A 66,147-nucleotide genomic window follows, 5' to 3' on the forward strand; every position below is an offset into this window, starting at 1 on the left:
ACTAAATCCTAAATGGCTAAATGACCAAAATGCCCAACCCTAAATAGAAAATGCCCAATCTTAAATACAAAATGCCCTATCCTAAATACCAAATGCCCAATCCTAAATACCAAATTAATTTTCGACTTGGACTTTAAGTTTCAAATTTAGATTTTTAGTTTTGGTTTCAGACTTTTAGTTTTAGACTTTTAGTTTATAATCTGACCAAATAATTCCTCCATACTTCCCACTCCCTATTAAGTCCTTTTGTACTGAATTTTTGGTTGCAGTTCCACCAGAGTTCCACTGGGGGCGATCGCCATGAGTGCAAAATGAATGGGAGTCTATGGGGCTAGACGGCTAAATTTGTCCCTTTCACCCGATTGCTATTGAGAAATCTCAGATCTGATTGTAGGTTTTGCAAGATCAACATGGGTTATAGGTCGAAAGTTGTGTTACATGCCTCCCTTGTCTAGGGTCAGGGATGGCAGAAACAAGGAAATGTATGAACAAGGTAGAAAAGACAACAACTTTTCCACCAGCCATCTGGAGATCTCCTCTCCTGTCCCAGCACTCCACAGAAATCACACAGACTTTCATCATAGTCTAGAAATTTGATTTATTTAACAAGTTCAAAAAAATACTGAGCAAAATAAAGCTTCAGTAGGGGACCAGGCCAAAACAACAAACATAAGTGGTCTAACTTACAAAAGAGGTACTTTCGAATCTCTCAAAAACAAAATACAAAATAAACAACAAAAGTCTTACCTTACTTCCTTTCTAGCCAAAAACAGGTGAAAACATGGACAATAAAAGAAATGGCATCCTCCTCCCTACTGCTCCAAATATAACCATTCAACCTTCACCTTAGGAGTTTACTGGTGTACAACAACTCTACAGAGTTTCAAATTGTATACCCCAACAACAACGCAAACAGACAATCAACACACACTAAAGTCTGGGGCATGCAAAGAAGTCTCTTCTTCTTCTTCTTCGGGTTTTAACGGCAGCTTGCATCCTTGACTCATTACTTGATTCATTACTGCCATCCTCTGGTTCTAGTTATTTCCCATATACTTTAGTCATCATATTCTTATTCTAGTCATTAGTCCCGTTTTAGTCAGAAAACGAATCAAGTATTTCACTCCTTGTTCACTCCTGCTGCAGTCCATTATACTCTTTACTCCACGTTCTGTTAGTCCTATTTTTCCCATGTCTTTTATCATATCTACCCTCTGTAATCCATATTTTGAACAATTGATAAGCACATGTTCTACAGTCTCAGGTATTTGGCACTGATCACAAAACCCAGTAGGATGTTTCCCCATTATATGAAGAGTGCTATTTAACAAAGAAGACTCCAGCAGCAGCAGAGGCCAAGAAGGGCACCACTTCTTCTTGGATGTTTTTTTATTGTATGTTGGGTGATATTGAAAAGGTGCATTACCGCCACCAACTGGTATGGAGTCTGGATCTGAATGACTACTACTTATTTTATTCAAAACAAAATAAAACTAAATCGAATCAACAAAACAAAATCAACAAAACAAAAATTAAGACTCAAATCTTTTCAATCATATTGATTATTCTAAGATAATGAAAAACGATTCCATAGCACTTATCTCTTGAGTTTTTTCTAAGAATTTCTACTAAATCAAAATTTATTCTTTCCATTTTAAGGTTTCGGATCATTTCCCATCTTTTTCCCTCATATTTCTTACAGTGCACCATGATGTGTTCTATTGTCTCTTGTTGCCCACAGTATTCACATCATTGTCTCTTCTCTCCTTTTCCTTCTTGCACATCTCATTTCTCCTACTCTCCTCTGAATTTTGTAAAACCACCATCCTTTCCTCTCTTCCTCCCACTGCTTTTGCCACCTTTTCTTCAACCTCTGTTTAATAATACTCTTTATTTCCATCTTACTGATGTTAACTGTCACATCGATGTATTCTCTTTTTGTGGCCTCCTTTGCAGCCTTATCTGCCATTTCATTTCCTATGATATGTGCTGGCACCCACAAAATATAACTACAATGCCCACCATTTGAATTCTATATAATGTTTGTTGTATTTCTAACCAAATATCTGCTCTGCTGTCTGAGTGACTGCTCTGTAGACTGATTAATGATGAAGTTGAATCTGAACAAATAATAACTCTCAATGGTCTTATTTCCTCTATCCACTGTACTGCTAACAGAATAGCTAGCATTTCTCCTGTGTATACTGATACATTATCGCTAATCCTCTTCACTATTGTAATATTAAACTCTGGAACAATAAACGCTAATCCTATCCTATCCACTAAACTCTTTGATGCATCTATGTAAATCTGGATATAACTGTAGTAACTGTTAATATATTCCTGTATAGTATGTGAATTCAAAATAAACCACCTATCTTTGTTCTTCTTTCCTAATAATGTAAGATCTACTTTCACTTCAGGTAGTACCCAAGATGGTACTGCTGGCAATGGTACTGTTGGACTGACTTTTAATTCTATTAATTTTAACTCTGTTGCTTTTTGTATAACTGTTCACCCAAGGCTTTTTGTCGCTCTCTTCTCCTTTTCCCAACAATGTTTTAAAGTAAGTTGTGCTGGGTGATCCTCATTATGGCCCTGTAAATTGCCTTGAAATCCACATTTAGAAGTAAGTATGCTTGCGCATACAAGGAAATTGTTTTAGTGACATAAGCTTCCAGTACACAAAAGACAACAACACACAGTCAAAAAAATAAAAAATAAAAACCCTTTGCAGATAAATAAGTGTATAAACAATTGTGCTATAAATGATAATGGAATTGGATTGAGTAAGATGCAGGGATGTACTAGGATGAAGGGGTAACAAATAAATATAAGGATATTGCACATTTTTATTGTATAAGTGGGGAACATTTAACTGTTCATGAGGTAGATTGCCTGGGGGAAGAAACTGTTTTCTTGCGCCTGGCTGTCCTGGTATTTGCGGCTCTGAAGCGCCGGCCAGATGGCAAAAGTTCAAAGATGGGGGAACTTGGGGTGTGAGGGATCCAGAGTGATTTTCTGAGCCCTTTTCCTCACTCTGGATGTACTGTGTACAGTTCTTGAAGGGTGGGCAGGGGAGCACCAATAATTCTTTCAGCAGTCTGAAACCGTTCTCTGTAGTCTTCTGATGTCTGATTTTGTAGCTGAACCGAAACAAGACAGTTATTGAAGTGCACAGGACAGACTCAATGACGGCTGAGTAGAACTGTTTCAGCAGCTCCTGTGGCAGGTTAAACTTCCTCAGCTGGCGAAGGAAGTATCAACCTTTGTTGGGCCTTTTTAACAATGGAGTCAATGTAATTGTCCCACTTCAGGTCCTGAGAGATAGTGGTGCCCAGGAATCTGAATGACTCCACTGCAGCCACAGCGCTGTTCATGATGGTGAGTGGGGGGGAGTGCAGGGGGAGTCCACGATCATCTCCCCTGTTTTGAGAGTGTTCAGCTCCAGGTTAAGACTGCACCAGACAGCCAGCTGCTCAACCTGGATGAGACCGATGACTGTAGTGTCGTCAGCAAACTTCAGGAGCTTGACAGAGGGGTCTTTGGAGGTGCAGTCGTTGGTGTACAGCGAGAAGAGCAGTGGGGAGAGAACACATCCCTGAGGGGCACCAGTGTTGGTGGAGCAGCTGTTGGACATGAATTTCCCCAGTCTCACTAGCTGTTGCCTATCTGTCATAAAGCTGGTGATCCACTGACAGATAGAGCTAGGAACAGAGAGCTGGGTCAGTTTGGTCTGGAGGACTGTTGGGATGATGGTGTTGAAAGCCGAACTGAAGTCCACAAACAGGATCCTCACATATGTTGTTGTTTTGTGAAGTTGTTGGTGGATGTTTTGTAGTGATGTTTTGGTATGAAGTGCAGTCCCATGTTGACTGCATCATAAGCAAACTGCAGGGGGTCCAGTGATGTCCTTCAGATAAGCCAGAACCAGTTTTTTCAAACGACTTCATGACGACAGATGTTAGAGCCACAGGTCTGTAGTCGTTAAGTCCTGTAATCTTGGGTTTCTTTGGAATGGGGATGATGGTGGAGCGTTTGAAGCAGGGAGGCACTTCACACAACTCCAGAGATCTGTTGAAGATCTGTGAAAAGATGGGGGCCAGCTGGTCAGCACAGGTTTTCAAACAGGCTGGTGTAACGCCATCTGGGCCTGGTGCTTTTCTTCTTTTTGTGAAGATCTGTGAAAAGATGGGGGCCAGCTGGTCAGCACAGGTTAGCAGGAGGTTCGGAGTATGGAATTAACCCAATAATTCATTGATAGCTGTATTCTTCTCAACTCGAGTGGCATTTCTCCCATTTCCACCTGCAGAGCTGCCGTTGGAGTGGTTTTAAATGCCCCTGTACATAATCTCAAAACTGAAACTGAATGTTATCTAATTTTTTAAGTAATGTGCTTGATGCAGATCCATACACCACACAACCATAATCCAGTGCTGATCTAATTAATCCACAGTAAACTGCTTTCAGTGCTGTTCTGTCAGCTCCCCACTAACTTCCCACCAAACACCTCATAACATTTAACACCTACCTACATTTGTCCAGTACTTTCTGGATATGTACATCCCATGTTATTCCTTCATCAAACCATAACCCCAAAAACTTAGTGTTTCACTCTTTCCAATTCTTGATTATACAACTTTAATTTAACCTCCGTACCAAATCTTTTCTTTGTAAACAACATTATCTTTGTTTTATCTACTGAGAATTTAAACCCCCATTTATATGACCACTCCTCTATTTTCATAATAGCTTCCTGTAGCTTTTTAACAATAAATTTCATATTTCTTCCCCTCTTCCAAATCGCCCCATCATCCGCAAAAAGTGAAAATCCCATCCCATTCTCTATTTCCCTGAAAACATCATTGATTAATATGGAGAATAATAAAGGACTTATTATACTCCCTTGAGGTGTTCCGTTCTCAACAATATATTTTCTTGAATAACTCTTTCCTATTCTAACTTGTATTAATCTTCCTTGTAAAAAGTCCTTAATCCATCTATATATTCATCCTTTGATTCCTAATTTACACATTCTAATTAACAATCCTTCTCTCCACATCATATCATATGCCTTCTCTATGTCAAAGAAGACAGCCACTACACTTTCTTTGTTCACTTGTGCTTTTCTAATTTCATGCTCTAAACATACAGCTGAATCCATTGTATTTCTTCCTTTTCTTAAAGCCACTTTGATATTTGGCTATGTTAGGTGCTGCCCCTTCAAGAACGTTGTCACAGTGGCTCATGTGATAGCTGACGGAAAGTGCACAGTGGAGAGAGGGCTGACAAAAAAAGCCATGTTGTTCTCATGTTCAAGCTTGCTGAACTTCTATAATAATTCCAGATTGAATTTAAACTATATATTCCCAGCGTGGTGAGTAATGTTATCGTTGTTTAAGTAATCTGAGGTTTCTAAAGTTATCTCTATTTAGATCGCTATTTGCGATTAGCGCCTAAGCGGTCAATATTATACACTTATGTTTGCTGTTTATGTAGACATATTTTGTTTATTATGTTACTTGTTGAAATATTCATGCAATATGTTGCATATATTAAACAAAATGTAATGCAAGTCTGTGACACGAGAGACTGTTCCAGAAATACATATTGTATTACATGTGATAATGTTTAATGCAAATGTGAAATGTGAAACACTTGCTAAATATTAATTGTGAACTGTTTTTGTGTTTGCAGTTTGACCGCACATGTATGCGCATATAAAAATGAAAGAATTCTAAACTACAAATAAACAACAACCAATCAACCAAAATGTGTATGGTGGGAGTTCTGCACTAGTGGAATAAAGAACAAAATCAAGTTCCAAGTTAATGTTATCATTTCACGGGTAACAGGTATTTCGGATTTTTTTCGTTTGTTTTTCTTATATTGTGTTAACCTTTCATTTTTTATTTTTTTTTTTATTTTTTGTATGTTGAATGTATTGGTGTTTGGTTTATGGTTGAAGGTTCAGATTTAGTATGAAGCTTTATCCACAAGCTCTCCCTCCAGCAGCCAATCAGAGCAACCAAGTGATTGATGACAACTAGGACCAGCTGATCTTCATTAAGCTTTTACACAGAGGAGAGAGAGAGACAGAAAACAAAACACTGCAAAGACAAACTGTAATCAACATAGCAGCAATAATCAAATACCACACAAATAACAGAAAATACAACAAAATAAAATTATGCCTAGGGACGTAACAGTTGAATGAACGAGTACTTAAGTCCTTTCGATTTCTTACAGGTTGAGTTGTTGTTGCCCATAACACGCTAGCATTCTGCTAATGAACGCTGATTGGTCAGTGAAGGACTGATTACGACCAGAGATTCCGCTTGATGGCATCCAAATCAGAATCAGCGGGATCAGAATGTTAAGGCGGACTTTTTCGCCCAAGTTTTTCTTTTTAACGCAGCAACTTTTTTTTTGGTTGCTGGCACTTTTATCTGCCTATTGTTATGTATGTACTGTGAAATTTACACGAAAAATAAATTGAATTTGAGTACTTGTTGTGTTATTCTTGTGTTAAGAAATACCGGATAGATATGGTATAGTATTGCCACCTTAAAAAAAAACACAAACAGATGTCACGCTCAATAGTGCTAAATATCAATAAAAATTGAAAAAGGAAAAAAAAATGCCTCGCAGGTGTGCAATGATAAATTGTTCTAATAGTGTGCAAGGGTTGTCCTATTTCTCATTTCCCAAGGACGAAAAAAGGTAACCCATGTGGACTGTGTTAATTGTCAACGCATTCCTGAATTTTCGGTGGTTCACGTGGGAGGGAAAGTTGGCCAAATGCCAAGTTGGCTAATGTCCAAAATCGGCCAGGTTGCGCGGGCTACCACAGATCGTAACGATACATGTTGTTGGGAGGGGGACTCTTCCCTTACTCGATTGCTACATACAAATTGTTTTGTTAATATTTAACTATTTTAACTACTTCACTGAATCACCTTCTACAGACTGAATGGTTTTTTTTAGGAGTTATCCAATGCTGTGGCTTAATGGAAAGCACCATAGACATTCTCTGAAAGCACCAAAGTGACTGAAGGATTGTCGTAAAGCAGTCTCTCTGGTCGTACGATGTGTATGGCATCATTGACATTTTAAAAGACTTTTTAAAGCAAATAAGTGACTCTAAAAAATCTAACACCCAGCAATGTGTAATTTCTTTGCATCTCCTTTCGAATACAACATTCAAATTACTAGACAAAAAATGATATCCTGAGAAAAGTGGATTTTGAGGTTTATACCGCCATTGACCTCCATTCATTCTGCACTCGTCCTGTGAGCGCCCTCATATGGAATCAGATTGGAACTGCAACCAGTTCAGAAGCCGGAAGTGTAGTGAGAGTGAAACTTGAAGTAATATGGAGTGAAGCCATATTAGACATTCTCTGGGAAAACTAAATCGGACGCGAGGAAAACGGGAGCCTGCGCATGATCGTTCCCCACATCCTCGCGCTCGATCTTCTCACCTGCTCGCCCGAACACTTTTATTTTTGTCAGTCGTGGGGCGGGGCTTGCTGTTTTAAATTGCTCAAATGTCATTGGTTATTCCCCTTTTCCTGAAGTCAGTATTGGACGCCTGTTATAAGATGATTAATAATTCACTTGACTTGACACATGGTTTCATCGGTGGACCAGATACATGCGAGTTATCATTTCGTTTGCTTGTTTTATTTTTTTTTTTGTCTTTATTTAGTTTTTATTTAATGCATCGTTCATAGAGTACATCTTTTCCAGTTACTTCATTAACAGGAAGTCTTCTGATTATTAGTGACTGCAGTCTTGTGATGATAAGAGATACACATATTGTACTGACTAAGTCCTAAACAAAGGGTAGTACTGGTTGCTAATACAACGGATTAAGTTTAGACGTGTGCCCTTGCATCCTCACATAATACAAACGGAGAGTTCAGTAATGTTAATATTATCTAGCAAATTTATTTTCCTCCATATATCATACAGCGGCAATATCTTAAAGGCTGTGTTGCAGGGTTAATTTTTCAACGAATTTGTGCAATTTGCTTGTTGGTAATAAACATTTAAAGTGTTATCCATTGTATTTTATGTTGTTGGGTATCACAAAACGGAATATAATACGAAAAAGTAGGTACTATCTTACAGCGGTTTGCAACGATTCTCCTTTCCCCCACAATGCATTGCATTACGTCACGTTGGGGAGAGAATTTACCAAAGCCCGCCTTGAGAGCATTGAGAGTGACTAGAGAGACGAGTAGTAGATGAGAGTATTCAGATAGCGCAGATTATAGATAAATACATAAATACATAGATATAGATAGATAGATAGACAGACAGATAGATAGATATTGACCAACAGCGACCAAAACACACTCACTTCCCTACAGCACACGCTTTCCAATGCAGTTTCCATGGGACGGCACCGCCCAAACAAGCACCTGCCAAACACAGCGACAGACATGCGACGACAACATTTGCAACAACATTTTCACCGGAGGATGGGATTGCAGGTGTGTTACAAATAATGTTTTAGTAAAGTTTTGTTCATGTTTAGATGTTTAAGGGATTAGCGGTAAATGTCTGTCACTGTTTTTAAACGGGAGCGGCAGTTAATACACAGAGCCGTAGTTCACTGACAAGCTACGCAATATTCTGTTCATAATTGAGATGAATCGCATTCGATTATGAACACGATATTGCGTAGCTTGTCAGTGAACTACGGCTCTGTGTATGAACTCCCGGTGCATTTGAAAACAGGTGACGGATATTTACCGCTAATCACGGAACCGGCTTTACTGATGAGACACGCATTACAAATGCATGCGATTAATCGTGCAGCCCTAGGAGGAAGAGATAAACGCTTAGAAACGCCCATATAGCTAGCATGATGCCTTCTATTTCTAGATGACAAAGACAACGTTTACCAGTACTACGACACTATGACAGGTTACCGGTACTTATCTGAACTAATGTCATGATCACTGCCACTAGATATAAAGAAAACATTGATTTTTCACTCTGTGCTATTCAATGACAGTAAAAAAAAAAAAATGTGTCGTTATTGTGCACTGCTGCTCGTAAGACTAGCTCCAGTGCTCATTGCTGCGTTGCTAAATGATAGCAACTCACCAGGACACTTCACCAACTCTCCACTCATTCTCCTCGGACCATGCATTTAATTGGCTTTGACGGCCATCAGTTCTTGGCAATTCCTCATTTGCCCTCTCACGTCTGGCAGGTTCATAATTATACGGCTGCGGGCCATCATACATGTTGGCTCTTGCCACCTCTTCCTCATACCATTAAGTCGCCATAGTTCTAATACTAGGCTGAGGCTACCTTTCCTCCACTTCTCCCCAACGTGACGTCATCACCGAATTGCGTAAAAAAAAAAAGTTAATACAAAAAAGGTAAAAAACTGGTCTTTAAGACCATTTTTGAGACAATTTAAAATGATATACATATCTTGAGTGATTTATGTACCCATTAATCGACAGTGGTGGTTAACCTGCAACATGGGCTTTAACTCATAATACATGTAACCAAAACAACAAACCGTATTCCTCACCACCTAAGGAAAGACAAAAGCACAGTCGAAAACTGTTTGCTTCCCCTAATCAGCAACACCTGTGTCTGGGTTTCCTCTGAGTTAAATGACCTACCCGGGCTGACCTGAGATCAGCTAGGCCACAAAACCCTTCGTCATCCAAGGTTTGCTGACGGAGCACAGAGCACAAGATCTTCCTGATCATCCATATGATGCGCTCCCATGCGCCACCGTGATGTGACCCAGCTGGAGGGTTAAAGCTCCACTTGATTCCCTTCTTGGACAAGGATCTTTCAATGCGGTCATGACTCAAAGAGGCTAAGGTTTCTCGCAGCTCCCTTTCTGCACCCACAAAGTTGGTGCCATTGTCAGATCTCAAGTGCGAGACAGTTTTTCCTAAGAGCAAGGCAGGCGACACTGGGTGATGAAACCGCTCCAAATAAATGGACAGTCATGCGATGCTCTACAAGACCTTGCTCCAGGTTACGTTGAGGCCACCATAAGAATCTTAAGTAGTCCCTGTGTTTCTCTGCCACCTTAACCTGGTGGAACAAAGCCTTTATGTCCGCCATTATGGCCACCTGTTCCTGTCTAAACCTCATAAGAACTCCAACCAACGAGCTGGTGAGGTTCGGTCCTTGCAAGAGCTGACTGTTGAGCGAGATCCCTTTGTACTCTGCTCCACAGTCAAACACCACTCGTAGCTTTCCTTTCCGTGGATGGTACACACCATGGTGCGGGATATACCACACCTTCCCTGTTGGCGTTTCCAACTGATGCTTCGGCACTTCTTCGGCATAGCCATTGCTAATGACATCAGCAAGAAAGTTGTTGTACTCTTCATGGAAGCCTGCATCTTTCTGAAGTCTCCTTTTTAGACCACGAACACGTTGCATGGCAACACCAAGGTTGTTCGGCATCGAAACATCTTTCCCTTTGAAAGGCATTTGAAACGTGTAGTGTCCGTTTTGAAGCTGAGCAGAACTTTCCATTATCTCCACAAACTTCTTCCCTTGACATTTCTTCCTGTTCTGCAGAAGCTTGCTCATTGAAATCATAGTTGTACTGGCTGGTTAACAGTTCTTCAATTCTGTCAATGACAATTCTGTTGGCACAAACTCAAGGGTGGTCACTTCCACAGTTGCTGCTTCCCCGTAACGGACCATTTATTACCCATGCCAGTAGGGTTCTGATCGCTTAGGGTCCTTCACCTTCACAAGGCTCCATCAACTTGGAAGCGTTTGTGCCAATTAACAGGTCAACATCAGCATTTATATGGGGAATTTTTACATCCTCTAAATAAGGCCTTAATTCTCAGCTCCCTTTCACTGATAATGTTGGCTGTAGAGACAGGCATCTCTTTCTGGGTACACACTTTGGAAAGTGGATAGAAACACTCACCAAAAAATCCAGAAATTTCCAAACCATCAACAACGGAGCTTTCTACTGCGTTATTATGGCCCAAGGTGCGGATATGAATCTTGCATTTGCATCCTTCCATGTTCAACTTGTCAGTGAGCTTCCTGGTGCAGAAATTTCCTGTACTCCCTGGGTCCAGAAAAGCATAGGTTTCAATAACCTTATTTCCCTTTAAGCACTTTACCTTAACGGGCAAAATGGAAAGAATTCCATTGCAGTGGCCAGCCCCTGTAAGACAACAAGTAGAGGATGCTGTACAGCTATCAGAAGTATTTGACTGCTCAATAACTTTCTGCTCACCGTCCTTCTGAACCTTTTGAATGACCCTTTCCTTCTCTCCTATGTGCAAAACACTGGGGTGCGTTCGGTTACACTTGTTGCAAATGATGCGCCTGTCGCAATTCTTACTCAAGTGTCGTATGCACAAACAACTAAAACATAAACTTTTCTCCTTTAGATAGTCCAGTTTCTCTCTGTGTGTCTTTCTTCCCAGTTTAAAACATTGTTCCAAAACATGATTACCAGCAGCACAATACAGACAGGAAATAGAATCAGTCTTGGTAAAGGATGTCACTTTGTTCTGAGCCTTTTCCTTTTTGTTACCATCTGGTTTTCTGTATCCATCCTCAATGACCACCTGTGTTGCAAAGCTGTTTCTTCCCAGCTGAGGTTTCACCTGTGACTTGCTTGCTTTTGTAGCTCCTTTGATAACAGGTGAAGTGTCCTGTATGTCACCAAAGACTGGATCTGAAGTGATTCTGACCTGGCGCTCAATGTACTCCACAATGTCTGAAAATCGTGCTCTTCGACCAGTTTTCTCCAGTATCTCACATGTCTTTGCTCTCCACTTGTCTCTGAGTTTATACGGAAGCTTCTGACTCAGAATCTTTATGTTTGCTGGCATGTTAAGTTCCTCCAAGTACTGAAGATCATCCATAGTGTTGGAACACTCACATAGTAAAAGTTTGGGGTCCTCAGCTTTGATACTTGGCCATCCGGTGACCTTCTCCATGTAGGCCTCTGTTATCTTAAACTCATTTCCAAAGTGCTCCTTGAGCAATTTTTTAGCAACAGCAAATCCTTTATCTGCAGTCATATGAAGGCAGCTGCGCACAATATCCCTTGGCTGCCCCCTAGTAAATTGCTCAAGGTAGTACAAACAGTCTCCTTTACAGCTGGTGTTTGCTTCCACGCAATGTCCAAACGCCTTTATAAATGTGTTGAACTTTAGAGGATCTCCATCATAAATTGGTATTTTTTGGCTCGGCAGCAATTGTAACGTTTGCATTTTAACAAGAAGAGCTGTTATGTCATTCTGTTGTTGCAGCAAATTGTAGAGACCTGCTGTCTGATGTTGGTCTTGCAGGGGTTGAAAGCTTTGACTGAAGGTTGTCTTTGATTGTAACTGAGGGGTTGAGAGCCTTGAATGACAGTTGGCTTTGGCAAGATAGTTGGCGTGGCTAATGGTGAAGCATTTCTTTGTAGTGGTAGAGATGCATGTCTCTGTGAGGACAGAGGAACAAATATTGAGGCCTGTGGATTGAGAGAGCTCAGATCTAGCCCCTTCTCCAGTATAGGAAGCCATTTCATCAGATTGCCTTGAATGGACGCTGCTACCAACCTGTAGCACTTCTAGCTTAGCAGAAGTGGCAGCTATCTCAATGTCCAGCTCAAGCTGCTCCTTTTTTCTCCTCAAGATGAGCTCCTGCTCCTCCAATGCATACTTATCCTTTAAGGCAGCAGCTCGAGCCAAGAGCAGGGCCTGTTTCGCCTTCGCCATGCGTCTGGCAGAAGAAGTGGAGGATCTGCTACTGGAGGATTCGCTACTTGAGCCATGGTGCCTTAACTGCACATTTAAAATGCTGTCTTGAGGTTGAATCTGATCATCCTCTTCCTCATCCTTTCCACCAGCAGCTCTTCTTCCATTGCTGCATTAACCTCATTTCCATTTTCAGCATTGACATCAGCAGTTTGAGTTTCAATTTGACCCGGCAAATCATCATGATCATCATCCACTTTGGTAACTAAACAAGCTTTAGTGTCATACAACCATTGATTTGTACCCACAAAAAAGTCATTGAAACTCAATATTTTAGCTTGGTACCATATTTCATGTTTGTTTGCTTCATCAGTAGGCAATAAACCCAATAAAGATGTATGTACATGCTGTATCTCATCACACAACCTATTGAACTTGTTAAATTCATTTTCAACTTCACTTACATGCTCTTTATCACCCATCAATTTAGCAATAAATGTTTTTGCGTTCGGCAGTTTACTAAATTTAGACTTTCTTTCCTTTTCTAAAGCGCTTATTTTTTCCAACAAAGCTTTAGCTGTTAATTTAACCACATGTTTTTTCAGTTACAGATTTTACCCCTACACCCACACAAAGTTCAGTCTCAAGTCCAAGTTGGCCTTTTTCCTTTTCGGCCATAATGACCACGCAAAGTGAATTGGCTTATTATTCAATAAGCCCACAAAATAGTTTTGTGTTGCGCAACAACTCGTCTAGACGCGCAAAGTTATTTTTAGACGGTTGCGAGTTTGCTACCAATACATTGGTTTTACGCAAATGTGTGCACACAAATTACCATGGCCATTCATAATATCAGTGCTGATCACCACGTACCCAAATAGAGCATTGGCCGGTGTTACGGTTTAACTGGTTACAGTGTTATCTGGTGACCAACTTCCTGGTTCAGGACTCCGCTCCAGATGTGATGGAACGACCGCAGCAGTTTCGCAGATTCTGAAAGCACAAACTGACGTGATATTAAGCTGGCTAATAAACGCAGACTTGCTCATTGCATGATTTTGATATTCTTGTAAAGATTACAAGTTATTGGAATGATCGGCCGTAGCGTCTGAAGTAAGTAGGATAAACAAAAAATAAACATAAAGTAAGTGTGTGTTGGCGCGGGTTTCGAACACGCGTTAAAAGATGCACGCGCCATGAGATGACAGTATTTAACCACCGAGCTACCAATCTACACTTATTCAGCTACAGAACTCTGGATTGAAGACAGGACTCTCGGCGTCACATTGTGCAGCTGCTGAATCAAGGAAATGTGACCGTGTTAACTTGTGACCTGTGTTTACCTATTATATATATGTACTATATTTACCATAGTAAAAACATGGTACATTTTCTTTAGAGACTACTGATGTCTCATTACATGAATGTAACTTAACGTTGTTTCCACATTGCCCTTATTTTCTCGTAGCATTACTTTGGAAACGTGACTTGATTTGAATGAAGTGTAAACGTAAACGATTATGCTTATAAGAAAATACCGTTTATATTTCATAATTTTTTTTAAGTAATTGGCGTGAACACAAGTCTCAAGGTACAAAGTATTACATTTATATACAGTTTTTTTATTACAGAATAAAGTTAATATTTCAAATGCTTGTATAATCAAATAAAATACCAGCTAGTGCACGCAGATAACAAATTAACATGTTTATAAAGTAATATAATCTAGCATAGCATAATCTTATACGTTTACACTTCATTCAAATCAAGTCACGTTTCCAAAGTAATGCTACGAGAAAATAAGTGGAAACAACGTTGTTACATTCATGAGACATCAGCAGCCTCTAAAGAAACTATGGTAAATTTAAGTTAACGATAGCATTTATAATTAAACCAAAGTATCCACAAATTTACAGTTGTCTGAGATGTCATGAAATGTTCTTTAACATCATAAACCATAAAATGTAGTCAGCGTTCTACTATGGTTTATTTTCATAATAGGTAAACACAGGTCACAAGTTAACACGGTTACATTTCCTTGATTCAGCAGCTGCACAATGTGACGCCGAGAGTCCTGTGTTCAATCCAGAGTTCTGTAGCTGAATCAGTGTAGATCGGTAGCTCGGTGGTTAAATACTGTTGTCTCACGGTGTGTGTGTCTTTTAACGCGTGTTCGAAACCCGCGCCAACACAGACTTACTTTGTTTTATTTTTTTTTTGTTTATCCTACTTACTTCAGCCGCTACGGCCGATCATACCAATAACTTGTAATCTTTACAAGAATATCAAAATCATGCAATGAGCAAGTCTGCATTTATTAGACAGCTTAATATCACGTCAGTTTGTGCTTTCAGAATCGGCGAATCTGCTGCGGTCGTTCCATCACATCTGGAGCGGAGACCTGAACCAGGAAGTTGGTCACCAGTTAAACCATAACACCGGCTTTGATGAATGATGTCCCGATGTGATGATGCTGGTATTCCGGTGACCCTTTAGCTCGCTCCGGTGCAGCTCCTTTCAGCAATCGGCAACTCCAAACATCTGCCCACCTCACATCCGTGGTTTCCAAATGAACACCGTTAAATCCACAATATAACAGGTCCTCACGATGAACGATTATCCAAGCTGAAGCAGTTTTCGAATGTAAACCTTTCGAACCTAAATGTACTGACTAAGTCCTAAACGAAGTCTAGTACTGGTTGCTAATACAACGGATTAAGTTGTAGACTTGTGCCCTTGCATCCTCACATTATACAAACGGAGAGTTCAGTAATGTTACTATTATCTAGCAAATTTATTTTCCTCCATATATCATACAGCGGCAATATCTTAACTCATAATACATGTAACCAAAACAACAAACCGTATTCCTCACCACCTAAGGAAAGACACAAAAGCACAGTCGAAAACTGTTTGCTTCCTCTAATCAGCAACACCTGTGTCTGGGTTTCCTCTGAGTTAAATGACCTACCCGGGCTGACCTGAGATCAGCTAGGCCACAAAACACGTACAGCCCCCTAGTGGCACAGGACAAAACGACATAAAATAATACAAAATGAATATGGCTCATACACATATGAACCCTTTTTACAGGCTGTAATAATACACACACACACACACACACACATATATATATATATATATATATATATATATATATATATATATACTGTATATATAAAGCTAACGTAATGACAGTAAAGTGTTTAAAAAGTGTTTTATCCTTAATCTTGTAAATAGATACATCATAATATTTGAAGGTTTAATCTGTTCCTATAAAACACCGGTTTAATCATGTTTGCATTTGATTTACAGTGTCACTAATCCTACATGGCACAAGGCAACATCTGCAGAGAGGAGAAAGTTGGTAGTTGCTGAGGTCCGGCATCAACAGAAAGCAGAGAGATGCGCAAAGGCAGTGGCACAAGCCAAGCAGGGCCAGTGGACTACCTGGGAAAACCTGGAGCACCATGAGCTCACTTGGAGAGATATGTGGGAGATGGAAGGAAGCCAAATAAGCTTCCTCATCAGGGCCACCTACGATGTTCTTCCTACACCTAAGAATCTTAACCAGTGGTTTGGAGATGATCCAGCATGCCCTCTCTGCCAAACCCCAGCAGCTCTTAGGCACATCCTTACCGGCTGCAAAACCAGTCTGTCCCAAGGCCGTTACACCTGGAGACATAACCAAGTCCTACGCCAGTTGGCAGTCATTCTGGAAGGAAGGCGATCCTTCATCAATGCCCTCCCTCACCCAACATCCGGACACTCACCCACTATCCCCTTCGTGAGAGCAGGGCATTGCCCAGCAAAACCAGCTGCAAGAGTGGATAGCACCCTCTTGGACGCCGCACGGGACTGGAAAATGCAAGTGGACCTAGATCAGCAACTCAAGTTTCCACCTGAGATTTTAAACACCAATCTCAGGCCGGATATTGTTTTATGGTCAACTTAACAGAAGTCCCTGTTCATCATGGAACTAACTGTACCATGGGAGGCTGCAGTGGGAGAAGCGTATGAATGGAAAAAGCTCAAGTACACTGATATAGCTTTTGAGGCAAAACAACTAGGTTGGCGTACACAGGTACTTCCGGTAGAGGTTGGCTGCAGAGGATTTGTGGCCACATCGATAGTCAGGCTTCTGAAGGGGGTGGGAGTTCGGGGACAGGACTTCAGGAAAGCCATTAGATCACTGTCAGAGGCAGCAGAGTGAGGCAGCAGGTGGATCTGGATAAAGAGGAAGGACCCCAACTGGGCTGCAAAGAACAATAAGGAGGGGTAAAAGCAGAAGGGGGCTCACCTGGGACGCCAGGTGTTGCCGTTGAGCCCTCTGGAGGTGTCGTGGGCCTATCAACGAAACACCGGTGAAGGAGGGTGCCCACCTGAAGACCCTGATGACGTTCTATCCCCTCTCCCCACTTAAAATTAGGAAGTGCTGATTACTAGGGATATTAACATCAAGTCCTATGAGCTGAACTACTATCAAGATCAGTCCATTCACTATGATGTTTATGAAAATTGATTCCTGTTTATTGAAAAGAAACTTGTAATACATTCAATCCCAATGTATTTACTTATGTTCTTTTTGTTGCATTATTATTATTTTCCTTTGTATTTGCATGTCGTGTATGTGAATGCAGCAAATAACAACCTGGCCTCGACATCATACCAATTCTTCTCAGAAGCAATCCAGAAATTTGGCATACTGTCAAGGCAAGTACAGTGAAGAAAAAACATTTGTTTGTTTTTTTCTTCTGGAAATGTATTGCAATTTTTTTTTCTTTAAATCAGGGTCAAGGGAGACCAAGGACTGGAGGAGGTACAGATTGGCAGGTTCATGTTTCCTTCAAGAGGCACGGAGCAACATAGTTTCATATCTGGGAAAAGTGTCCATAATCAAAGGTAAAGTACAGTTCATTTAATTTAGGCCTAAATTTAGTAACTTTAGTAATCTGTAGGTAGCTTTTCAATGTCACTTTATGTAACAAAATATCTTATTAATAATAAATAACTGAATAACCAAATTGTTACGAACCTCCAGTGAAGAGTCCAGAGGAGGAGAAAGTTTGCAACAATAATAAAAAAAACACTTCGGGTTGAAGAAACAAAGGAAACTGGTTTTCCGTAAATATGTCGTTTTATTTACCAATTGCATTAACCCAAAAAGATACAACAGATACAAACAACTACAATGAGGAAAGAAAGAGAACAAACACATTAACCTTTACCACCCTCTCTCCACCGAGAGAGTAAACCCCCAACACAAGGATCGAACTTGATACATTCTACTGCAGGAACTTCACGAATGCCCCTTCAGTATCACCCAGCTCTAGTAAGCTGTATGCATCTAGACGTCTGCTCTCCACCCGCTTCAAAAACCCCTCTTCTGCCCGTTCTCTTCCCTTTTTACCAGCTGCTGCTCTCCTGCTGATTGCCAATAGGTATTCCTCTAATTAATTGCCAACTGAAAACAGGTGTGCACACAGGACCCACGGGACAAGGCGTCGGCTATCACATTGTCAGCTCCCTTCTTATGACGGATCTCCAAGTTGTAACCCTGCACCAACAGAGCCCACCTCATCAGGCGTTGGTTGTGGTTATACATTTGGGACAAGAAAACCAGAGGGTTATGATCTGTAAATACAACAACTGGAGAGGAGTTATAACCAACATAGACTTCAAAATGCTGCAAAACAAGCAGCAATGCGAGGGTCTCATTCTCTTTAGTAGAGTAGTTCAGTTGATGTTTCTTAAACTTGACAGAGAAGTAGCTAACCGGATGACAAACATCACCTTCTCCATCCTGCAACAACACAGCACCAGCGCCGGTAGCACTCGCATCAACTTCAGGCTTAAAGGGGAGAGAGAAATTTGGCACAGTCAAGACAGGGGCACAACAGAGGAGAGATTTCACTGCTTCAAAAGCATGTTGACACTCGTCCGTCCACACAAACGGGACAGCGGGACTACATAAACTAGTCAGGGGGACAATGACTACTGAGAAGTTTCTGCAAAAACATCTGTAATATCCAGCCATACCAAGAAAACGACGGAGCTCACGTCTAGTCTTGGGGGCTGGATATGCTAGCACAGCGGTAACCTTGGCGTCAACAGGACAGACCTGGCCATGGCCCACCTGTTTACCCACGTACGTCACAGTGGCCTTTCCAAACTCGCACTTCACTAAGTTTAGTGTCAGTGACGCCGCCAACCTCTGAAACACCTCGGCCAAAATGAACATGTGACTAGTCCAGTCATCTGTGTACACTACCACATCATCTAGGTAGACATTGCAGTTTGGTATAGTCCCTAATACTATCAGCATCATGCGTTGGAACGTTGCCGGTGCATTTCTCAGCCCAAAGGCCATAACCGTATACTACATGAAGTGATCAGGGGTAACAACGCAGAGGTATCCAATGCCAAAAAGGGGTTAATAGCCCCTGCCAGTACCCCTTCAGTAGATCTAACTTAGTGATGTACTCCGCAGGACCAATACTATCAATACAGTCCTCCATCCTGGGCAAAGGGAACGAGCCTGGGACTGTCACTGTATTTACCTTATGAAAATCTGTGCAGAACCATAGCGTACCGTCAGATTTAAGAGTAAGTAAACATGGGGAACTCCACGGGCTACAACTAAATCTGGCTAACCCATTTCGTATTAAGTAATCGACTTCCTCTTTCATCATCTCTTTCTTAACCAGCGGACAACGATAGGCATGCTGCTTTATTGGGACCGCTGTCCCAATGTTGATATCGTGATGCAGTACAGTGGTCTAGGACGGCACATCGCTAAACAGAGAGAGTTGAGAAGTTATTAACAACATTACATCATCACGTTTTCCAGGGAGAGGTATGACAAATATGCCTCTAGGTCAGACAAGAGCTCCGAATTGGGCAACCTTCTTGATGACCTTCACCGAGCCCTGCTAACCCATCGTCAAGCTCCCCCCGTCACAAACCAAGGAAGCAACGGTGTTGCCTGGAGCAACAGTCTCCGGAGTTTCTTCCTGCTTCTCCTGAGCCACGTCTCTGGAATAATAGGGCTTCATCATATTAATATGACACAGGCATTTCTTTCTTTTATGGTCAGGTGTGTGTATATGATGTAATCAGTTTCCAACACTTTGCTATCCACCACACAGTGTCCTGAAAAACGAGCAGTAAGGGTAGTGCCGAGCACAGGCAATAACACCAACACTTGTTCACCTGGTTTAAATTGCCTTTCAACCGTTTTTCTGTCAAACCGCTGCTTCATGCCTTCTTGTGACACAGCCAAAGCCCTCTTTGCCAAAGAGGTGACACGGTGCAGCCACTCTCGGTTCTGGGATACAAAATCCAATACATTAACCTTTGGCAAGGAGCCAGACACCAACTGCTCCTTCAACACCTTAAGTGGTCCTCGCACGCTATGTCCGAACACAAGTTCAGTCGGACTGAACCCCAGAGACTCTTGTTTAGCATTTCGAACAGCAAAAAGCACATACGGCACACCTTCATCCCAATCTCTTTCTGTATCATAGCAGAATTTCTTTAACGTGGATTTAAGCGTCTGATCCCAACACTCAATCGCACCTTGTGATTCAGGGTGATAAGCGCTAGACACAGAATGTGAAATTCCCAGCGCTTTCAACGACCAATACAATCCACAATAACATGCTCGAATGGTTTACCAACAGCTGGAATTGGATACAGTGGGGCACGACGCACAACCTGGTTTGGTTTACCAAAAATTTGGCATGTCCCGCAAGTCTTGCACACGATTGTTAGTTTTTGTGATTCCTAGATGACCTGACCACAAATGTTCATGCGCTAACCCTAGCACGTACTGGCACCATCCCACCGGAACTACAACCTGATAAACAGTGTCACAACCCCCAGTCAGATCATTTGTTAGTTTTTGTGATTTATCCCTAGCACGTACTGGCACCATCCCACCGGAAAGAAAACGCTGCTAACTTGAACACCCACTAACATCATACTCAGCTGCGGCATTTAAAACATTTAGCCAAGGTGAGATCACTCTTTTGAGCTTCGATAAGGACTTTGCGGGTTAAAGTATTTATTTAGTTAGAGTGAGTGAGGGAGTGACACTTACAGGACTCTTCTCGAGACCATTCTCTGCTTCCCCACTAAAGGACAGCTGGTCCTGCCTAAACACAGAGGAGAAAAGTGAATCCGCGAGATCCACCCCTTGGGCCTGCTTACGAACCTGTGCCCTAGTCAATACACTGACCGAAAACACTTCAGGGTGCTTCTGAACCAACTCATCAGTTTCACTTTCAGAGATAGGAGTATCCACCACCTCTAGGTCTGGATAAACTTTTCCGCCAGCAATGTCATTTCCCATGATAAAATCTACACCATCAACAGGAAAACAAGCCCGAACAGCGAAAGGAAAGAAACCAGATGCTAGCTTGGACTGCACATGAATGGAATGTAAAGGAGCAGGCACAAAACTCATCCCTATCCCTCAAACTACAGTGCTCACATCACAAGCAGACTGAGGAGTCAATGGTAGTATGCTAGCCAGGATGAATGAGCGTGAGCCACCTGTGTCTCTCAGCACTGTGACCGGATGCTGATCCTCAGGTTTCCCTGTGAGGGATACCAGTCCCTTGGAAATAAATGGCTTGAAGCATTCATCAGGTTCTTTCAAAACCAGCTGACTACCACAGGTAGATACAGTTTTAATCAACCCAACTCCTTTTGGTGGTTTAGCCACTGGAGACTGGGGCTTTCGTTTATACAGAACACAGTCTGCAATAAGATGATCGGATTTATTACAATAAAAACAACGCTTGTCCCCCTGTGCCCCTGAGCTAATACGAATGCTCTGAGCGTTACTAGGCTTCTTTACAGTATCATCATGAGAGAACGAGTACTGTCTGACAGACGTGTTCTTGTGTGTCAACGCGAACTCATCAGCAAGCGTAGCAGCCTGCTGCAGCGTGGTTACTTTCTGTTCGTTGAGATAAACAACAATCTTTTCAGACACAGTTCTTAAACGCTTCCAAAAGCATCAACTCGCGAACTGAAGAGAAATCATCGGCGTTACATGCAGCACACAATCTATCAAACAAAATCCCTTGTTCTCTAGCAAAATTAATGTACGTCTGGCTTACCCCCTTTCTGAGAGTTTTTAAACCTTTACATTTATTTCAATTCTCACTGTTTCTAATAGGATTGAATGTATTTGGTGTGATGTCAGAATCATGGTGACTGCTGGAGGCAGAAGGACTGCTGGAATTATCAGTGGTTGAGGACCTGTTTAGTGTACAGTACACTTTTCTCCCAAGAATCCAGGCAGACTTGGACACGTTTGCAGAAGCCTGGACTCTTCATGCACTCTCCTCAGAAGGCAGTCGAAGCTCAGAGCAGCTGTGGCACATTGGACTGACACACACAAAATGTACTAATCTGAGAGATATGAGGTATGGAGACCCTGCTTTCTTTATTGCGTCTCCACACTGCTGTTTATGCATTAGTCTAAGTGGATTTTTAACTACATATTTAACTGCTAAATCATTAGGATATTAAAGAGCCAAATCTAGATGGTGACATAGCAGCTTCTTATTATGCCTGTGAAGATTAATATTTACATTTAGTCATTTAGCAGACACTTTTATCCAAAGCGGCTTACAGATAAGGACAATGGAAGCAACCAAATCAGCAAAAGAGCAAAAATATATAAGTGCTATAAACAAGTCTCAGTTAGCTTAACGCAGTACCACATAGCAAGTTTGTTTTTTATTATTATAATATATAAAAAGAAAACAGATAAAATAGAAAAAGAATAGAGCAAGCTAGTGTTAGAGGCCTTTTTTTTTTTTTTTTTTTTTGCTTTTTGTTAATTGTATAATAAATAAAAATAAAATAAAAAGAGAATACAAAAAGATTAGAGAAGCTAGTAGCTAGAAGCTAGATTTCAGAGCAGTTGTTCAAGAATGTTAATCCTGTATGAGTTTGGATGGGTCGAGGGCACTCAAACACCTGCTGAATTCAACTGGTGCTAATTTTCCTGTCAAAGAACTGGATTTTCTTCTTTTTTTCTACAAATATGGGGTAAATAAATGAATTTTAAAAAATCACAGCTATGTCCCAGTCTAGATATGGCTTTTTGATGTCCTAGCAGTTTAATCTCATATCTCTTTATCTTTGATTATGGACACTTTTATCAGATATGAAACTATGTTGCTCCGTGCCTCTTGAAGGAAACATGAACCTGCCAATCTGTACCTCCTCCAGTCCTTGGTCTCCCTTGACCCTGATTTAAAGAAAAAAAATGCAATGCATTTCTTAAAAAAAAAAAAAAAAAATCAAATGCTTTTTTCTTTACTGTACTTGCCTTGACAGTATGCCAAATTTTCTGGATTGCTTCTGAGAAGAATTGGTATCATGTCAAGATCCGGTTGTTATTTGCTACATTCACGTACACGACCTGCAAATACAAAGGAAAAATAATAATAATTGCAACTAAAAGAACATAAGTAAATACATTGGGATTTAATGTATTACAAGTTTCTTTTCAATAAACAGGAATAAATTTTCATATACATCATAGTGAATGGACTGATCTTGATAGTAGATGACTAGTAACAGAGTAAATCAAATGCAAACATGATGAAACCTGTGTTTTATAGGAACACAGACTAAACAAACCTTCAAATATTACAATGTATCTGTTTACAAGATTAAAGATAAAACATTTTTTAAACACTTTACTGTCATTCCTTTAGCTTCTTTATATATATTTTTTGTGTGTGTGTGTGTGTGTGTGTGTGTGCATCATTACAGTCTGTAAAAAGGGTTCATATGTGTATCTCTTATCATCACAAGACTGCAGTCACTAGAAATCAGAAGACTTCCTGTTAATGAAGTAACTGGAAAAGATCTACTCTATGAACGATGCATTAAATTAAATTAACTTAAATTAAGACAAAAATAAATAAATGAGTACTTTCTGTACAATTTGTATTTTTGTTTTGCATATTCACATGTAAATAAAAGAGTTACATAAAAAGAGTACATAAAGTTATTTTTACATTGTTCATTTTTTTTAATGCAGCTTACAAAACAATCTTCTATACGTGTATTTTTGAAACGCATTATTTTTTTTACACATTAAAACAAACAGTTCAATGCATTACTGAAAGTACTTTTTACAACTATTTACAGCATAGCTTATGTTTAACATCAGAAAACAACATCAGTTTGAGGCCGGTCCTGTCTCCGTGTGTTCTGGGGTCTTCAGGAGGTCAATCTCTTGGTGAATGTCCAGCACTTCCTCAGAGACTCGAGGATAATGTGGTGGACAGAGGAACGAGTACACATGTCAAACACTCTGGAGACCACTCTGTATGATGTACCGCTGACAGACAGAAGAGAAACGCCAGGCTCTGGATCGTGGCATTTCTCAGAAGATCCAGCAGCACTGTCAGAACAAAACCATTAAACACCTGTCCAGCGCTGCCACATTCAGCTTTATCCTGCAGTACAGGGGTCTGCTCTAATTTAGAGAGAGAAGGAAAAGAGAAAAACAGTTTTAGAGCTATTACAAAGTAATTAGTAGAAGAAATATTAAAATACTTTAGTAACTACAAATACAGCACCACTGGGGAAAAACTAGTCATATTTAAAACCTTAGCTAAAGGGATAGTTCACTCAAAAATCAAAATTCCAAACCTGCATGGAACAACTGAAGGGTGAGTAAATGATTACAGAATGTTTATTTTGGGGTGAACTATCCTTTAAGTAGAAGTATTATCCTGCATACTCTAATATATTTAAGGTATTAAAAGGTATTAAGGGTATACAGTGTTGTTCTGAAAAAATAATTTTGGATGGTTTTGCATTAATATTACGGCTGCACTGATGTGTATGTTGCATTTTACTTTCTGAAAATGTTCAAGGTTATTAAATTTAAAGTTGTGTACTAAATACACTGTTGGATAATTTAATCTACAACAATGCATCATGTTGTAAAAAGACCACATTTTTTAGTGTTGCTGTCCTGTGAGAAAAAAATAAATAAAAGTTAGTACTTCATATTTATTTCGAGAATACTTAAACGAATGTACTTTCTTACAGTCCACCTCTGATTATTTTGAAAATGAAAATATTTTGTCAGAATATTAATATATTTGGCTAAGCCTGAGGTACATCACCGTCTCCTCCATTATGACGTAACACAAAAAACAAAAATGAGCAGTTCTGGCTCCATCTGTCCTGACAGGATTGTCCTCTCCTGCTGCTCTCTCCTCTCACCACCGTTGCTATGCGACAGAGCGCTAATCAGGAACCTCTGGTGTCACAATCCAGGAAGTCCGTGCCCTCCGAAGTGTGCACACTTAACTTTGAGTGACACAGCTAAAGTAGAGCACAGGAGCATTTGATTTTATTGCATTCATTTCCATGCAGAGTTTCATTATCCTTTGTATCTGAGAGCTCGCAGTCTTTCTCAATCAGTGTGATGTCAGTGCGGTCCGGTCCAAAAATAAGGCTACCGACTTGTCGCGGGAATTCACTATACAATTGCCAGTAGCCACTGAGTTTACCACTGATAGGCCTGCGGTGCATCAATATACACACTCACCTCACGCAGCGAACGACTCACTTTCCTCACGCAGCAGACCACTGACTCTCGAATATTATAATTATAGTGACTTCTATAATGTATCCAAAAGAATATTTAGATATGATATTTAAATATTCAGAAAATGTGTACAATGTTTTTTTTTTTTTTTTACTTTCATTAAAATATAAATAAAATGATAAATAATGCCTATTGCACATTTCTGAATGCTTGGTTAACTTTTTTCTGCAGTCACTAGGCCTATATGTATTGAGGACATTTTTAAAATCTACGTATTTTGGTAAAAATAATAAAAAATAAACCTGAATTATAATGTAAAACATCTATTTTTTCATATATATATTAGTATATATATATATATATATATATATATATATATATATATATATATATATATATATATAACATATAGAAGTATATATAACATAAATAAGTGGCTAATAAATATATAATGTTTAAAAAAAAACATGATTATAATGTATTTGTTCTCCACTCCACCACATCACTAAAATTTAACTGTGTTAAGGAAAAAATTGCTCTTTTTGTTGTTTTTGATTGCTTGCATTGTCCTCATATGCTGTTTGTGGACGGATTGAAAGAGCTGATATTTGGAGTCCCGGGACTTTGCAAAAAAACAAACAAACAACACGTCCTGAGAGTCCAAAAGCATTCACTGCGCAATGAACGCATCAAGCCTGTTAGAATTAATAAATACAGTTAGAATGTCCTTATAATTTAAGCAATTAAAAAAAAATGTTTTACGTTTTTATATTCATTGCACATTAAGCAATGCTTGAGTGTCAGTACATGAGCGCGAGCACAAATGTGCTATTATTTTATAGCTACAACAGTGCATAGAAACACGGTGTTTCGTTCGCTGAATTAATCAGTTTTTTCAACGAATCACGTGAGCCAGTGTGGATTCAACAAGTCATTCAGATGGACTCGTTTGCCTTTCTACATGGAATCAGCCGTTTGTTTGAACGAAAAGTTTGATTTGAACGATTCAATAAATACTTAAACCATGGATTTGCTGTCACCTATGGTGGTTTTATTGTCATTATGTTATTTATCCATGACCAGGCCTAAACCAGACAAAGGGTCGCCAGCACTGGCCTAAATACCAGCACGCAAAAACACATTAGCAAAATATTGACCCAAAATTCATCCGATTCAGGCCCCAGAAGGAAAAAATTCTTATAAATGATAGTTTCATTTTAATAAGGCAAATATTCAAAAAACCTTTTTAAAAATTATGATTTTGTGTAATATGTAATCATTATGTGAAACTAGCTACAGGACCAACCCCCCGTTTCCCCCCCGAAAAAGAGAACGGTCACCTAATCAATTTACAATTCGACCACTGTATAATGACATTTGAAAATATAATATTTAATATACTTATTAAATATAAAAATAAATTAAAGTGAAGATTAATAGCTTAATAAGTTTATTTTTTAATTAAGTTGTCCTGTCGCCGTTTACGTTTCCTGGGGTCGACAAGCTTATAAAAAGTTAGTACTGGGGTTTTAGCTGTTTGCTGTACACCAGTGGGCGCCCCCAGAAAATTTTAATAGGGGGTGGCCCAGATGAGGCCACAGTAAATCTTGGGGTGGCACCATCAAAAAATAAATAAATAAACTATAAAGGGTTTTGCAATAGTGACAAAAACAATTATATCTCTGTGATTTGCTGGGATTTTATCGATAACGCAAAGAAAATTAGACACTATTTTAGCTGTGTGTGGTTATTGTGCTGATATCTTATTCTAAGTGTGCTGACAGCTGAGGCTTTTTTTTTTTTTTTTTTTTAACCTTTACGCCATTTTTTTCTAAAAGTGTGCACCATCTTTTAAGTCAGATACTTGCATTTGGGCTGTTAACCAAGCAAATGCAATCAGTATCAACAAAGTTGATCTTTGCAATGGAGAGAAAACCAGACAGAAACTGCATCTGTAAGTGCCCATTTTGAGATGTTTTTACACACTGTTTAAATGGAGCTCTGAGGGAACATTGGAATACTTTAACCTGGAGTTATACAAATGGAAATAAATAATGTTTTTGATATTTTAAACATAAAAACATTGAAAACTGATTGTTTGAAATTGTTTTAAAAAATGAAATGGTACCTTAAAATCTGTAAAAATTAAAACAGCCAGTAAGGTGGCAGCGAGTCCACTGTTAATAAGTGAGTCATTGCGATTGAAAACCGAATCATTTAAACGGTTGATTCATTCAGGAACGAAAACACTATCATGGTTGCTCAGAGACGCAAAAACAGTGGCTGTGTTTGGAATGATATTTGTTTTTAGAAATAGAGCCGCAAAAAGTGAATATGTTGTCTGATGAAACGTTAAAACTCTTGATATTAACTTCTTGTTTACTTGAACTGTGTTGTAGAAAATCAATGTCACATTTGCAATTATGCAGACTTCTGGAGGAAAAACGTCATTCTTCGTGTGATAGTATAATATATTAAGATTAAATGAAAGAATATAGATAACAACAAAAATTAATAGAAAAAAAAGTAAATTAATAGATGTTAAAATAGATTAAAGTAATAGTAGCCACTGGCAAATCAATCCTAGGGGTGGCCACAGGGGTGGCCAGAGTTTATACAGTGGTGGCCGTGGCCACCCTGGCCACCCCTTGGGGGCGCCCCTGTGTACACCTTGACCTGACCTGTGCCTTTTTAATTATTTATTTATTTTTATTTATTGCTTAGCTTAGCTCTCACTTTAATAGGTTATATCATTTTTTTAAACATTCTATATATATATTATATATTAGCCTACTTATGAAATTGTATGAAAATACAGATGTTTACATTAATATAATTCAGGTTTATTTTTTATTTTACAAAATATAGATTTTAAAATGTCTCCAATACATATAGCCTAGTGACTGCAGAAAAAAAGTTACCCAAGAATCATAAATTTGCCAATAGGCTAAGTAGTATTATTGTAATTTTTCGGTTTTTAAACTTTTAATGAAAAGAAAAAAACATTGTGACACATTTCTGAATATCATTTAAATATCATATACTCTACAACGTAGTGTCTTTTAGGAGACATCTATATAGAAAGTCACTTTAATTATATATTCGAGAGTCAGTGGTTCTGCTGCGTGAGGGGAAAGTGATTCGTTCGCTGCGTGATGTGAGTGTGTTAGTGATAAGGGCCTCTCAGTGGTAAACTCAGTGGCTACTGGCAATTGTATAGTGAATTCCCGCGACAAGTCGGTAGCCTTATTTTTGGACCGGACCGCACGCCATACTCCTCAGCATCTCTCACAGCCTTCACCTCCTCTGATTTAGCATTCAGATCACTGATTTGCCTTATCATGCACCTGGTTTGTGACGCTTTTCTTTTCAAAATGCAATGCATTTACATTTTCTCTGTTTGATGGTAGTTGATCATCTACCTCATCGGGCTTCCCTCGTCCTGCGCGCGCCGCTGCGCATCTCCGGGTATCTGTACTGTACTTTCTTCAAACGCACGGGGGGTCGGCACATCGTGTTTTCGCTGCTCAGGAACACTTTAAAATGCGCGCTGCCCCATTCGTCAATAGAAAGTGAACTTAGGACGGATTCTTGCGTGCACTCCGTCGCCATTATATCATGTTTATGAGTGTTGTAATAAATATAATAAATAAGCGAATGCCACACAAATCAGCGGCGTCGCTAATGCGCCTGCGCCTGTCGCATTTGACCAGGTCGACTTTATCGTTACTCTCTGTGCGCTGATGACAAAGCACCGGATCGCGAGTCTCGCGTTTCATTAGAAAACTAGATAGGCTGTCGATGAGATAGAAGATTGAGTACTGAAGGTGTCACATAGAATAGCTGGTCGGGTAGAGCTTATAAAAGATGATGGTTTGCATCCTAGACAACTCTTGTTGGAGAACAGAATCACTGGTGTGTAACTGGAGTACGGCGGCCGTATTCATTTGGGCTCACAGGGCGCCTTGCAGTTTACTCGCGGGAATGCGGCTCCGCCCTTGAGCCAAAATGGATTCCAGTTACAACCTGTTTGGATCGTACCAAACTTTGCTGGGACAATGGGGGGTTGGAACTCCATTGAGCTTTAGAGGTTTTATATTAATGAAACCTAGCAATGATTTATAGCGTTCATTCGGGTTAATTCGGACGTCTAGTTGTTAGTAAAGTGCATTGATAATGTATTTTGATATTTGAAAGTCGTTATACTTTGGTCGACTCAGATTCACAGAAAGGGCCCTCTCGGAGACGCTGGAGTGGTAGAGTCTTGTCCCAGTGGCGTGTCAGCTGGAAATTATTGGACGATTAAGTGCAACTTTTTGACTTTCATCCGGAAGGTCCGAACTAGATTTTTTTTCTATTCTCCCAAGATCAAATTCGCGCTGCGCCTTTCTGCAGGCGCAAATGGCTTCTTTCTGATGTAGAGTCTACTGACAGATGGCTCTACGGTTTGCGGATAGCAGATATATTCCAATTGTTCTGGAGTCTATTTCCTTGTTTCGGTGGCTGCGTGATAGTTTGGGAGTGAGTGTGCGCGTGAGCGCGCCTTGGGAGTGTCCCGACCTGACGAGCGCGGCTTCCCGCCTCATTTATTAATCTGTAACAAACATTTATCGCATTAACTCAATTTTGAAGCGATTATTATATCTAATTTATCATTATGCCACCAGAAATTGTAAATGAGTTTATGATATTTTTTTTCGATTTCTGAATTCCAATGCGGATGTGCTGAATGAGCAATCCGAAAGGTGCGGGGCGAGAGGGAAGGAGCAAATTTCTCAAAATGACACAACGTGATAATATTTTGAAAAAAATGATCAGCTTTATCAGTTTTATTTAATTTATCTGATTTGTGAATCAGAATTTTGGATCTTGCAGCATGCAACGGCGCAATACATTTCGCGATAGGAATTATCAATGTACTGCATAAAAACCCCCAACCACATTTAGTATTGGACTTTGATTTATGCAATTTGAATACATTTACTCTGATTGTATCAGTTATTTGTATCATCTCAACTATATCTTATTTATAAATTGTAATTCATTAAATAGATGCATTTTGATTGAATGGCTTGGAATGTGTGTGTACTGTCTGGAATGAAAGCAATCACACAAATACATTTATCCAATCTGAACTAGCTAATTGGTGCATGATACCGAGATGGATCAATTTTAATAACATTTATGCTATTTTAAGGAACCTGTTTTACGCTAATTAAAACTTTTTTTTTTTAAATATTAGAGTATAGAGATACAAAAAAAAATAAATTAAACTTGCATAGTTGAATATTTAAAAAAGTAAATGTGAAGAATCAAATAGAACATACCAAACTCGTTGGTACACAACATTCAACGTAAATGTGTAAAGTATGAACAAAGTGAAGTATAAAAAATAAAGAGCCTAATTTACAAAATTCAATAACAACTGTAATATATATAAAACTATATAAAGTATTGTACCAATTTAACTCGCATGCTAGCAGTTTTTTTGCACGAATAAGTATATCTATAGTCATATAATAATATACAGGTGTGGACATACCATACAAGAATTCTGAGATCATGTTTAAAATATATTTTTTAATCTAAACTTAGAAAAAAAGTTTTATGTTAAACGTTTTCAAAGTGCGCCGGCCCGACTGGTTTTAGGTAAAAGTACGGAGTTAAAAATCGAAGTGAAAGATTAAACTAGAGTAGATGAAAGAATGTAGACTGGAACTCAATGTGTTAGGACACTAGTGCTGTGTTAGACAATAGGGGTGAAAAACTAAATTCAAAATTGTACTTATTCTATTTATATTTATTATTTTTATGTTGGAATTTAAGTTGGAGGGTTATCTTTTGTAGTTATGTCTTTTGTATTCTATAGGGCACATAGCGAAATATTACTAATGCACTTTTCTTTAACACAATAAAATAACACGACTGTCTTTAAAAAAAAAGTGCATAATGTTTAAAATAATGTTTATAAACCATATATAAATAATTAAGTTGCTTAAACAATTAGAAACAAATCAGCATCAATAGGGATGTAATGATGAATCGTGAGCCGGTTGAAGATCGATTTAAATATGTGACGATTCAAATCAGATGAGATGCTGAACAAATCGCAATTCAGTTAGGGACAGGAGTTTATATAAATGTATGTCTAAAGGGGAATTTACTGTCTTGATGTATTGTTTTTATTTTCATCTTGGTATCTTTGTAATGGCATAGTTAAGTTCATCAATTGCGCGCTGTTAAGTTGTGCTTTGTTTTAATACGGGGCGGTAACCATAGGAAAACGCCTTTAAGAAGATCCCACCTGCTGCGTGTTCACAAGTGTGCTTTGGTTTACTGGGACGCGGTAACCAAGCGAAAACATTTGAGCTCTCCCACCGGGCTGGCATGTGTTCACAAGTGCTTTGTTTACACTCGCAGGTACGCAAGGAAGCCATTAAGTCTTCTCCACCTGCTGCAGTGTTCAATCGGCTTTGTTGTACAGCAGTAAAGGGAGGAAACGCTATTTGAGTCCACCTGCTGCATGCTTTTTCATCAGTGCTTTGTTTAACAGACCAAGTGTAACCAAAGAAACCATTAAGCTCCCACCTGGCTGGCAGAGAGTGAATCTGCGTCTCGTTCAGCTCGTCTGCTGTTTCTGTCTCATGCAGATATTGTTTATATGATAGAGTTTTCACAAACTGAAACCAAGGCCATTCTGTTTTTTTTTGCTTCATATTTAATAATAGAAGTTTTATGGATGGAAAAACTGCTCATATTGAAGTCGTATGCTGCAGTTAGCGCTTGTTTGTTTGGATCATGATTAAAATGCAGTGGTTGCCTTTAATTTTAAATGGAAAGAGCACAGACGAAGCCTTATTTTGTTTATATGAAGAGATTTATTTTATTTATTTGATTTGGGGCTTGTTTTAAAATTTCAGTTTTAGTTTTGTTATTTACATTTACATTGTATTTAAATTTTGTCATTTAGTAGACGCTTTTATCCAAAGCTACTTACAAATGGCAGGAGACAATAGAAGAGCAATCAAAACCAACACAAGAGCATACTGATATACAAGTGCTATATTAGTATATTATATAGTGTTATATTTCAATTTCACAAAGAAATGTGCAGAGCTTTTGTCCAAGTAGCAATAATAATAGCAAAGGACACAGGAAGAATAGAAAAAGGACACATTTAATTTAATTTGTCTCAAATCTCATTTTGTTTTGTGAATCGTTTTGAATTGGTTTGTTTAGTGAGTTTTGTTTGAGATTGTTTGTTTGGAATATTCTTCCTATTTTGAATCAGCTTCCTATTGATAGCAGCGGATGTTTCCCTCTCTCGTCGCTTGGTCTCTTCCAGGACAAGAACGCCCGTCCTCTGGCTCTATCAGGACATGTTGGGTTCGACAGTCTGCCCGATCAACTGGTCAACAAGTCCACTAGTCAAGGATTCTGCTTCAACATCTTGTGCATCGGTAAGTTAGAGACTCAAACACAGCGCAAAAAATATGCTATAATCTGCCTGCAGATGCTGATATTTACACAGCATACGAATGTTTGCAGAATCTGGGGGGGGTGAAAATGTGTAACATTTTACAAATAAGAGATCATACAAAATGCATGATATTTGTTATTTAGTACTGACCTGAGTAAGATATTTTTAAATAAAAGATGATTACATTTAACATTTAAAAAAAAGTAAAAAAAAAAAAAAAAAAAAAAATGAATTCAAAGTTTGTGAAACCCTTGGTTCTTAACACTTGTGTGTGGTTACCTGCTCCTGGTCTGCTCCACAGCTGTGGTTTTTTTGTTTTTACTATGAGTCACCTGAGTCCTATTGTTTGTTCTGAACAGTAGGGTAAACTGTCTGCTGTTTCTTCAAAGAAAAAAATCCTCCAGCTTCCTGCAGATTCTTCAGTTTCCTCCCAGGCATATTTTGCATATTTGAAGAAGCCCTTTCCACCAGCAGTCACTGTATGATTTTGAGTTCCATCTTTTCACACTGAGGACAACTGAGGGACTCAAACACAACTATTAAAAAAGGTTCAAACATTCAGTGATGCTCCTGAAGGAAACACGAACCATTAAGACGCGGGGCGTGAAAACTTTTGAACAGAATGAAGATGTCTTCTTATTTATTGAAATATAATTTTTTTTTTCCATTTAGTACTGCCCTTTGGAAGCAACAGAAGGTACTTGCATGTTTCCCAAAAGACAAATTAAGTACACTTTACTTTCACGCCCCGGCTCTTAATGCTTCGCATTTCCTTCTGGAGCATGAGTGAATGCTTGAACCTTTTTTAATAGTTGTGTTTGAGTCCCTCAGTTGTCCTCAGTGTACAGTCACTGCTGGAAAGGTTTCAAATATGCAGAAAAACGGAAGAATCTGTGATATCAATGAGCTCTATATCTGCAGTAATGTGTCTCAGTGAGATGAGATGTAAATGATCCAAACATATAATGCAGTGATTGAGAGATGAAGAAATAAAGGCTCCTCAGAAGATGTGGAGATGTTCTGGGGCTTGGAGGATCATATCCTTGTGAAGATCATTCCTTAATCCTCGCTGAGGAACAGTGAAAGTAAAGCTTCTAGAAACCAAACGCTCCTCAAAAGATCCTGATGATCATGCGATTTGAGACTCTAAAACATGATTGATGGAGAATCAAGTAAAGCTGAGCTGCTTCAGTCCAGTAAGAGTCATCTGGAGATATTACTGCAGTTATTCTGACCTTTACTTGATCAAAATCACTCAAGACTGACAGAAAAACACACGTGAAGTGTTTTTCTTACAATTACACTAGAAGAGCTTTTCACTGGATAAAACACTCTAAACTCTCAATTAGATGACGTGGAGATTGAGTGAGAAACAGGTTTACAGTAAAGTTTAGAGCCTTAGAAATCATGGTTTATTATAGGGTTAATAAGTACAGTGTGTTCAGTATGTGTACATGCAGTAAGTATATTGTACATATTTCTCCAGGTGAAACTGGGATCGGTAAAATTCCACGCTGATGGACACGCTCTTCAACACCAACTTTGAGATTTCGAGTCGTCCCCATTTTGAGCCGAAGTTTGAAGTTAGTCGAGCGCAGACGTACGATCTTCAGGAGAGTAACGTTCGTCTGAAGCTCACCGTGGTTAATACTGTCGGCTTCGGCGATCAGATGAACAAACAGGAGAGGTTTGTTATGATTTTTTGATTTAATGATTTATGTTGTTGTTTGTTGTTGGTTGTGTTTGTATGAATGTGTGTGTGGTTCTTCATCAGGTTTGTAGAAATGTAGCCAACTGCATCAGTGTCTCATTCAATGGATGCTCTGCAGTGAATGGGTGCCGTCAGAATGAGAGTCCAAACAGCTGATAAAAACATCACAATAATCCACAAGCACTTTTCCAGTCCCTCCAGTCCATCAGTTGAAACACATCCCAGACAGTAAGAAAGAAGGACTTTTTGACAACATCTGGAGAAGACAAAAGCTGAAAACACATCCAGCATTAAGACGTTTAAATCAAATACATAGAGTCTATAATCCATAATAACACTTCCTCCAGTTGAAAAAGTGGCATCTGCTGTTGTCTCTCACATCAAAATCCAGTCACAAAAAGCCATATTAGTTCAGAGTCTGATTTAAGAAAACGCTGCTTGATCTGTGCAGATTTCTCTCCCCTGATTCACACCAGAACACTTTTTCACTGGAGGAAGTGTTATTATGGATTATGGACTCTATGTATTGGAGTTAAAAACGTCTTAATGCTGGATGTGTTTTCATCTTTTGTCTTCTCCAGATGTTCACTGATGGACTGGAGTGCTGTGGATTACTTGTGGATTATTGTGATGTGTTTTATCAGCTGTTTTGGACTCTCTTCTGACGGCACCCATTCACTGCAGAGCATCCATTGCTGAGACACTGATGCAGTGCTACATTTCTACAAATCTGATGAAGAAACACACTCATCCTGATCTTATATTGGCGTTCTCTCTCTCTGTTATAGTTACCAGCACATAGTGGATTACATCGACACACAGTTCGAGTCGTACTTACAGGAGGAGCTGAAGATCAAGCGCTCGCTCCATAACTATCACGACTCCAGGATCCACGCGTGTCTGTACTTCATCGCTCCGTCTGGACACTCGCTCAAATCTCTGGACCTGGTCACTATGAAGAAACTGGACAGCAAGGTCAGTCTGCTGTTTCCACAGACGCTTCAGACGTGAAATAAAGAGGAAACAAATGGATAGAATAGAAAAGGCTAGTGTTAGAGTCTTTTTTGTTTGAAAAAAGAAAAAAGGAAACAAGTAGATAGATAGGGTGAATGTTTTAAAGGGTTAGTTTTTGTTGTTTTTAATAAAAAAGGAAAACAGATAGCTAAAATAGAATTAGAATAGAGAGTGCTAGAGTTAGAGGGTCAAATAAAGATGAAAGAGATGTGTTTTTAGCCGTTTATTAGCGGTTTATCTCCTTTCAATTCTAAAATATTAAATCAGGTCAAAATAATGTAAATTCATAAAGTCACGATGTTGCATACACTTCAAAAAATGAATATATTCCTCAGTATTTTTGTTTTGTTTGTTAATATACATATCTAAACATCCTTAAATGAAGACACCTTTACTGGAGAAGCAAATTAAATCTTGTTTCGTGGGAAATTAAACAAAAATAAATGAGTTTATGATCAAAAGAAGAAGAAATACCTGTCGATGGAGAATAAAAACTTGATTAAGTGGATTTTTCGGAACCTGTTTGCAGATATTTGGTCTTGTTTTAATCATGAACTCGCTTCATTTTGATCAATTTCTAATAAAAGTGGACTTCATTTTGCATCTCAAGTATCTTGATTTAAGGAACTTTAGACAGTTGCACTGGAAAACAAAACAACAATACTGAAGAAAAACAGCCATTATTTTGAAGTGTGAAATTAATTATTTCCATATTCTAGTGTTCGGGAGCAGAGAAATTCAATTAAAAAACAAAGTAGAAATATGTTTCTGTTTGTTTTTGTTTTTTTTTTTTTATGTATTAACTGTCAGAACTTTATGATTTGTAAGATTTTTAATGTTTTTAAAGAAGTCTCTTCTGCTCATTAAACCTGCATTTATTTGATCCAGAGTCTAGATAAAACAGTAAAATTGTGAAATATTTTAACTATTTAAAATAACTGCTTTCCACGTGAATATCTGCTAAACTGTAATTGATTTCTGTGATCAAAGCTGAATTTTCACAAATGTCACATGATCCTTCAGAAATCGTTCTAATTTGCTGATTTGCTGCTTGAGAAACATTTATTATAATTATCAATACTTAAAACAGTTGAGCACATTTGTTTTAGGATTCTTTGATGAACAGAAAGATTTCTATTTCAGATAAACGCACTTCTTCTGAACTTTCTATTCATCAAAGAAACCTGAAAAAATCTACTTAGCTGTTTTCAACATAATAATAATAATAATAATAATAATAATGTTTTTAGAGCAGCAAATCAGAATATTAGAATGATTTCTGAAGGATCATGTGACTGGAGTAATACATTTGAAGATATATTCAAATAGAAAACGGCTATAAAACATTTCAAGCTTTTACTGTTTTTGCTGGACTCTGGATCAAGCCTGTGGTTTCTGTATTTCGCTCCGCTGCAGGTCAACATCATCCCCGTCATCGCTAAAGCCGACACCATCTCCAAGAGCGAGCTGCACAGGTTCAAGATCAAGATCATGAGCGAGCTGGTCAGCAACGGCGTGCAGATCTACCAGTTCCCCATCGACGACGAGACCGTGGCCAAGATCAACACCGCCATGAACGTGAGTCCTCAGATGAAGCACACAGACAACAGGAAGAAGGGCTTATGTGTGCAGTGTTCACTGTTAACCGCCCTGAACGCTCTGTTAAACCGTCTACATATAAAGAGTGTGTCGTATCAGGAAGAAAACACTACATCAGTATTATTTTAGTATTATTGAGATCCTATTATAGATTTTATTCATTAAAAAAATGTGTGTGTGTGTATGTGTGTGTATATATATATATATTGTGTATGTGTATGTTGTGTATTGTATATTCTTTGTGTGTGTTGTGTGTGTTTTTTTATAAATGTCTATAATTATATTTTTTCCATCTTTATTCAAAATCTCATTAATTTTAAAGTTTTTTAGTAATTTTGTTGCATTTTTTTGGTCAACTTTAGTGTTTTTTTATTTTTCTAGTATAATTTTTATTCAATTTTTAAAAATAATTTAATATATATATATTATAATATATAAAAATGTAATTTACAAAATTTTCTATAAAATTATAATTATAAAGTATAATTAATTCATATAATTTTTTATTCAGTTGTAGTTATTTTATTACATCAAGTTCAATTAAATTAAAACCAAGAAATGTTGCCTTGGCAAAACTAAAAAAAAAAGCTCTTCATATCTTATTTTATTTTAGTTAACGTGTATTTTATGTTGTTAAGTAACACAACTAGTTACTGTTACATTTATTACATCAAGTTAAACTAAATGAAAATGTGAAATGTTGCCTATAAATAGCTAGCTTTTAAAAAAATAAAAAAAATAATAATAAATATATTTAAGTTAACTTTTATTTTTTTTGGTGTATAAAAAGTGAGTTTTTTGTGTTTTTTTTTTTTTTTTTTTTTTTTGTGTGTATCGTTGAACTAAATTTAAAAATGAGAAATGTTTGACTCGGCAGCTAGTGGAAATTTTTATTTAATTTAAGCTTAATAATGTTTACGTTATTTTATTTCAGGTGTCAAAAATGTTTTTTACGGTTTTAATTTTTTCGTTTTTTTTATAAACTCTAATAACCTGATTACGGTTTTTTATTTTACTTGCCACAGAACGGCAACCGTCAAGCTCACAGGAAATAAAGCATGCACTGACTACAGATATAATCAGTTATTAATATTGAGCTGATTCTCAGGGTCATCTTCCCTTCGCCGTGGTGGGCAGCACAGAGGAGGTGAGCATCGGGAACAAGATGGTGAAGGCGAGGCAGTATCCGTGGGGCGTCGTGCAGGGTGAGCCTTCATCACACCCGCACTCACTCTTATACACTCGGGCTAAATGGAATTCCTCAAGCAGGCTTGCCCTGGTTTTGAAGAGGTCTGGGGTGTGTTTGTGTGTGTTTCAGTGGAGAACGAGAACCACTGCGACTTCGTGAAGCTGCGCGAGATGCTGATCTGCGTCAACATGGAGGACCTGCGCGAGCAGACGCACACCAGACACTACGAGCTCTACAGACGCTGCAAGCTGGAGGAGATGGGCTTCAGAGACACCGACCCCGAGTGCAAACCCGTCAGGTGAGAGCTCCTTAACCACAGCGCCCCCTGTGGGCTTCCCTGCTAACCACCGGCTCTGCAGACGGGAGCATGGGAACTGTTTACTTAACCTCGCTCAGAGACATTCCTCAGATTTCTGCTCGGCTTCTCAAAACAGAGAAAGAATGGAATCTCGGCTAATGACCGGCCTGCTGGCTTTCTTAACGAGACCCTTCAGATCCGCACTCATTCACACCGAAGGAGAGGGTTTGAGCAAACAACAGGCTGTTTGAATGACTTTTAAAAGCCATAAAGGGTTGTATATTAGGACTTAGATGTTTAACTCAAATTTGAGAGACTATAAATCTGGGGATGGAAAAAGAGGAATATGATTATTAAACTTTAAGATGCGTTGATTGAATTAAAGAAGTGTGAGCGCAGCACATTTAAAGTCAAAACGTGACGCTTTTGCACATTATACACGCAGGGTTATTATAGCAAACTATAAAAAAACATTTTTAGTATTTGAAATAAAATGTTAACTGAAATAAAAATGCATGAATATATTTTATGTATAAATTTTTTTTAATGCATTTCTCATTTTCTTTTAGTTTAACTTGAAGTACTAAAATAACTAAAACTTAAATATTTATAAAAACTAAAACAAATGAATAAAAGTGATGAAAGCAGGCAGCAAAAAAATAAAAAATGCAACTTAAAATTAAAATTTAATTTGATATATTATTAAAAACTATTAGTATTATAAGACTTAAATATTTTAAATGGCGTAAAAAGAAAGTTTTAATTATCAAAACAGGAATATGATTAATAAATTTCAAAATGCTTTGAATTAAATAAGTGTGAGCGCAGCACGTTCTATGAGGGTTATTATAGAAAGCTAAAAAATAATACATGTTCATTACTTGGAAATAACATATATGCTTATTGAAATAAAATATAAAATGTAAAAATGTATTTTATAATACATTTCTCATTTTCTATTTTCTTTCAGTTTAACTTGATGTACCAAAATAACTAAAACTGACATAATAAAAACTAAATAAACATCAACAAAAACACAACAAAATGGAAAACAACAACAGCAAAAAAAAATTAAAAAAAATTTTGTGATTAATTTAATTTTTTATAGTATCTAATTTATTATATAATATTGATTCCACAGGTTTGTGCTTTTCTTTTCTTTTTTATGCCAAGCAATTGCTTATGATCTATCGTTGATAAATAATGATAATGTTTACGTTATTGTGTTTATATTATAATCTGTGTCCCTGCAGCACAGAAGCAGTCATAAGCAGCACAGGTATATTTGTAGCAATAGACAACAATATATTGTATTAGTCACAAATATACATTTCTCTTTTATGACAAAAATCATTTGGATATTAAGTAAAGATACGGAAGTTCTATAGCGGCCATCCATTATAATTTTTTTTCCTTTTTGTTTTTCTCGTTATAACGACATGAAAGTTTTACTGTTGCTATAGTTAACGAACTCACACTTTGACAGGCATCTGATGGACAGCCAGGTAGCAGGCGCTCTTACTGTGGCCTATATTTCAGTAAATTTTGCTTCGCCTAGGTAATAATAAAGTCTACAATACTGTATAAATGAAAAGGCTGATCAGGAATCACTGTTGATTTTTTCCAGAGACAGTAACAACGACACGTTTTGTTTTTGTAATTAACATGTTTAAATGGCAACAACACCGCCATTTGCAAGCCATTAGAGCTGCTGTGGATTAAACTCACTTTTAATTTTCCCTTTATATGAAATAAAAAAATTATATATAATTTTTGTAATTTGTAGTAGTCATTATGTGGCAGATATCATGTGTGTTTATAACGCTTCTGTTTTGAAAAGAGCGTTTCATGTGTACTACGTGTAAAGTATGTGTGTGTGTGTAAAATGAAATGACTCCCCATTTAGAAAAAAAACATTACAACATTACAGACAAACTGGGATTTAAATTAGCCTATGGATTTTTTACATATACAACCAATCACATTTCTAGCATCATATGGTTAACAATAAAGATTAGTAATAAGGAAAAAGAAGCACATCAGCCTACATCGTTAAATCCCGTCCTACTGTAGATAAACAGACTTTTTTAAATTTAGCATATGGAAGATTTCTCCGCTTATTAACTACCTAATCATTAAATTTTAAATTAATCAATGAGCCTAAAAGAAGCACAAATATAAAATATATATTATTGGTGCAAACAGAATACAGTGATGTCAACCTTGGTTTTGATAAGCAATTATTGATGAAACAGAATGCGTTGATGAAACACTCATGCATCTACCAGGAACTTAATACACAAAATATTCATATTGATTTCAAGCATTTAACATTTATGAATCATAATTAAATGTCACGGAATAATAAACAAGACTGCACAAATTATAGCGATTCCACGAGGAAGGTCCGCGTTACAGTAAAGTGGATAGTATACAACTAAAAACCCCATCAGGTTATATTCAGGTCTATGAGAGTGGCCCACCTGTGGCTGGCGCAGTTTTGTAAATTCTTAGAGAAAATTAAGTCGTTATAACGAGAAAACGACCTTCGTTTATGTCGAGATAAACGAGGGGAAAAATTAAGTCGTTATAACGAGGAGAAAACAAAAAGAAAAAAAAAAATATTAATGCTATTATGTCCCGCTTAGAACTTCATGAAGATATTTTTTTAGTAAATTTCCTACTGTAAATATATCAAAATCAAATTTTTGATTAGTAATATGCATTGCTAAGAACTTCATTTGAACAACTTTAAAGATGATTTTCTCAATATTTAGATTTTTTTTTTTTTATAAATCTCAGTTTTTAAAAATTCCCCCCGGTGATTAATAAACTGAGGTGCATCTGAAATCGAATGACGAGTCGTCTGGAGATGTGATGACGCTGTGATGTTTTGTTGCTGTTCTTCATGCAGTCTTCAGCAGACGTACGAGGAGAAGCGGCAGGAGTTTGTGGGTGAGCTGCAGAGACGAGAGGAAGAGATGCGGCAGACGTTTGTGCAGAGAGTCAAAGAGAAAGAGGCCGAGCTGAAGGACGCCGAGAGAGAGGTACCAAATACACACCATTTATTTCACAAAAAAAAAATTACAGTTTTTATGGATTACGTTTTTTTATGTTTTAATTTCTCTGGACTCCTTTTTAATGGTTAAATTCAATTTGAGCAGTCCAAAAGCATGTCTAATTAATTAAAATCATGAAACCTATACAATTTAACAACAGTTTAATAAAGGTTTAACATTAAATCTGGTTTATTTTTTCTCAAATCCCATTTTATTTTTTACCAAATTCTGTTTTTTTTTTTTTTTTTTTTTTCTTTTTTCTGTTTTTATTTAAATCTTAATAAAATTGTAATAATCAAAAAGCATATCTAATCAATCAAATTCATGAAAACAAATTATTTTTAAAATAACAATAGTGATGATAATAATAGTGTAAAAAGTTTTTTTTTGTTTGTTTGTTTGTTTTTATTCTGTGCTGTGTATTTAAATTTTTTATTTCTTGTAATTAAATAAATTAAACAAACCCTTTCTTTTCTTTTTTTTGGCAAACAGAAAGTGCTGCACAACAGAGGTTTACTGTTAAAATTGAAACACATAACGATGTGTGATTATTTAGAAAATAAAGCTTTAATTAAAGGTTCAAAGTTTAAGGTTGTAAGATAAAGTTGTAATCAATTTATTATTAATAATAGTAGGAGTAGTAGTAGTATTTCATCAAGACGTACATTTTAGGCCTGCTGTAAAATATTAATTTATTTCAGTCACAGTTTCTTCAAGTTAAATCAAACTTTTATTTTGAAGGGTTGCTGTGACGTTAGTCCAATCGCAGTTTGATTTAAATGTAGCCTGCTGATCTAACTTTGATTTATTCATCTAAAAAGTTAGTCATCTAATTTTTTTTTTTTTGTTGTTTTTTTTTATAAGTTTTGTATAGTATTTTCTTTACTCTTTACTTTAAAAGCTTCTAAAAAGTAGAGATGGGTCCCGAAAGTGCATAGCACTCCATTTTTTATAACATGGGATTTTTAACAATCTTATTCAAGATTTTGGTCAAATGTTGCAACAAGATGTTTTTTTTTTTTATTTATTTATATATATAAATTTTTTTTATATTCAGTACTACTATCTTGAAGGACAGGAATTTTTTTTATATATATCTTTAAGAGAAATTCCGTGTGGAGCATGTGTTTGCATGTGTGTGTGCAGTGAATTCTTCTAAGCAGCAGTGTGTGTGTGTGTGTGTGTGTGGATCAGCTGCAGGGGAAGTTCGAGCAGCTGAAGCGAATGCATGCGGAGGAGAAGAGCAAGCTGGAGGAGAAGCGCAGGAGTCTGGAGGAGGAGATGAGCGTCTTCAGCAAACGCAAAGCTGCCACCGAGCTCCTGCAGGCGCAGGCCTTCAACACCAGCACCAACAACAAGAAGGACAAAGACCGCAAGAAGTGAGTTCCTCCCAAACACTGCGTACAGAAGCAGACATGGCAGCCCTGCATCTCAGGAACTTATATTACCAGTGTACAATGAAAGAAAAAAGCAGGGATTGTAGGTTATAATGAATTTAAATTAAATATGACATATTTAGAGAGGAATATAAACTGGTGAGTAAAATATATAACTAACAACAACAATAGAATTATAACAATAGGCCTACAAATTTTACTAATACTAATATTTTATTGTCTTTTTTTATTTGCTTGTCAATTAACCAGTCGACATGTGAAATGTTTGTGTTGTTTATCAGCGCTCTTGATAAGAGGATAAAAGAAGACAAGAAATAGTTAATTGATGTTGATAAATCCTGCTTAGTATTTACATGATCAGATGTAAAAGAGACTTATATTAACAACTTCCAGCAAAAGGAAAATGAAGGGAATGTAATGTATTATAAATAAGAATTAAATACTATAATATTTATTATAAATAAAAATTCTATATTTAATAAATAAAATTTAATTATTTGTTATATGTTATATGTCATTTGTTATAAATTAAATATATGACAAACTGGTGAGTAAAATATTATATTTAATTGTTTTTTTTAATAATAATAATAATAAATAAATTTAAATACATAATCTACATTTTCCTACAGCTGGGATTATTCCGGCGTTGTATACTTATACTCTTTAAATACAATAATTTTTGTATAAACATCTTTTTTTTTTTTTTTAATTTTTTTTTGTATATTTTAAAACTTTTTTTTTTTTTTTTTTTTCTCTTATAAGTTAACAAATCTACATACAGTACTTCAATTTAGTTTTTTTGGAGCTCTAAAAAAAAAATCATCATCCTGATCAGATTTTAATAAATCCTACTTGAAATGGACATTTATTATAGAAAACTGACATAAATCACAAATGATATTCATGAATGTATAGACATTACATATTTAGATGTGCTAATAATTGCGGAATAAAATCTAAAAGTACAACTAAATAATATAAAATTCTTTAAAAGTTTAATATCTATTTGTGATAGCATATTTATTGATAAAAGAATAAAAAAAAAATTAAGATCTGTATGAACTGAACAAGATAAGAAATATCAGCTCTAGATTTGAATGAATCCTTCTTGATATTTACATATTCATTGTATAAAGCTGACAAAACTCACAGATTATTAGTAAATGCATGTTGTAAAGCTTGTCAGAAATGTGAGGGTGATGTGTTGTGAAGACTGTCATGGTTGAGTGATTGTGTTATTGTTTTTTGTTCTTGTCGGTGTAGTTTGTGTCTTTTGTGTTTGTTTTTTTTGTTGCTGATGTGTTTATTTGCTTCAGCTCTGGATTCATGTGAAGGCGAGGCAGAAAAAAGCATTACGGTACTGTATCACGGACACCTCTGAAGAACACACGTCTTCAACTTCACTTCGGTGCCTTAAAACAAATGATTTCTTATGAGCACAATGCAGATGTTTATCACAGAATATGCTCTTGAGAACATGTTAATCTACTATTTTTACTGGCAAGTGTATGATTATTCTGCTGGAGACTTGTGTTTTTATGGTTGTTTTTGAGAACAAAACATTTAATCGCACAATATACTATCGTAGTTCCCACCACAAATGTTTACCTTATTGCATTTATTTTCACATTTTATACTCATGTTACATGTATTTAAACAGTGTTATTTTGGGTGATGTTTTAACCAAATAAACTTGTATTTTTCTGCAAATTGTATTTCTTGCATTCTTGCAAACTTTGTCATAATAACAGCAGAAATGCCAAACATGTCTTGCTAAGAATAGAGAAAATATATATATATACATTATTTTCTGATAACTGACAGCCTGACAAACCTGTATTTGAAACTAGATTATTTCCTAAAATCGCTTTGTGAGTTTATGAAAATGGAATAAATTAAAATCATACAAATGTTCAAAATAATTTTAAAAATAAAACTCAAAATGAAACAATTGATTAAAGTTTTTTTACTTGCATGACATGCAAATGTGTTGTTAAATTGAAATATTAACTTAAGTACATTTAAAAAAAAATACTATAGTCATTTATTATAGTTATTTTTGTTTTTTTGTATAGTGTTTTTGTAAAGTGTTTTTTGTTGAGTGTATTATACTGTATATATTATAGTAATTACAACACTTTGTTAATGAATACTACAGCATACTGTAGTATTAACTGATAAATAATGTAGTTTACTTTAGTTTTTACTACAGTGATCTGTAGTGTAATATACCGTATAGTTGTAGAAAACCTGGTACAGTATTGAGTAAAGGAATTTTTTTATATTACTAAAGTTGCTATATTACCACAGCAACTATAGCATTACCACAACAAACTAATTTAAGTACTTTTATATTGTGTGTCTAAGAGTTTTTATTTTTTCTTTTTTTTGAATACTCTTTTATAAAGAGAGTTTTAATTGGGGAATACACAAAGCGATTCTTCTTAAAGAGGCAAACAGACACAGGAAGTGTTTACAATACCAAGGTTTCAGGCCATTGTTTAAATCAGTACAACGCTAGAAAGAAAGGAATAAATAAAGAGAGAAAAACAAAGTTTTGGGTAGGAGAAGCCATGTGCATGTATAATGAGACCCAGTGGATGTAGTGTATATAGAGAAGAGGAGCGGCTCCAAGAACTGAATGTCCCTGAGGACCCCCGTGACCAGGTTGATGTGCTTTGGATACAAACCGCTCCCAGGTCACCCGAAAGACCTAACTAGTGAGAGAGGCATTCAAAACACTGTCATAGTATTCACTACAAATTACTTACTAAATTTATATATATATTATTTTTTTATTGTGTGTTTTTTGATGTGGGTAATATTTTAATAAATGTTTTGTGTATATCTGTTATGTCTATGGTTGGTTTGATGTGTGGTTTATTGTTGTGAGTTGTGGTTTGAATTCTGATTGGACAAGTTTGAGATGAGGTTAATAGCTAATATGGTACTTCAAGAAGTCTGCAAGATGTAATCCTGTTTACCATCAAGATGAGTATGTTATGAAAATGTTTGTCTTAATTGTATCTGTTTTATAAGTTTTCTCTGTGTTGGAGCTGTATATATTTACACTATGACATGTTTTGATATCATTAACTGTTGATTTCACTCAGTGTGGTGTTCAAACTACGAAACCTATCTAAAATCATCTCGGTCTGTCTGATAATTAATGCACAAACTGTGGTCAAAATAACTGAAACCAGCAGCTTCTCTACTAGTCTTTTCTAATGGATCTCTGACAGCACCGAAAATAAGTAATGTTAATTAATTTTAATTCATTTCACGTTTATTTGCATAGCGCTTTTCACGATACAAATCGTATAAGTAATGTTAATTAATTTTAATTCGTAGTTTATCAGTGGTGAATTGCTAAAAGCAACTAATAAACTTAACTAATGAACTAAAAACATAGTATCAAGTTGTTTAAAACCGAATTAATAAAATCATACAATTTTTCAAAACAATTACAAAAAATACAATCATGTTTTAATAAAATAAATCACACTTAAACAGTTAAAATTCCAATAAAAATGTATATTATAAAATAATATATTATATACACACACACATATATACATCCCATGATATAATATATATAATATGATATAAAAATTTTATTTTACATTTAAAATATTTTAAATTAATTGATTTAATTTTTTAAATAAGTGCACAACCATTGAACAGGGGTGTGTATTTAGTGAATGGACCCATTGGTCCTCCAATTTATTCAAAAGTGAATAGATCTTAAAACCCCAAACCACATACCTTGCTATTTTCTGAGATGTTTCTCCAGGCGGATCATTGTGATGAGAACAACTTTGAGAAAATCTGGCATTTCTCAACTTGCATGATCAATCTCTCCTCGTCCGTGTTTGACTGACGAATAACTGTTGCTCAAATGAGTTTTCAGTTTTTCTGAAATACAAACCAGTGACCAACAAAATTTCATTTCACTCATTGCTTTTCTCAGCCTGGTCTAGGAACAAACTCAGGACTGATGTGGATGAGATACCGTCCATCACTGCTGCACTATCATGAATTATTTCCAGGATTTGTGGTCACTTCCCGTGTCCTGAGGGGAATTTCGCAACAAGCCAGTTTTCCAGTGTGACGCGGCTTTTTGAATAACCTCATTTGGTGTCGAGGCTCTTGGAATATCATCTGCATTTGCATTTAGATAGTCAGCCGTTGACGGCCGTCTGAGCGACGGTTCTCAGCGGTTCAGAAAGGGGAAATTGGTTTGTGTACTCAGTCTGCTGCATAAGATTTGAAATTTCCAAGTAGGAAGACCACACACTCCATTCGGACACGAGATGAGACACTTCCAGGATCTTCATGCGGAAACATGGAGAGAGATACAGCCCAGAAAGAAACAAGGTCACGATCGATAAAGCAAAAGTCTTTGTATTGCACACGGTTGATGTCTTCATAGGGTACTAGAGCAAAGTAAACAGAGCTGAAATCACCAAGAGATGAGCAGAACCTCTTCATTAAAACACATGCTTGTCTAATGGACTCCAGTATGTACTGACTTTAGAGAAGTTCACTAAGAAATGAGCATGCTGAAAATGTGCTCAACCTCGGTTCGTTCTAAGATCAGGATGAGTATGTGTCTTCATCAGGTTTGTAGAAAGAAATGTAGCAGCACGCATCAGTGTCCTCAGCAATGGATGCTCTGCAGTGGAATGGGTGCCGTCGGAATGAGAGTCCCAAACAGCTGATAAAAAAACATCACAAAACATCCCAAAGTAAATCCCACAGCACTCCAGTCCATCAGTGAACATTGGAGAAAGACAAAAGATGATGAAACACATTCCAGCATTAAGCACATTCAAACACTAAATATGACCAGGATGGGAAGTAGAATAAGACGCAAATAAGTTTAATTTTTTGTTCATTTTAACAACAACCATCCAATAATCCTTTTTTCCAACTTTGGAAAACATCCTTGTGGTTGTGTATTTTGTGTTGGTGGTGTTTTGTGATAGAGTGATAGACAATACAAAATCTTTATTGCGTTGTCTGGATTCATCATTTTTTTTTTCGACTTAGTTTTCGCTTTACAACACGTGTCTTCCCGTCCCATCTACCTATACCAGTTGTCACGGGCCAAACTTGCCCTCGACCTTCAGATATGAACTAAAACATTTTCATTCCGGTTGATACCTGTAGCTCCACCACTAGTAAAGAGCATGGTTTTGTGTGGGTCTCCAAGGCAATGCCCTATATAAAACTGATGGAAATCTGTATCCAGATATATAAATTGCCATAGCACAAAGTCCTGCGAAAATGCGTAGACATTTTCAGGTACCGTGCTATTCATACTTATTTACTACCCATACACTCCGGCGGATGGAATGCAGTACATCCAGAGAAGAACTTCATTGATATATTTCTTTCATGAAAACACAGCTATGACTTTCTCTGGTCATGACAGGGCAGTACACTGTGACCCTCTGTCTTAAAACAGCACTATATTCCCAATGATTAGTACCTTACACTCCCTCAGCAGGAATGATCCAATTTGAGGATGGTTAGCAATGACCTCACGGTTAACATATGAGGGTCATGTGGCTGGAAACTAGGCAGGACGTGTTCGATGTTATGTCTTGTCGGATATAATACACTGTCTTCGGCGCAGCAGGATTGGTGCTTTAATCGTGCATGAGCAAACATCCTGCACCATGTTCATCTCAGACTACCGCAGACTGTCATATGAGAACCAATTGAATCACAAGATCATATTTTAGTGTACATTCTATGTGAACAATGGATTGTTTTGGGCGTGTTCAAGACACTAGGTACTACTAGTATTAGGTGTTATAGTTTTTCGATTTACCGCAAAAAGAAAGGAAATGAAAAAATTGACAACATGCCCGTTAGGGTGGGGGCGGTACATTATGTAACATGGGCCATAACATAGCTTAAAAGTTTATCTGATCACTGAAAACAAAATATGAGACAAACTAAAATAGTGTCCCACTATAAATAAAAATATTAACTTGTTTGCAAATAAAATAATTTTTAAGACTAAAAAACTAAATCTAATTTTCAAAGTTTGACAATGAGCACATTGGAACATGCTGGCATAAATACAATAATAGCAGGGTTGTATTATTTGAAATGATATGCTAGAAAACTGAATTCAGCCAGAAATAGCAATGTACGTGTTTATTTGGTCAAATAAATATTAAGTGATATCTTGAAAATTTTTTGCATTTTGGTGGACTTTTTTTATATAGTGTTGATATGGCAACTAGTAAATTCTGTAAATTTGGTTATGCTAGCATGTGTGGAAATATTTAAACCAGGTGTGTTACAACTAAACCCTGCGTTAGTTTGTGCCCCCTACAAGTTTCATCCACTAACCCAAGAAACAATAATGCCAAGTAGGCTGATAAAAGAAAGACTTACTCATGTACATGACCTCCTCTGCTGGATCAAGCCTCCTTCTTTTTCTGAGGTAAACCAAAACTTATCCCTCTCAGCTCGTCTTCTTTTCTCCAGAAAAAAAAGTGCAGATGAAGGGAAGAAAAGTCCACGTTTTGTGTACAGAGGTGAGTTTACTGCGTGGTTCACTTTGAAAAGTCAAAGGGTTTGATCACATTGAGATAATTAGCTCAGAGGGGAAAGAGGGGACATTTGTTGGTTTCTTGGATAACTTTATCACAGAATTTTTTTTTTTTGACACAACTTCTTTTTAAAAGTAACATGTCAGGTTTTCTTAGTATTTCTCATTTGTGTGTCGAGTATTCACTGAGTTCTTGGGGAGAGCACCCCCCGTTTGTTTTTATTTTACAAAAGCACAAAGTTTTGGTTATTATGAGGTATACCTGTGATGAGACCCCCCCTTTTACAGATTTGCTGAGTATTGTCTTATCTGTAGATCAAAAAATGGATGAGTTCCCTCGGGGGGTTATAAAAAAAAAATGCCACAAAACGGGGTTTGTCAACCCCAGAGAGGTAAAAAAAAGTCTCTATTTTTGGCAACTGAAAAAAGGCTTTTCAAACTGAAAGTAAAAAAGGGAATAAGCAGGGAGGCTGCTTGAAAATAAAAATTCACATCTGTACAGTAGTTTACTAGTTACTTGAAAAAAGTAATCTGATTACGTCACTTGAAATGTGTTATCCCCCCAACACTGTATACGAATAACTCCACGAATCATTGTTTTTGAACCAAAGGCATTTATTGCTTAAATGTACTTGACAAACAAACAAAACAAACCACATTATCATCATAATTTCAATATAAGAAAATGTGTAAATGAAAATGTCAAATACAGAGAAACACGGTGCTTGAGGAAATATCAACATCTCCATCTAGCACCAATAGCGATACTATATTAGCAATAAACTAGTCATCATACAGAGTTCTTGGTTCGATTGCAGTGGTGTGAAAGTCCACCGTATGGATTCAGTTCATCTGAAACATTCACGTGAAACATTCTGACATTATTTTAAGATGTCATTTCTAGAAACAACAAGATTTGCCCTTCAGGAAGTCTTTTTTTGTTTCGCCTGTGAAAATAACATCATGCCGAGAGGTAAATAATGACCAGAATGATATCTGAAGGTGAATTAGTCCTTTTTGAAGATAGCAGGAACCATGGGACCATCCTCATACTCCAACATGGAGACCAAGTCCAGTGATTGGTCGTTTGGCGAAGCAAATGGCACTGGTGCCGAAACACTCCAAGTGAGGAAAAATGGCACATGAGCCAAATCCAAATGATTGAATAAAGAGCACGACATACAGACCATAGAAATAAAACACAGTAGGGAATCCATCCAAAGAAATAGATCGGGGGAAGACAGGAGTCGATGTGGGAACGTTTGGATGAATCATCTTGTGCTTATGAGACCAGCGTCCAAAAAACATATTGACTTCAACGCTAGTAATGGGGAACAATCCTGTGCTCATGACTCAATCCATCGTGCTGCTTGATCATTCCGAAACCTACAGGATCCAGAAATGGTCTATCTGAACTCAGATGCTTGTTTTGTGCTTCAGTCTGAGTCAAAGCATGCAGAGGAATGGGACCGTTTAAAAAGAAGATCGTTTTTGCCAATGAATAAAAATAAAAATAGGTAATTAACAACTTTTAATTTCAAAATTTTGACTTTTTTTCACAATTGCAAGTATATATAAAGTCTCAACTTGCAAGAAAAAAAAAAAAAAAAAGCCAGAATTGATGAATATATAAACCTGCATTGTGAGAAAATAAAAATGGTCAGAAGACAGGGAAAAAAAAAAAAAAAACAAACACTTTTAAAAAAAAAAAATTAAAAAAGAAAAAAAAATAAAAACAAAAATAAAAACGGAACGAAAAAAAAAAAAGAAGGAAAAAAAAAAAGAACAAAAACAAACAACAAAGAAAAAAAAAAAAAAAAATCAAAAATGGTCAGAATATGCTGAACTTCAGCAAACCCGAGAAGAAGCGAAAAAACAAATAAATATGAACAGACGATAATTGTTGGAACGCAACTAACGACCTTTTGCGTTAAGAAAAAAACTCAGAATTGTGACATATCATAACAACTGGTCAATTGCCTGAGGACGGTGGGAAAGGTGCGAAAAGTTTTGTTGTCCTGAACCAAGCACACAAAAGAGCAGCTCCCTGTCCATTATATCTTGCTTTTAGATACTGACAGATTGAACATGAAACGCGTCTCACCTGTCTCCTTTTTTGTGTGTCAGCTCAGAACTATTAAGTCTCTCTTGTGTGTTAAAAAGCGGTGAGATTTGATTCTTGTTTCAAGACCGCCCAGCTCGGCAGGCAGGCAGACCTCTGCTGCGCCCGTTTCCCTTAAAATCTGTCTCCCCTTACAACCACCTGTCAGCGTCATGTGCTGTTCATTCATTCAGTTGTAGAAATAAGATGTTGGCCTGAACTCAGATCAGACACACTCCGAAACACACACCCACCGCTCAACTCTCTTAAAGCCTGAAACAAACATCTACACAAGCACGGGAAAACAAAAAAAAAATGCTCAGATTCAATTGAAAAGTGTCAGGAAAACATTAGTACAGCAGAGATTACTAATATTTTACTTTATAATTTTACTGTTATTTATTTTGTTGAATTGGATTTTTATTTTGTATTTCAGTTTCATTTTACTTCTTTTTTATTTAAAGTTTATTTGAATTTGTTATAAACATTGTATATTTTAATATATTTAGGTTTCATTTTTTTTCAGATTTTTTTAGTTTTATGTTCAGTTAGGAATTTTGAGTGCTTTGAAAATTTTGATTTCAGTTAACTGCCCATGCAACATTTGTACATTTCTAATATTTACTATTTTAAACTTTCATTTCAATTAAGTTAATCCTTCTTTTTGTTTTGTTGTATTGCAGTGTTTTTTGACATTATTTAAAATTTGAACCGAGCGCCAATCATTCCTGTAGACCAAAAGAAATCCGCCTTACTTTTTTTCTTGTTATTGAGAAAGCCATTTCAATACATAAACATTTATACCATTTAACAAAAATGTTTTAGTATTTTAGGAGATAATGTCAGTAACCATGGTGTGAATCATGCCGGGCAGTTTTCTTTCAGCTCATAAAAGACAGCAACAGGCTGAGCTGAGTTATCGTAAAGGGGTTTGATGTGTATAGCTATCTGAGAATCCACCACATCTGCTTTAGAGCTGGACCTCGAAGGAACCGTCCTCAGTAACACCAAAAAGATCACCATTAATAATGTCTCGACAGAGCCGGAAGTGTTTGTGTGCTGTGTAAAGTCTGTTCTGCCTACGGCACGCTGAAGCACATGGAAAATTAATTGAACAAAGTGAAAAATAGTTGTGTTGTGGCAGCCTGTTTCAACACAGTAGTATGACAACTCAGTAACAACCGAGACAAACAGTGTCAGGAAACAAGCAGGCACATTCCCCAGATGCTCTAGGAAAGACAGAACCCGGCATAGAAAACAATCCAAAATAAAAGGAGTTTGTGCTTTCACTAGAGGTATCACTGTAAACAAAACTGATATGAACCACATGGCAGTGTGAGTGCACCTCATCAAAAAATTGGCCGGGTCATACTTTCATTCCAAAATTAATTAAAAGAAAGAATAAAAAGGAAAATATGAAGGATGCATTTCTTTGATCAAGAATACTGTAAAAAAATGGGAACATTGGATCACTGTAGTGACGTTATTTTACATACATTTACCTACTGTGGGGTAACTCATTCATTGGGTAAGTCATTTGTAATGCATGTTTTACTTATATATTTGAATGAGTCATAAAAAGCCAGACTACAGTCGTGTATCCTTAACATGACTGCACATTTAACCCTAATTTTACCAATTTAAAATAATTATATCTGGAATTTTTTTTTTTTTCCCCAATTCTAAGTTGTATTATATGAGGGAACACTAGGATGGTAGGGCTAAGGCAAATACATTATAAACAAAATAATTATGCAAAAAAAATGCCTCATAAATTGAAGAACCCTACAACTGTATTTTTGGGGAGATAAACAGCAATACAGAGTATAAAAAGACAACGCAGGAAAGGATGAGGGAATGTGGCGGAAGACGAAAACTTGAAATTACTAAATAGCCATCTTAAAGATAGCCTTTGTTATTCCATGTGGAACTAGCCACAGCTAGACAGGTTCTTCTCAAACCTTATAAAAAAGAACTTAACAACACTCACACTCTTTTAGTACTGCTGAGAGACTGACAAACACCCCCAAATCAGAATTCCCACAGTCAGTGAAATGCTCTCCCACAATGCAAATGCAATTCAAGGCACAATTTTTATTTAATAGCGCTATAAACAAAAAAGATTGTGTCAAAAGCTAAAAGAACAAACCTTACAAGGAAAACGTGTGTCACTCACTGCAACCTGACGTTAAAGGCAGTATCTTTGAATTCAGTGATTTCATCCGCAGCCGGGTTCCGTTAAATAGATCTGTGAACATTGCAATCAAAGTCAATGAATCGCTGTAAAGAAGTGTCCCCAACAAGCAACCCAGCAGGCGACAGGGCCCAAGGAACAAAACCCATCGGTGACAGAATGGAGGAAAAAACCCTTTGGGAGAAAACCAGGCCTAAACGGGGCCCAGTTTTCCTCGGGCCAGACGAACACAGGTTCAATTCGGGCATGCGGCCAAAGTCAGATTGGGGGGCCTCAACTGGTCTAGTAGGTCTTGTATCCCACAAGTGGTCATCTGAGACAAGCTCTTTACAGGGGATCTGTATCTGGGGTAATCTAGTTGTTCCTCGTCTTAGTAAATGTTTAGACCTCTACGCGACATCGGGCTGTAGAGGTTCCTTCTAGGTGCTGATCCACCATTGGCGGGATCGTATTGGATCCGGGTGACGCAGTGACTATTGACCTGGATACAGATGGATAGGTGGCTACGGTGACCCGGAATGAGAGGAGAGAAACGACTAATATATAAGCGTAGATGCTAAATTCTTCTAAAGAGTAGCAACCCACACACACCACCGTGAACAAACACCGGAGCAGTGGGCAGCATGTGTTTAGGCGCTAAATAGGAAAGGATCCTGCCGCCCGAAATTGCCTTTATATTATAGGATTATCAAATTGCCCAGAGACTATTAATCTAACAAGAGCCGTTCAAATATGAGTTACTAAACCATTCGCGGGTCTATAAGTATAAGCACGATTTTAAAATCTATACGATGTTTAATAGGGTAGGCCAGGGCAGTGTTGACAGACCGGGCTATATGGTCATACTTCAGGTTCTAGTAAGAAACTTAAACTCCAGCAGTCCAATAATGCAGCAGCTAGTTTTATTAAGCGTGCAGAAACAACACCAATAAAGCTTACAATAACTAAACTTGAGGTCATAAGTAAGCAATGGATTAAGCGTTTCCACATTTGACATTTGAGCATAGGTCATATTTAAGATATATTTTGAGATGAAAAAAGCAGTAGGTTACAACTGTAGAAAACGTTTGCTTTCTAAGGAAAGATTGATATCAAATAAGCACACTAGGTTCCTAACTAATGCGAGAGAATGACAGAGTCGCCCTCAAGTCTTGGAAGCATTCTAGGTTCTTACATGCAGAGTTTGGTAGGTCCATAATTACCACCCAGTTTTTTTTTTTTTTCAGAATTTAGCAGGAGACATTACTTATTATCCATGTTTTATATCGACTATGCATTACGTAGTTTGTTCAAATTGGGTAATATTTCACCAGGCCGCAAAGAAATATGAAGCTGGATCAGCAGTATAACAGTGAAAGTAAAACCGGGTTCACTAGAATATCTCCCGAGTGCAGGAGAGTAGCACTGAGTGCAGCGCGTTTGTCGTCTGAAGAGATGGTACTCAGAGAGGAAAATTCGCCGCATTCTTGGAAGGGAAACTCTGGTGAGAACGGCACATCTTCACAGTCCTGCCATGATGAAGGATTCGCCAGGTCCACTTGGACCCAGAGCCCAGCCACCATTCCCGGAATGTGCGGAGCACATGCCAGCCACCGATGACGAGAGGCCAGAAGCCCAAAACCTGTCAGACCAGGTGCGAGAGCGGCTACAGTGCCCACCGCAGGGAGAGAGCACGACGGTGCCCACGCAAGGGATAGAGCCACGGACCCTGCATTGCGGATTAGAGCCACGGACCTGCATTGCGTGCGGAATAGAGGGTGAGAGGAATAATGGTCCAAAAATGCCAAATGAGGAGTATATGATAGAATGGAAATCCTGAACTGGAGGTTGAAATGACCACTTCTCCTCTCTCGAGACGTCTCGCTGGTCAGGTCCAGCCCGATCAATCATATTGGTCTTCCTCTTCCAGCCCTGAGGGGGGGGCTCCACATTCTCCACACAGTGACTGGTCTGGAGTTAGGGACCAGGATGGCTTCCACTTACAAGAATTAAGAACAGGATGGGATACTTTTCACCAATTAGGCCCAGGATGGTCTCGATGTTAACACAGTTAAGACAGAGTGGTGGATAACAGCCACCAGAGCTACCACACAAGTGCCTGTTGCTAGAAAAAGTTGTCCTACCAGTGACTGCTACCTGAATGTGTCCTCCAGTGACAGATCCTATAGAAATGTGGCCCTCCTGTGGCACGCTCAAAAATAACAGGCAACTCCCACCCTGCAATCTACCACTGGATGTTCATATATAGGACAAGACCTATGCTACACTATAAGCCCAAAAGCACATTGATGGTAATAGCATTAGTTCCTGCCTCGGAACGAGCTACCATGCGGGACTTAGCCATCCTCCAGCGTCAACGTTCTCTGAGTCTCAGATCACTCTCCACCTACCGCCTCCGAGGCAGAGAGACTCCCGCCTCAGCCCGTTGACCGACTATACGGCTTCCATCATGGCTCCTAGCTAACCTCCTTTCCCGCCATGGGAACCAGCATCGGCAGTCCACAAGAGTGCGCGCCTGGGCCTCCAATCGTCCCTCCGGTGGACTCACGCATGTAAGTTCTGGCATGACCCATCGTTGCACCTCAGGGACTTCACATCTCTGGCTTATGCCTCGTCCCTCCGGCCCTCAGGCTCCTTCATCCCCTCGCTCCACAGTGGAGAACTTGTCACCGGACCCCACATCTCCACGTTCGGACGCCGGTGCCATCGGTTCCACCTAGGCCTCTCGGATCCTACCGTCACCTGGCAGAGTCTTGGCTCTCCCTCTCTGCCTCGGGCTCCTCCCTTCAGCTTGCTCCGCCGCCGTAGGTGGACCCCTGGAGTCGGTGGTATTCCTCCTCCTATGGCTCCTCCCAACCGTCAGCGGCTCCACCTTGAGCTGTTGTGAGAGGCTAGGGCCTGGGGATCCCTCATGTCTCCTCCCAAGGATAGGGTCATCCGAGTGAGCGTTGGGCAGAAGCAGAGAGGTCTAATGGTCTTTAGATGAACTGCTGGCCCCGTTCCTGGGAGGTCCGCACTCCTCGAACCAGAACCACCTCAACAAGTTCCCAACCAGTGAGCTTCTCCCTCTGTGAGTCTTCTCATGGTGCAGGGATCGCACCTTCTGGGAGGACTGTACACACCCCTGGGACTTTATAATGTTGTGTTTTCCATGCATGTGTTCCATTCCCCATGTTCTGAGTGACCCAGTTTCTGTCCCTCCTGTGATTGATAAGATTTCCCAGGTGTGTGATCAATTAGTCCCTCATTAGCCTGATCTTTAAAAAACCATGTCATTTCAGTGACTGTGTTTGTGGGCTCTACCAGTTACAAGTCAGTACGTGTGTCGTTCTCCTGTGTTCCATGTTGGATTTACCCCTGGTGTTGAATTAATAAAGACTCTCGGTCGATTATTCTCGACCTCCAGATGTTCCTTCTCGGCAAGCGAAAGCTAAACAATGATTTTAAACTCTGTTGATCATGTCGATATACACATTTACATTTAAATACTCCCACTCACATTAATAGGAGGATAATACACTAGATGTTAATTTACATAGAAAGTCATTAGTGGACAGGATGCATTATGCAGGTGTAAAGATTTTAAATAGGGGTACAGAATTATTCACGAATTCTAACGAGAGAAAATGTTTAGAATTGGTGAAGCGTGAGGAGCACTTTTAAAATCACAGGTCCTGTGGACATGTGTGTTTAATGACTAGCGCAGGACGTGCTATAGGGTGCACATATAGTTCATATTCAAAACCTAAACCTGCATGTCTTCTATGTATAAACAATGAGTGAGGTATATATTTTAGTGTGAAACAATGAACAATTGTAAGTGCGCACCTGGTAGATATTGTAGGTGGAACACTGCTGGATTCGGTGGAAGAGAAACGGGCATGCTGTATCGTTAAGCTGAGTTTTGGTTGACATAGGTCCAATTGTAAAAATCTAATACGTGTGTACACAAACCACACGCTGAGATGCCATAAGGTGAAAAAGGCGGCAAAAAAAATTCTCCACAAAACATTATGAAACAAATAACCTCGTGTATTTGAAGAGAGTACAACTCAGAAGTGAAAATTGGTAATTGTGCGAATGTTTTCGTTTTAAAACTAGGCCTACTTTTTCAGTGACTGGTGCTTGAGTCAGACAATTCTATTATACTGCAATAAATATACCACTAAAAATAGCCCTAAATCGATTCTTACCTTATCCCCCCCAGCAAAACTGCCAGAAATAAAATTTTATTTGAATTCGTTTAATTTACAATTTAAATGCTATTTGGATCCAGATGCAAAAATAATGAGATTCAACTCTATTGGTAACAGATATTTACTCCAAGAGAAACTAATGTTTTAAACAGTTTTTGTTTTTATGCGATTTTGATATCATTATGTAAAAATCATTAACAAGAAATTACGGGCAACCCTTCCGTGTTTCGATGAAATTTTAAGCGAATAAAAATTGTAGTGATGGCACAAATTGGCATTTATCAGGTCCGGCTATCTCTAATATTCCTTGATGTACTTTTCGTACCTTTAAACGGGTGTTAAATATGGTGTCACGTGGAAATGGGAATATGCTGATGGAGAATGAGTATTTGGGGCAGATGAGTTTTATGATTAGTAAAACTAGGTATTGTAAGCTCCATTAAATGGTGATTTCGGGGAGGAGACGAGGTGGAAATGCCGTACACACATCTTCCCCAAAACTGGTATTTAATAAAGGGATTTTTGCGCGTGGTTCTGGCGTATGAATGGTTTTATAAATCTGAAAACTTTTGTTGCGTACGCAAAATCTAGCTTTTGTGCTATGTACAGTAGGATGAAAATCTACAGAGAGTTGTATAAATGAGACCCCAGATCATAGTACAGTGTTGAAAATCGTGTTTGCAAGTTTCACCCACCCTCTCTAAGTTCTTTTTAGTGATCGTCCGAACTGGCGAAGACCAAACCTCATTAGCGTTGAGAGTGAATACCACTCTTACTGTATTGTACGTTTTAGCACTAGCCGACACTTTTTAAAAATTTGCCAAGCATGTCAGTCACTCTGGCTCCCCCGGTAAATATTAGACTATGGTGGCTGGTGTCTCTATTCTTCACGCCCGTACAATACAGTTGTCACCTGCTGCAGGAGGCGCCTGTTACCAGAACCAAACAATGTACAGGACTCCCTAGAGCGAGTCCCGCATATCCATAAGCCGTATCTAGGAATCTAGAGCTCAACATTCTTTACTGTCCTTCAATTCAAATTTGGATGCATGTCTCGTATTCTAAACAATCTTACCCTACTGTCAGCCTAACTAATTCCCCCCCGATTTATCACATGTGAATCCCTCATGTGCCACACAGAGAGAGACAAACTATACATGTGGCAAGACGCGGGTGACAAATAACAAAAGCAAGAGAAAGCCAGGTTACTCACCCAGTGATTGTGTGAATGGTTCATTATCAGAAGTGTTTGATGAAGCTTATGAAAAAAAAAAAAAACAAAAAAGACTGGAGTGGAGAGGGAAATGCAATGCGTTGGGCTTCCTTTTCTGAGAAAAGATCATTATAGCAGGGACAGGCGATTAGCAAAATCCTTGGTGTATGCAGAGGATCTGACAGAAGTTGTGCTGCAATACACAAAAGAAGATTACTAATGTCTATTTTTGAAGCCAATTGAAAGCAAAAATGTTGCTAGAAAATAGTGGCAACGTAAAAGTTGTCTACCTGCTATCTTGAGCACACTATTTCCACATCTTTATTCAAAAAAAGTTGTGCTAAACTGTTTTTAAGTCAGCATCTCTTCGTAAGTGGTGACAACGCGGTCTTTCTGGGACTTTTCCACAAATTACATGAAAACTGCAGTTTTAAACCATCTGGGGTCAGAAGGGGTTTTGGGGCCCTGGAGAAGTGGGTTTGACATCCCTGACTTTTGTGGCTTTTTCACGTTGCTTATAAACAGTGTGTCAATCGCTAAAAGTCTACTCACATTGGTAATCCAGTACCAAACTGTGTACTATCACTAATATGTCAATAGCATGTATGTTACATTAGTTTTTTTGATGGGGGGGAGACACAACCCGTTTATGCGTGGTTAGTGAAAAAAACGTAAAATAGTTTTCACTAAATTCATTTCACTGAAATAAGGTCATAAACGCACATAAAGAGACATTTGTTCCCACGATGAGTTGTCAAACATGGACCTCGTAGCCTAGAAGTTTGTGCTTTGCAAAATGCCGTTAAGGGTGAAAATCATCTTGGTTTACTGGCGAGCTTACAGAAACCAATAGACTTGATTTAGAATTTTTCTAAGACCATGTAGTTGTTTCGAAAGGGCATCATGGAAGTAAAGTCAAGGTGATTGGACCATGAATCAGTTTGTGTGATTCAGCACCTGAGGCAGACAAGAGGCCTGACATAATGAGCCTTCAGCCAGAGTGTGTTGACTGAGGGAAAAGCGTTACAATAAGATGGGGTATTTGGTGAGGACAAAAATAAATGTCATATTTTTATTTTTGTAGTTTATTTAGAGATATATTTTAATTTATCCCAGAAACCTGAGATTCACTTTGCGAAGTGCAGTTAAACAGTTTATTAGTCACCCCAATCAAAGCTGACTTTCAAAGCTGAATTTTTAGCTCATTACGCCCAGTCACACGAACTCCTTCAGGATCTCATTCTAGTGATTCGTAATTTGCTACTCCAAAAAAAAAAAACATTATTATTTATTATTATATTATTTTGTTTAAATGATTGAAAGACACAGCATAGTTTTGCATCAAGATTATTGTATTTATCATCACACGCCCATTGTGTTGCTAAATAACAAGTTTTAATTTATATATATACTGACTCCCAGCATCTTTTGAAATAGTATAGTGGTATATTGTTACACTTGGAGTACAGGAGTTGGAGTACATGATGCTGGAATATTTAGCGTGTTGACCTCCACAGGAATAAATTTAAATTTTAAATATATTCAACAGAAAAGGGTTTATTTAAAATAGTAAAAATATTGTCACAATATTTCTGCTTTAACAAAAGCAACTTTCTGTATTTTAGTGATCAAATAAATGTAGGCTTGGTCGAGCAGCAGAAGAGACGGTTGATTCTTTACAAAACATAAACACCTTACTGTGTTCAATGAAAAGTTTTGACTGATATTGTGTCATGTTGAGCGATATGAATAAACGAACCTCACACTCCTTGCACATACCTCCATATTACTTTATATCGTATGCTGTCTATGTTATGAGCGTTTTAGAACATTTAACAAAAAAACAAAAAAAAAAAAAAACGTCACTCCGGGCAGATCGTGAAAACATTGAGATGATGTAAATGAAACTACCATAATGTTTCACGTTTATTATACATTTTAGTCAGAAGTATATTTTGGAAAAAGTATAAGAACTAGTAAAATGTTGTACAAGTTATATGAAAAACTAAAGTAAATTTAGATAAAAAACGACTAAACCTCAGTGGTGGTATGAATCTCTGCTGGGTCAAGCCGCTTCAGTTCTTTTTTTCTGAGGTAATCCAAATGTTATTCCCTCTCAGTGGTATTAGATTGAATGTGGCATCTTGGGTCGTATTCCTCTTAGCGCAAAAAAGCGTCCGAACATGTAACACTGAAAAAACACGTGAAGTTACAGTCCTCACATGATTTGAGTGATGCATCGTGATATGGGCAGTCTACCTGCCGCGAATCTTCCGTGGCAACATTATAAGTGTATACGGAATATGCGCTCGGAGGGTGGCGGGGAATGAAAAAAACTATAGTGTGGGTAGCTATTGGAATCGGCATTAGTAGAAATAAATGCTGCGGAGACGGTGCAAACGGCTGGGTAGCATCAAGTGGCTCTGTAAGTTTTATGCATATGGAAATTGGACTGGGGTATAAAGTCGGCAAAGAAGTAGTTTATTCAGTTTAAATAGACAGGTAGAACATGTCAGAGGAGCGAAAGGAGGAAATCTTATAGAGTCTTGTCTCTCATGGTCTCTGTGTTGACTATTTGCTGAGTTATCAGTATCATTTGAGCAATGACACGGGTGGTTCTATGAATGAATGAAATGTAAATGAATGATGCATCTATATAAGTGCGTGTGGGATTTGTTTGTGTGAATTGTTGTAGAAGGCCCCAAAGCGCTTTGGACAATCCATGTGGGAAAAGGGTCAATCAAATCCTGCACAAAAAAGCCACTGGGGGCACAGTGGTGCAGCATGGCGCAACATTGGATGCGGAGGACAAGCCGACAGATTAACGTACGCACAAGGCAGCGCGAAAAGAAGGGGAAGGTGCAAAACGGGGCCGGGAACAAAAAAGATGGCGCTCAGGGCAACACGCCGGGGTGGAGAGTGGAAGAGAGAGAACAGATACAGCAATCAAGTGTTTAATGAAGGGATTGAAATATAGGGACAGAAGCCATGATTGGCAAAGGTTGGGGCATTTGGCCAGGACAACCGGGGTTACACCCCTACTCGTTTTACCGAGAAGTGCCATGGGATTTTTTTTATTAATGACCCACAGAGCCGTCAGGACCTCGGTCATTTTTTCACGTCACTCATGCGAAAGAGAATGAGATCGAAAATGAAAGATCATTGAGCAGGACAGAGGCGGCAGACAGCGTCCACTCTGTTCTGTTTTTCTTTATTTATATTATAAATGCACAAAGTTCTTTTTTGTCTATTATGTGTGATACAGGGGAAGTAAAGTAAAAGACCCTTTACAGAGGTCCAATCGCTGTATTGCTCTTATCTGTATGATCAAAACTGAAAAGGTGTAGATTTAATTCTCTTTTCTGTCTTATCAGAGAGACATATGCCACAAACCACATATTCCGCGTTTTTAGTCGAACTCCAGAGGGTTAAACCCCTTCTGAAAAAGAACAATCTTGATAACACCTTTATGAGCAATTATAGACCATATCAAATCTTCATTTTATTGGTGCAAATTAGAGAAAAATAGGAATCCAAAGGTGATTAAAATTAAATCAGCTAACAAATACTTCGACGTCAAATGGATACCTGGATAGTTTGCATCTGTTGTCTCCGACTGCAATCACACGCACCGAGGAACAGGTGCTCATTAGATAAAAAAATAATGATGATAGTCGCTTAAATATTCTGATTCTGGCAAAATATCAGTGCTGGTATCTAATCCTCCGTCAGTGGGCGTTTGAACACTGTCGACAAGCATCGTTCGACAGAGACTGGAAAACTGGGTCGGGCTTTCTGCTGGATGGTTACTCACAAAGAGATCAGGTCATACTTAAAGGGAGAGGCTTTTGAGGTAGAGTTATAGGAGAGCATCAGGTCTAAGTGGAACTCCAATGACATGCCGGCAGTCCCCCGACAAGGCCCAATTTTTGCACTGCTCTTGGTTAGACTGTATATTCTCCCACTAAAAGACAATTTTTTTACTGAGAAATAACCCCAAAATGGCCTATCACAGCTATGCTGATGATAAACCACAGATCTACCGAGCCTTATTTATCCAAATGACTTACAGCGTCCATTGACACCATGACGGATACCCTCTGCCAGTACATCGATGAAAATAACATTTGGATTTTTTGCCAGAACTTTCTTCAGTTAAACAAGGGAAAAAACTAAGAATCATTTGCATTGGGAAACCAAGTTGAAGTTATTAAGGGTGAATGCATACCTTGATCTAGGGGGTCTCTAACACCTAAAAATCATCAGTCAGGAATCTTGGTGTGATTTCTGGCAGACCATACCCTTAGTATCACTCGTCATGGTCAACGCAAGTATAACTAAATCAGCATACTATCATCTCAAAAAACATTACAGAATAGAATGTTTTGTTGTTCCGACCTGTCAAGACCTGAGAAAAACTTGGGTCATAGCCTTATCTCCCGCAGGGTGTGACTATGGGAATGATCTTCTCAACGGGCCTTCATAGGGAAGAACATTAGACAGCTGCAGCTCATCGCAGAAACGCTGCTGCCGAATTCTGACTAGAACCAGAAAATCTGAGGCATGTCCCACACCACGCAACTCGGTCCTTAAACACTGGCTTACATTTTGTAAAGGATTGATTTTTTAAGTACGTGTATTATAAAGCACACTCACTGACCTAGGGACCGAAATAACATTGCAGATATGCTCACATGAATATAAACATAGCAGAGTTACTCAGGATCATTGGATCGATTCAGTTAGAAACATACCAAGGGTTCACACAAAACAAGGGGCCTCATGCTTTTTAGTTATTATGACCAACCCCCGTTGGAAGTCCAGCTGCCAGAAGAGATGAGATGTGCTGAAAAACAATCGGCCGACTTGACAATCTAGACTCAAAACTACCTGTTCAGCTGTGCATCTTAGTGAATGATTCACGGGTGCGATGTCTGAAAACTGATGAGCCCTGTAATTTTATGAAGTTGCACTGTTTTATGTCTTAAATTCATTTTAAATAATTTTTAAATAATTTCAAAGCCCTTTCCATTCCTTCGTTTTATTTTTGTGACTATTTTTATTATTATTATATCATATTTATGATTATGTTTTACTTTTTTTATGTACCAATCGCTTTACAGGAATTACACACGAGCTGGTATGACAATGTGCTATATAAATAAACTTGCCTTGCCATGTTGTTGGTTCATAGGTGGTCGTGCTTTTCTATTGTTTCTGTTTGTCCGGAGTGTTCCAGTGGACTTAATTCAAGACTGCTGTTGTTGATTACGGCGTCAGTGCTTGTACAGCCACACACCTAACAGAACAACCAACAAATGAGGATCTTCCTGCAGTCAAAACTGCTCATGTTCTTGGGAGCAGGAATATAAAAACCCTCAAGGCCCCATTGAGCAGACTTAAAAGCTTTCAGACACTTCCCTGTGGTTTTATATGCGATCAGCTTGAAATGAGTTGGTAAAAGGCACGTCCTGCCCAACAATAGTCCTCGAAAGTGGGAGTGAATATCGCTCACATCTGCCTCGCAAGACAGATCAGTAGGCCGTGCCACCCCCACTCCAGTCCAGAGCCCAAGGGGATGCAATGGACCCCTGCCACACATATGCCAACTATGCACTGACTCCTATTAAACAAAAAAATTTTTTAAAAAAAAAGGAGTGGCAATTTTTCCCTATTAGTGCCCAAATTGGGGAATTTAATCTTTAGTGCTGTCGGGGAGTCACATCCATCGAAAAGAAAAATTAGATTAAAGACCATCTTTTTAATTTTGGCTACACATAATACATTCACATTTCGATAATGTGAACAATCACATTTCTCACATCGTTAAAGATTGTTAGACACTGCCATAACAAAAAAGGGTCATAATATGGTAATTATTCTGGTGCATGGGAAAACTGCCGGTAATTTCGGTTTGCGGATATATGTGGAAATTGCCTGAGCCAAGTTACAAAGAACAGTAATTTAAATTTTATTGACGATGGGAATTTTGGGTTTCATGAGTGTATGCCAAAAATCTAGCAGCTATTAAAAACAAATAAAAGACCCTGAAATATTTCAGATTGGTGTGCAATGAATCTTAAAATATATGACAGTTGAATTTTTATCATTACATTATGGCAAAATAATGAACTTTTTTTCACAAGATGCTCATTTTTGACGAAGGACATGGAGGTGCTTCCGGTGGTCCTAGGTGGGGTGAGCAGGGAAGTGTCACAAAACCAGCCTCAAAGTAGTCTTATATATTGAAACTCAATATAGCTAGCTGTATTTATTTTTGAGAGAGCCATTAGAGAACCTATCTATGGTATGTCTATGTAATCTTCTTTCCATATTATTTTCCCCACAAATTATAAACCTGCCCTTTTACTGGTGAAATCGGGGAGAAGTGGTTTCTCTAGCAGTAGCTCACCAATAGTGATTAATGCCCCAAAAAGTCGCGTGTTTATGAGGTATGAAGTGTATCTTTTCTCCTGGGCAACAGGGGAAAACTGTTCAATAGTTATAAGCTTAGTAAAAAACTACCCAAAAAAGTATATATATAACACAACCACTCACCCACCCAAAACAAAACACACCCCCCCCCGGCTAAAAATTTTGGGGGGGTTTTTTTTTGGATCTGGTCTCAAGTTAGGGTTAGAAATACATCATGATCATTTTTTTCATATCAGTTGTTTTTTTTTTCATTTATATCAGTCGATAAAGCTTTATTTCTTTCAAGTTTAAAGCCAGATTTTTGCTCCAAAGTGAAATTTGGGTAGAAACCAGACCTTTAAAATTTTCCTTAAAGGGATACTCCTCATCTCCC

At 38.0% G+C, this 66,147-nt stretch overlaps 1 protein-coding gene across 1 annotated transcript; it reads left to right on the plus strand.

The window, feature by feature from the left end:
* The first annotated feature begins 32,650 nt into the window (after positions 1–32,650).
* On the plus strand, positions 32,651–44,512 carry LOC122138550 (septin-10-like). Its single transcript, XM_042731940.1, has 9 exons — positions 32,651–32,774; positions 34,281–34,481; positions 35,294–35,480; positions 36,936–37,097; positions 38,227–38,323; positions 38,437–38,605; positions 41,520–41,652; positions 42,859–43,043; positions 44,381–44,512. Exons 2-9 carry the CDS (start codon positions 34,312–34,314, stop codon positions 44,394–44,396), a joined length of 1,119 nt encoding a protein of 372 aa, XP_042587874.1. The 5' UTR covers positions 32,651–32,774; positions 34,281–34,311; the 3' UTR covers positions 44,397–44,512.
* Positions 44,513–66,147: the final 21,635 nt, after the last annotated feature.

This window comes from Cyprinus carpio, chromosome B9 (genome assembly GCF_018340385.1).
Source record: "Cyprinus carpio isolate SPL01 chromosome B9, ASM1834038v1, whole genome shotgun sequence".
Lineage (NCBI taxonomy): Eukaryota > Metazoa > Chordata > Actinopteri > Cypriniformes > Cyprinidae > Cyprinus > Cyprinus carpio.

Excerpts from the sequence above, each read along its gene's own strand:
- LOC122138550 (XM_042731940.1), top strand. The coding sequence starts at position 34,312 with ATGGACACGCTCTTCAACACCAACTTTGAGATTTCGAGTCGTCCCCAT. Across the intron at positions 35,481-36,935 it reads TGAAGAAACTGGACAGCAAG|GTCAACATCATCCCCGTCAT; the intron begins GTCAGTCTGCTG and ends GCTCCGCTGCAG. Across the intron at positions 38,606-41,519 it reads CCCGAGTGCAAACCCGTCAG|TCTTCAGCAGACGTACGAGG; the intron begins GTGAGAGCTCCT and ends TTCTTCATGCAG.